Below are 72089 nucleotides of genomic sequence, written 5' to 3' on the forward strand. Positions count from 1 at the left end.
TAGGTATTACTGTCAGCTTTACAGGTCAGAAAAAAAAAAAAGGAATAACTGAACTTAAAAGACATTCAAAAGGGTAAAGCCAGACTGTATTCCAAACCACCCGAGGTAGCAGTACCCACTTCGTGGGCAGCCCTGGGGCGCTGTCTCCTAGACATTCCTCTGCTTGTCGCAGATGGGATGTGGTGACTGCTTTCCCATTAGGAAGATTCCTACTTATGTTTTCTTCCCGCTTCTACAAAGTTCCGTTTTAAAAATTGCCAGGCAGTACGCTGGAGCCTCTGAATCAGCAGTTGCACACTGAGCACAAGGTGGGCACAGATTCCGAAAAGCCCTAGATTTCTTGACCTCTACGGTGATTCTCCGCACGGACCCCAGTATCACCATTGTAGACAGACACTACCTCACCGTGTTCTCATGCTTCCCAGTGGAGAAGGGCTTAAAAACATGAAGGTAACCTTGAAACCACTGGTTTATTTAATTATTCCAGCATAACTTTTTTTGCACATTAGCTGCAGAAGATCAGAAATAAATACAGCTTAAGGTTTGAACCACGTCCTGCTGTACTTTTTCTCATAAGCCTGAAATAGAATTTTCTAACACCTTTTGTGGTTGGAAATACTGAATTTAAATAGGGCTGGAGATATAAACAGAAAGCAAGATGTGGATCGATGTGCCTATTTCAGTAAAAGGCAGCTACGTTGTTTCTGAAGTACAGATACCAGAATTGATAAAATGACAAGTAGAAAATACAGAAATCCAGAGATGTGCACTGTAGTGACAATGAGCCTTTAAATAACGTGATTCGGTACTAATAAAAGACCTGAAAAATGAACAACTTTATTTTGCTGAGGGTCTCTTCAGGTCACAGTTTTTTTAAGATTAATAATTTAAAAAGCCATTTCATTATTATTCGATACCAATGGTAATGACATGGGCAAGTATCCTTTGTCTTTAAAAAAATTTTTTTTATGTTTATTTACTTCAGAGAGAGAGAGAGAGAGAGAGAGAAAGAGAACAAGCGGGAGAGGCAGATAGACACAGACTCTGAAGCAGGCTCCAGGTTCTGAGCTGACAGCACAGAGACCGACACGGGGCTCAAACCCATGTACCGTGAGATCATGACGTGAACCAAAGTCAGACGCTCAACCGACTGAGCCACCCAGGCACGCCTCCTTTTTATTTTCTGAACAAAGGATAAAGCCGAGGAATCGGAAAGATGGAATGGTTGAGTCTGAGCTTATGGTCAAGGATTCATTATTTTTGGATTTGTGTATCTCAAACTCCAGCTACCTATGTAATGTCCTTCCCAAAGGCCCCACGTACCTCAGTATTACCCTAGAAGCTTCTGTCATACATCCAGTTTTGCCAACTTTTACAGGATGGTGCCTTTACTATCTGCATTCAGTGACACTTGGCGTAAACGTGGCTGGGTTAGGAAGCAAAAAGACACCAGCATTTGCTAATTTTGTCATATACATCTAAGAATTTATAGGAGATGCCTAAAATTAAACTCTTTAATTCCAGAGAAGATCTACTATGATCTACTTTTGTAAGGCAAACAAGTGAACATGATTACCCATTACTGGAAGAAATAACTCCGTAAATGAGAAAATCAAGTAGGTCATCATCTCACGAACACTTCATGGTTCGATGAGAAAACGAGACACAGCATATTAATGTGCCATCACAACAGTGGGGTCGAGTCCCCCAACACAATATACAAAGAAGTGGATTCTGCTGCACAGGTAGGACTCTGGCAATGGCTCAAGCACCTTACAGTCATTTGGATCCTGAGATATAAACCAAAACACATGACCTGAGTAAGCCTGTCATATGGCCCCAGTTAAAAACTTTTCAAAGAATTTATGGGGCTGAAAATGGTCATTTTATGTCTTTCTGACAGATCTGGAGGACATGTAGGTCAAAAAGTACTGCTGACTGTTTCTTCACTTGGCCGGTTTAGTCAATAGATCTACACGAAAGCCAACTACCGCCTCCACGAATCTGGCTTTTATCCGTTACAAAGCGGTACATCAAAGACTCTTTTCTGTGTGTCCGGGATTACTGAAGTCAGTTGTCACCCCAGTTGAGTGGATTAGCTGCCATGGTTGCCGTGCGCCGCAGCGAGACATGTCCCTGGAACTGCCACAATCGGCGGTGGTGCCCACGGCTCCAAAAGGGCGAGGCAGGGAGGGCACCAGCAACACCGCAAGGTTGGCAGGAGGAAAACAAGACAGTACTTTTTATAGCAGCATTATTTAATCGTGCACTGTTATTTTAAACAAATTGTGTTTGGCTTTAAAGAGCAGAGACGATGAAACAGGTTAAAGTCATAAATTATGGATAAGGGCTGTGGAAAAACAGGAAGACTTTATAAAAATTACGGGGGGAGAAATAATACAACTTAGCTAGAAAACAGTGCTATAAAAAGCTTTCTTTATAAAAAGCTTTTTTCTTTCTGGTAGCTTTAAAGCACGGATCACACCATTATTCCTCCAGGTCAGAGGTCAGCAGACAGAAATTTTCTATGGAACTATCAAACAAATAGTAAGTAATCTGGGCTTTGTGGGCCATCCGGTCTCTGTCACCACTACTCAATGCTGCTGTTGTACCTTGAAGATAAACACATGCAACATGTAAACCAATAAATACAGCTATATTCCAAGAAAACTTTATTATTATCATTAATTTAATGTTTACTTTTGAGAGCGAGAGAGCGAGAGAGAGTGTGTGAGCAGGGGAGGGGCGGAGAGACAGGGAGACAGAATCCGAAGCAGGCTCCAGGCTCTGAGCTGTCAGCGCAGAGCCTGACGCGGGGCTCGAACCCATGAACCGTGAGATCATGACCTGAGCCGAAGTCAGATGCTTAACCGACAGAGCCACCCAGGTGCCCCCCAATAAAACTTTATTTACTGGTTTTTACCAGTGGCAGGCTTGAACTCAAGCAAGGGATGTAGTTTACTAATCCCTCTTCTAGACTAGCACCGTCCAGCAGAAACATTACATTAGCCACCTGCGTAATTAAAATTCTTCTAGTAGCTACATTGGGAAAAAAGTGAATTTTAATAGCACATTTTATTTAACCTCAAATATCATTTCAACATGTAATTAATATAAAACTATTAATAAGATACTTCACTTTTTGTTCTAAGCCTTCAAAACGGTCGTGCATCGTATACTCACCGCATGCCAGTCGTATTTCAAGTGCTCACTGGAAACAGCGGCTAACCAACTGCAGCCGATGTTCTAGAAGTTCCATGATGGGATTTCTACAACTAACCTGGAGTTTAGTGACAAAGTGTTGGCATTTGGGTCTTAAAAGATAGGGGGTATAATTACATTGCCTCTAGGGAGACAGGACAGCGGATTATAGCTGTTGGGAAGAAACACTTGGCCTCTCGACTCTAAGCTGAGGTGGCCCAGGATAACCAGACCAATGACACAGTGAGACGATGTCAGCTTCACCTCTCAATGCTGCCAACAAAGCTAACTGGAGAACGTATCTGATGTAGACCACAAAACGATCAGGTGTGAACACACTATTGTCGTTTCAGGCCTTCCATAAAGAATGCTAACTGTCATGAATACAGCTAGTCTCCAGCACTGGCACTGTAGTAGAACTGAAAGCACAGAAAAATGCGATTCGGGAGAGAAAATGAAGAACCGAGTAGTAAGGGCAAAAAGCTTCAAAACCAGAGTGAATGTTTACAGTGATTAAAACAATCTAAGTACTTTTTCAGTCATCTCTGTGTAACAGAGCTGCATGCTAGCCAGAAATAGCTGAAGAAGTCACCCAAGGGTAATCAGAAGCCATAATCCTAAATTCAACCCTTGGGAGGCTCTTCAGTATTTAAACCCCACTTTCCAAGTGACCAAATCAACATTTCCAAGATAAAAATGATAAAAACCTTTGGTGATAAAACTTCAGAAGCGAGTGTTTTTAACAAAAAATTTATTACCAAAATACAATATTAAAGTCAATACATGACAAACTCCTGTAAAGCAAAATAAATTATTCTAACATTGTACAGTATTTCCAAAGGTAGTTAAAGAAGCACTATAGACCTTGCTTCACTGTTTGTTGAACAGATGAACTGTTCTACCATGAACACGATCCTAGAGTTTTAGGCTTTAAGGCATGCAGCTCGATGTGCAGGATAATTTTACAAAATGCAAATCATCCTATTTTAATAAGATACAGTGTCAGAATTAACTGTAGTCTTTACATGTCAGTGTTCCAGAAATTTTTAGACTTTGGCTATAGAAGCAATGCCATAGTGTTACACAATACTTATTTCTTAAAAAAATACATGTATTCATGTCCATGAATATCAAACTCAAATTTCTATTAAATATATTTTATAGAATATTACTTAGAGCACCTTGCTGTACAATAAAAAAAGATTAAATAAGTGTCTATGAAAACTAAAAATATAATAAGTCTCGATAGAGAAGCCTGCTTGTCTTTGTCAAGCCAAGTACATTGTGGGAAGATACAATGTAAACATGGGTGCCCACCATCTGCTTTGTGAGAAAAGACAGAGAAAATAATAATGAAGCCACCAACAGCTACCTCGAATAGGATGAGAGGATCTAGAACAAAAGCTTCTGCCAGCGTCGTTGCAACGCACTGGCTGCACACAGAACTAACGTCTAGGGATCCACTGGAATACAGGCCTGGGACTGTTAGAACGCTGGGGACACCAACCACATTCTGGACTAGTAGTGAGTGGGAGAAAATGTTGACCCTTGGAAAGTATTACTTGTGATGATCAGAACGCAACGCACCGTCTTCCGCCCTCCCCGCCTTTGCCTTATCCAGTTTCTTTTAAAAACTAGTTTTACTATCAAATCTTACAACTGTTAGGTGTTCAGAGTGGGAAACAAATACTATGATCTTTATATGGCAAAAGATCTAGTACCACTAGATAGTTATTCCTGTGAAGGGAGTCCCTGATGATTATTCTAATACCTATCTCTTTTACAATTAACATTGCATACTCAGCCTTCATTATTACTTTTAGAAACACTCAATTGTTCTTGGTGGAGACACTGTTAACTTCAAGCTCGCCACAAAATGGTCACAGGAAGGTACAGAACACCCATGGCATATGGTTCTTCCCAAAGCCCCACAGAAAGCTTTTGAGGGCATTTTAGGCCAGAGTCAGATGAACGTTGAAAGGTTTGGAACTTTTGGGTGAATTTTTTCCCACGAGCTAGGGAAATTTTAAATTCATGATTCCAAATGGAAAATTTAAGTAACAATCAACGGAAATGGGTTAGGGAACTGAAGGTTATTTAAAAACTCACTATGAATGCTTTTGGGATTTTTTTTTTTTTGGTCATTAGTATTTTCCAAATGATTACATGAAATTAAAACCAAGGAACCTTTATAAAACAAAATTCTGCTAATAAGGGTTAATTTTCAGAATGAGCGGTAAGAATGGAACCATTTATTTACTTAAACATGAAATGAAATAGAATTGTCTTTTAATTCTGAAAACAGGAGAAAATGAACATAAATCCACATGCAGTGAATTTGGGTAATATATATAATTGGTATATATAAATTCATTTTATGTTTTTAAAAACCACCTATCAGAAACGGATTAACTCTCATAAATAAAGCTACCTAAATCAAACAGCTGGCAATTACAACCGATTCTGTTTGTTTAAATATCATCATCAAAATAAGATGTAGAAAAAACTGAACAATGTTTCAAGATGGCCTGGCCCCACGTAATAGTTCCTGATGCTATCTTAAAAATATTAATTCATTCAGTCCACACCTGGACTTGGGGAAGGGAATTCTTTCCTAAAATGTGTCTACAGAGTAATCAATGTCTTCTAAACTTATCAGACTCACAGCCTCAGCTCTAGAACATGTTAGAGATCAAGTTCAGAAAGAGCACCATGAAGACAGTACACTGCTCGGTGCACCAGCCTTTGACTTGTACGCAGAATTCACTTCAACAAAACAACACAAAGATAAATGATCAGTACTACAGAAGCAAAACCAAAACCACCCCTGTTCTCTTCACTTTGAAATACATTATAATACAAAATGTGTAATTAATGAGAAGATTACATGTATTCGATGGCGAGTTTTAATGCAAAAGCACTTGTAGTTGGTTGTCCATATGTCCTATTGCACACTAACAAAACGGAACATCCTAGACAGGAGAAACCCTGTAGACTTGCGCCAAATCGCCTGTTATTAAAAGTTTTATAAACAACCTGAATGTTTACTATAGTTTAGCCACATTTGATTATACCTCTTATGCTAAGTATAACTAGATTAATAAACTCCAGGCAGTAAAATCTCAACAGCAGTACTCATTTTAAGGGGCCTCTGAATTTCACCTCTTGTCCCTCAAATGATTTTTATTTAAGAGTTCCAAAGATTTCCGAGGTCTGATGATCAAATGCCAATTTTCACACTTGGCTGCTTGAATAGACCTTTGAGATGAGACACTTGGTCTAGTTCAGAAGAGAGGGTCAGCCTGTGCAACTACGGAGAAAAGTGCGGTGTTCCGTCAAACCTGGAAAGGGCCTCTGGGAAGGGTGCTGTGCTAAATGAGTCCCCGTTTTCACACACCTTGCGATTTGGTTTGAGGCTGGTGGGAATTCACCTATTTTCTCCTTTGCCCACAAGACATTCACTGTAAATTTAAGACAACAATTTACTTCTTAAATGCCTATTTACAATCTAGATTTGGATTCAGAGGTCTCTTTCTGTTTTAGGGAGAAATAGATCCTAGATTGAGTATATGATTCATTCCTATCGATTTGGGAAAAGATTTGGGTAGATCATTTCACAGCCCTCTGGTGATCTTTTCCTTGTTGACTCTGCTGGTCACAGTGAAAAGCCCTCAGAGAGCTGCCTCCCGCCCCTCATGAGAGGCCCGGCCCTCCACAGCTGGCATGTCCGAGTTCACAACAGAGAACTAAGCTCTGCTTAAGATGTGACACCTTTGGAACAAGAAGTTTTAGAAGTTCCGGAAAAGCTGTTTCTTAACTCTTTTGTTTGCATTTCTACACTACATTACGCTTTGAATAATAAATACACCCACCACTAAGAAGAGGTGACAGGGCAAACACAGGGTTACATTTTTGCTTCCTCCTCAACCTACCTCCCCTCACTCACGATACTTGAACAGCATTCCCACTTACCCATTTGGAATTCTTTTTATTACACTGCAAATTTGATTCCAAAGTCATATCTGTCTTTTCTTCAAAACAAACAAACAAACAAACAAAAACCCCACACCAACTATTTCTTCTGTGTCTAGTAAGTTATTTGATAGCGCAAAGGTGAACCTGTGGTTTAAAGGGTTTCTCTTCTACCGTGTCCCTCTTCAAGGAGTTATTCAATCTAATTTGTGTTTAGAGTTGTGTTGTGGTCCTTACTTAGGATGATGTTTACGATCTCACCCTCATGCTCTTTCATATGATCCAAGAGATTTTCTTTGCTGGTAGATTCAAAACCGCAAATACAACAACAGAAGAGTAAAACACAATACTCCATGCCAGGAGGGGCCAAACTGGAGTTTTTTTCTAAACTGTATGAGGTATTACTCGTAGGGCTCAGTTTCTCGTTGTCGTTGGAACCTACAACTTCGCCGGGGGCCTGGGAAACCAGCTCTGAGGCTGACACCAAGTTTTCAGAACTTCCAGTGACAGGATCGGCTCGATCGGCTCTGTCCTCACTGCTGTTTAAGAGCATCTTTCCAGGGGATCTCCCCAGAACTCTTAAAAACAAAAACAGAACACACCACACCTTGAGTTGGTTATCACGTAAGCCTGGCAGATTCAACCCTCACTTTGGTTTACATACAGCAACAAGGAAAGGGACAGGATAAATACCTGCCACTCTGTGAAATGGCATCATTGATAGCCTTGTTTACTTGTTCGTAGTTGTAATTCTGGTCACTTGCATGCTTCCACATGTGAGACTTCAAAGAAGGAGGATGGCTGCACACGTACCCACACAGAGAACATCTGAAAGACACGAGTGAGTCAGAACCATCCCCAGCATCAGTTAAAGACAATTAAGGAATTCCTTCCCTGAAGCCTTATGAGACATGGTATTTCACTAAACCTAAGATGTTACTGATTGTAAGTGACATATTGATTTCAGAGGCTAACGTGTCCTAGAACAGATATCCTAGAATTGATAAAATTAGGGATTTTATATTGTAAAAAAATTATTAGAATCATGACAAACATCCTAGATTACTTTGGCTATTACAGTATTTGGAAAGATTTCTAATATACTAACATACAAAATCTTTGCTCTAAATTATTTAACCACACACAGAAAGAAAAATACACAAAATTGATACTCTCTATACCACTCTATTTCTCAAGAAAGCAAAAAGGAATTAGATAATTTTAACAAGAACTCTGCTTGTTTACAGATCCACACAAAATGGAAGTAGTAGTCCTGAAAAGCATCAACAATTTAAGTTTCATAAATAAAATGGATAATTAATCATCTTAAAAACGTTTTCTATTCAAAATAACATTTTGTTCGCACATAATTGGCTACACTTGGTAAAATCTGAACTGAATGAAACATTTAAAAACAAGTAAAAAAAGGAACGGACTCTCTTTTTGAATAGACTCTTCCAGAACGCTTGTAGGTTTATGCCCCCTTTCTCTCGCACCCAGTTCCCCATCTTAGTAACGTCTTGCATCAGTGTGGAGTATTTGATACAAATGGTGAACCAATATGGGAACATCATCCATCATTAACAAGTCTACAGTTTACACTAGGGTTCACTGTTTGTGTTACACGAAGGTTCTCTGTGTTCTGACAAGTGCATAATGTCACGTATCCACCATGATAAATCATGAAGAGTAATTTCTCTGCTTGAAATAGCCTCGGTGCTCTGCGTGTTCACCCCTCCCAATCCCTGAATCCCTGGCAACTACTGATTCTTTGCCTCTTCCAGAATGTCCCACAGATGGAATCATACAGTATGTAGTTTTTCTAGACCGGTTTCTCTCATTTAACCATACACATTTAAAGTTCCTCATCTCTTTTCATGGCCCAATAGCTCTTTTCTTATCGCCAAATAATACCCCACTGTCAAGATGTACCACAATTTTTTTTTTTTTTTTTTTTTTAAATTTTAACGTTTATTTATTTTTGAGACAGAGACAGACGGAGCATGAACAGGGGAGGGGCAGAGAGAGAGGGAGACACAGAATCTGAAACAGGCTCCAGGCTCTGAGCTGTCAGCACAGAGCCCGACGCGGGGCTCAAACTCACGGACCGTGAGATCATGACCTGAGCCGAAGTCGGATGCTTAACCGACCGAGCCACCCAGGCGCCCCAAGATGTACCACAATTTGTTTATCCATTCACCTACTGAAGGATATCTTGGCTGCTTCCCCATTTTGGCAATTACGAATAAAGTTGCTATAAATATATACATGCAGGTTTTTGTATGGATAGGAGTTTTCATCTTTTGGGTAAATACCTAGGAGCAGAACTGCTGAATTGTATGATAAAATTATATTTATCTTTTTGGACAACTGCAAATGTTTTTAAAGATTTTATTTTTAAGTAATCTCTACACCCAACTCGGGGCTTGAACTCACGACTCTGAGATCAAGAGTCTCAAGCTCTAATGAATGAGCAAGCCGGGTGCCCTGTAAATACCTAAGTAGAAGCCTAACAAATCAGGTAACTTACTTGAACCCTTCACAGTAAGAGACACGGTCACTGATAATGAAGCACAAAGAAAATAAAAAGCACAATAGGGAATAAATAAGACAACTAAATACGGCAAGGACTAAATTCTTCCTCTAACCCACCTTCCGCTTTACGGTGGGTTCAGCAGTGTTATCTTTTAATACAGGTCCTGAGACATCAGATCCAAGGCCAGGGAAGGGCCTTTTACCTCAGCAAACACCAAGCTACTTAAGGGCAATAAATGTGCATTTCTTAGAAGAATTTCCATAAACTCAAACATAAAGAAGATATACGATTTTCATTAATACGCAGGCAAATGCATCACACCCATAAGCCTGGAAGATGAGTAAGTCTGATCATGCCATTTCTGTACCGGTGTGAAGAAGGGGAAATGCACAGACGGCGTGCAGAGTACAAAGTCTGGAGAGCAACCTGGTAGCATCTGTTAAGGCTGAAGAGGCACACACCTGTGACCCTGGATCTAGGCGGCTATGTGTTCACAAGGACACATATGCAAGAAGCATCACTGTAGCCATGAACATTAAAAAAAAAAAAAAAAGACAAAAAAGGATGCAACTCACAACCACTGTTTTTCCACAGCACAGTGGACATAAAATGGTTTATTTTCATATAATGGAACATTATGCTGTGCTTAAAAGAACTGGATGTATACTTATTACCATGAATTGATGTCAATAATGGTCAGTGAGAAGAAAAAGTTAAAAAAAAGATTTCTTTGGTGTATCATTTAAATAAACTGTTAAAACATCAAACCAGTATATATTATTAATACATACATACATGTGTAAACACACACACACAATAAAGTTTTAAAAAATGGTAGTAAATGATATATATTAGCATCAGCACAACAAGAAGGAAGGGCAGAACAAGTTTTAGCTGTCCCTGTTTTATTTCTTCAAAATGTGGTAAAATGTTTGAAATGTTTTATTACTGGAAATATTTTTAAGACCGTTATCCCATTCTCTTCAAGACTTTGTAGCCTGGGGGCGCCTGGGTGGCGCAGTCGGTTGAGTGTCTGAATTCGGCTCAGGTCATGATATCGTGGTTTTTGAGTCCAAGCCCCGCGTCGGGCTCTGTGCTGACAGCTCAGAGCCTGGAGCCTGCTTCGGATTCTGTTGTCTCCCTCTCTCTCTCTCTGCCCCTCCCCCATTCGTGCACATACTCTCTCTCTCGCTCCCAGAAATAACAAATAAATAAACATGAAAAAATCATTAAAAAGAAAGACTTTATAGCTTGCATAATTTTATTACTGGCCACACACAGAAAACTAATTTTAATTCATTTTATTTTGCCCATTTATATCTATCTTTGGACCCATCCATCTCAATAAATCTGTTTCACTAACATCTAGAAAAGGGCCAGCAGTTGGTGATCACGCCCCCCTCCGTGCCATTCAGCTCAGTGTCCCTATGCGACTGCACTAGTTACACCATGCGATGAATGTGCTGAGTCCCTGGCTCAAGCGTTTCTGCACTGGTCCCTTGAAAGTAGAGACTGCCCTTTGGGGCGCCTGGGTGGCTCAGTCGGTTGAGTGTCTGACTTTGGCTCAGGTCACGATCTCGCGGTGAGTTCGAGCCCCATGTCGGGCTCTGTGCGGACAGCTCAGAGCCTGGAGCCTGCTTCAGATTCCATGTCTCCCTCTCTCTCTCTTGCCCCTCCCCCCGCTCATGCTCTGTCTCTCTCTGTCAAAAATAAATAAACGTTAAAAAAAATTTTTTTTTTTTTTTAAAGAAAGTAGAGACTGCCCTGCACCACAGTGGCCTGGCACTCAGGTCTACCCTGAGCAAGTAGGAGTGAACAGTCAAGGCCAACAGATGCCCATTCGTTCCTTCCCCCTCAGTACTTTCACCAAGTACAATGCCTTCACACATGTCAAACACCTACGTGGTAACTGATAATATGAACACCTTTATATTTATATTAAAGAAAGGAGAAATATAAACTCTTGACTCTTCAGATTACTTTGCATTCAGGATCTGCCCTGAAACCTCACTGGAAAATTCTGTACCCAGAATGAACCACACAATGCTGCACATCAAGCGTCCTCTGAATGGAAAGTCAGGCTTATGCAATGAGAATTTCATACTTCTGAGAAAAATGGGTCAAAACACAAATGTCAGAAATTGCAAATTTATCCCACGGAACATCTCCATTATTACTCAAAACTTTTCAAAGTAAGAATAAATTGTTCAATTAAATAATTATCTTTTTTTTTTTTAAAGCAAACTAACTTCAGAATAGCTTTAGCTTCATAAAAAAGTTGAGTTTCTCCTATTATTAAAATCTTTTATTGCTAAGGTATATCTATCATAAACAAGGAGCCAAAGTTGATACGTTATTATTAACTAAAGTCCATACTTTATTCAGGTTTCCTTAGTTTTGTCCTTCAATTCTAGTCATCACATATCCTTAGGATCTTCTAGACTTTAACGTTTCTCTGACTTTCTTTGTTTTTAATGACTTGACAGATTTGAAGAATACTGGCCAGGTATTTTGTAGAATGTCCCTCAATTTGGGTATGTCTGAGGTTTTTCTCATGTTTAGACTAGGGTAATGGGCTCCTGGGAGGAAGACCCCAGAGGTATAGTGCCACCCTCGAGCCTCGGCACAGAATACCGTCGCAACATGACTTAGCACTATTGATGCTGACTTTGAGATCGAGTTTCTCCACAGGAAAGTTACACTTTCTTATCCCCTCTTCCCATACTGTATATACTTTGGAAGAAAGTTACCACCTACCGACAGTAGAGTTATCTATATAAATCACTGGGAATTCTGCACAGGGATTTCCTCTATTCTCACCCATTTATTATTCAATCATTAATGTCAGTATGGACTCCTGGTTATGTATTTTGCACTTTCGGATATAATTTAATACTACATTATTTATCTTATTGCTGAGGTTACTGAGGGCTCCTCCAGGTCCCATGTCCTGCTGACATACTCCCATCTTTTGTTTGTCGAGCACTTTCCTTACTTTCTGGCACCGTAAGATGTTCCAGGTTCACTTATTTACCTAGAGATCAATCATTTCTCTAAGCCATTTCTCTTGTTACTTTTATTAGTATTAGAAACCAAGATTTAGGTGCTGAATGAATTGCTTTATTTCTATAAATAGTTTCCGGATTTCAAAAATTCACTGTAGGAAATTAGAAATCTACAAAGAAAACAAAAATCACCTATAACCTAACCACTAGATGTAACCAATATTATCATTTTGATGTTTATTTCCCAGTCTTTTTTTTTTAATGTTTATTTATTTTGAGAGAGAGGGAGAGCGAGAGAGGGAGAGAGAGAGGAAGGACACACACGTAGGGGAGGGGCAGAGAGAAAAGGGAGAGAATCCCAAGCAGGTTCCATGTTATCTACCAACATAGAGCCTGACACGGTTCTCGATCTCACGAACTAAGATCATGGCCTGAGCCGAAATCAGAAGTTGGACATTTAACTGACCGAGCCAACCAGGTGCCCCTTTCCCAGTCTTAAAATGCATATATTTATAAAACTGTGATCATGCAAGTTGACTGTTTTGTTAATATTCCCCGATGTAACTTAAATTTTCTATGATAAAATATTTTACAGCTGCCCACAATTCTATTCCTGGAAGCAATTGGTGACATTCAATCCACAATTCCCTATCATTTTATGCAAAAAAAATATAATTCTAAAAATGACAATCAGGAACTTCTGGTTTCCGGTTTAGTATATAAGACTGGAAATTGCCACTCAATCCTAACAAGTAAAATACTGAACACACTGAAAGGTCAACAACCCATCTTAGATCTGTAAGAAAACTGAGGTTACAGGACACACCCCTGCACCCCAAACTGGAAAGACCTTTTACTCCTAAAGGAAGTAGGGCCGGAACAGGGCGACCTGAACAGTAATTGATGATTTGCTGGCAGCTAAGTGTAGACAATTAGGGGAAGTAAACATGTGAAGGGAGGGGCACCTGGGTGCTGGCTCAGCTGGTTGAGCATCCAACTCTTGATTTTGGCTCAGGTCACGATCCCAGGATTGTGAGATCGAGCCCTGTGTTGGGCTCCACGCTGAGCATGGAACCTGCCTTAGAGTCTCATTCTCCCTCTCATTCTCTCTCTTTCTCCCTCCCTCTCCCTCCCCCTCTGCCACTCTCCCCTGCTCTAAATTAAAAAAATAAAAATAAAAAAAATGTGAAGGGATGCAATCATACAGGATCCTCCACACTTTTCTGAGTTTATCTCCTATAGTTCTACCAAATTCTTACTGAATGTTGGAGAAAAATCCAGGTAGAGGGATAAAACAACCACTTTGAAATATGCTACAGGATTCTGTCTTTAACAAGGTCTACCCCTAGGACAAACATTTAACCAGAGCCTAACCTGCTGGAGTTTATTGGAGCCTCACCGACCTGAAGAAAAGGAAATGCCCGATTCCAGCCCATTCCAGCTGTCTTGTCTCACCAAAGGGATGGGGGACTCAGTAGCACACGTAAAGTTCAGTCTAGAGGCACAGACTCACTAAAACGCTGAGACCTACTAATCACAGGACAGTAGACTATTTGCTCTCCCCTCACAGGTTACTCACTACTAAAGTGCTATTCACAGCAGTGCCTTTTACCTAATACATCATGCCTGGCTATCTAGAAAAAATTACAAGATACATTAAAAGGTAAAAACCAAACTTTAAAGAGAGACAGCAAGCATCAGAACAGACTCACATATGGTAGGATATTGGAATGATCAGATTGGTGATATAAAACAACTAAGATTAATATGCAAAGAGTGCTAATGAATAAAACACACAGTGTGCAATAACAGATGGGTAATGAAAACAGAGATAGAAAGTCTAACAAAGAACCAAAAAAAATGCGAGAGATAAAAAATATGTAACAGAAATGAAGAGTGCCTTTAATGGTCGAGTGCCTTTAATGGTCCTATTAGTAGACTGGACTTGACTGAAGAAAGAATTTCTGAGCTTGACGGTATCTCCATAGAAATCTCCAAAACTGGAAAGCAAACAGAAAAAAGACTGGAATACAAAATTTACAACCCAAAGGGGCATAACATATGTGTAACAGGAAGAAGAAAAGAGAAGGAACAGAAGAAATATTTGAAAGAACAATTACTGGAAATTTCCCCAAATTAATGTCAGATACCAAACTACAGGTCCTGTGAAGCCCAGAAAACACCAAGCAGAATAAATGGCAGAAAAACTACACCCAGACATATCATTTTTGAACTACAAAAAATAGAAGAAAAAGAAAAAAATCCTGAAAGAAGCCAGAGGGGGAAAATACTTTAGATAATGGAGCAGAGAGAAGAATTACAACTGACTTCTCAGAAACCAGGCAAGCAAGGAAGAGTAAAATATTTCAAGTATGAAGGGAAAAAAACAACCAACCTAGAATCTGCAGCCAGTAAAACTATTCTTCTAAAGTAAAGCAGAAATAAAGACTTTTTCAGACACACAAACAACCTGAAACAATTTATTGCCAGTAGAAATGTTAGAAGTACCTTAGAAAGAAAAATGATATAGGTCAGAAACCTGGATATACATAAAGAAAGAGCATCAGAGAAGGCATGAGAAGATTAAAAAAGAAAAACTTGCTTCTTATGCTTAACTGATCTAAGGAATACAAGTTTGTTTAAAATAACAGCAACAATGTATCTGATTACTGATTACGTATGCTCATGTATGTGTACACACACACACTTATGTTTAAATGAAATTAACGGCAGAAATGATACAAGGGATGGTAGAGAAAAATTAGGATTATTTTAATATAAGGTACTTGTACTACCCATGAAGCTGGTATAATGTTATTTGAATGTGGATCTGAACTAGTTGTAAATGTACATTCCAAACTCTAGGGAAACCACCAAGAAAAGAAATGTAACTGATCCGCTGAGAAAGGAAAAGAAAATGAAATCATATAACACGCTCAATTAAAACCACAAAAGGCAGAAAAAGAGCAGAAGAGAAAAACAGGAGCAAAGAATGAGGGAAAGAAATGGAAAATAGTATCAAATATGGTAGATACAAATTCAACTGTATCAATAATTCTGAATGTCAGTAGTCTTACAACGCCAATTAAAAGACAAGTTGAAGTGGATTAAAAACAAGAACTACATGCTATCTATAAGAAACTCATTTTAAATATAAATACACATAGAGATGAAAAGTAGATGGATGGAGATACATATACCACACTAATATTAATCAAAAGAAAGCAAGAGTAGCTATATTAATTTTAGACTAGGCAGACTTCAGAGTATGGAAAGTGATCAAGGAAAAAGAGGGCCATTACATAATGATAAATGGGTCAACTCTCCAAGACAGATGATACTTAACATGAATGTGTCAAACAACAAAGGATAAAACTATATGAGGCATAAATAAACTGACAGAACTGCAAGGAGAAACAGATGAATCCATTATTGTAGTTGGAGACTTAAACACCTCTCTATCATGAATAGATCCAGCAGACAAAACTGAACTCAAGACCACCATCAATTAGCTGGATATAACTGACAACTGTAGACTACTTCACCCAACAACAGAATACACATGGAATGTTCATGAAGAAATACCATATTTTGGGCTGTAACACAGCTGAACAAATTTAACAGAAGAAAAACCATGCTATGTCTGTTCTCAAATCACAATGGAATTAAGGTAGAACAACACAGATAATAGAAAATCTCAAAATACTTGGCGATTAAACAAATACTTACAAATAACACATGGGTCAAAGGAGAAATACGAAGAAAAATTTTACTGTATTTTGAACTAATGAAAAAACAACCCATCAAAATGTATGGAATGCAGCAAAAGCAGTACTTGAAGGGAAGTTTATAGAACTGAATGCATATATTAGAAAAGAAGGAATATCTAAAATCAGTCACTAAGTTTTCACCTTAGGAAAAAAACTAGGGGAAAAAGAGCATATTAAATCCAAATAAGTAGGAAAAAAAAGAAATAATAAAAAGAGCAGAAATCAATGAAACTGAAATCAGGAAGTCAAGAAATCAATTGAGAATATCAAGAAAACCAAAAGCTGATTCTTTGAAAAGATGGATGATATCAATAAGCCAGTAAGTAACTAGGCTACTTCACAAGGAAGAGAGGACACCACTACAGATCTCACAGACATTAGAAGGGTAATCAAGGAATAAGTGAACCGTGCTATGCCCATAAATTTGATAACCCAGGTAAAACAGACCAATTCCTTGAAAGACACAATCTGTTAAAACTCACACAAGAACAATCTGAAGAGGTTCTATATCTATTAAAAAATTAAATCAATAATTTGGAGCACCTGGCTGGCTCAGTTAGTAGAGCACATGACTCTTAATCTCAGGGTCATGAGTTCAAGCCCTGCACTGGGCATGGAGCCTACTTAAAAATAAATTAAAAAAAAAAAAAAAAAAAAAAAGAAATTAAATTAATAATTAATAATAACTCTTCCAAAACAGAAAGCACCATGTACAGATGGGATCACTGGTGAATTCTATCAAACATTTAGGAAGAAATTATACCAACTTTTTTTCTTTTAAAACAGGTTTTTATTATTTATTTATTTAAAAAAATTTTTTAACGTTTATTCATTTTTGAGAGACAGAGAGAGACAGAGCATGAGCACGGAAGGGGCAGAGAGAGGGAGACACAGAATCTGAAGCAGGCTTCAGGCTCCGAGCTGTCAGCACAGAGCCTGACGCGGGGCTTGAACTCACGAACTGTGAGATCATGACCGGAGCTGAAGTCGGATGCTCAACCAACTGAGCCACCCAGGCACCCCTAAAACAGGTTTTTAATGTTTATTTATTTTTGAGAAAGACAGCATGAGTGGGAGAAGGGCAGAGAGAGAGGGAGACACAGAATCCAAAGCAGGCTCCAGGCTCTGAGCTGTCAGCACAGAGCCCGACGCGAGGCTCAAACTCACGAATTGCGAGATGACTGAGCCGAAGTTGGATGCCCAACTGATGGAGTCACCCAGGCGCCCTGAAATTATACCAATTCTTTACAATTTCTTTCAGAAGATGGAAGCAGAGCAAATACTTCCTACCTCATTCTATGAGGTCGGCATTACTCTTAATACCCAAACCACACAAAGATATTATAAGAAAAAGCAAACAAAGCGATAGCCTGGTATCTCTCATGAACACAGATGCAACAATCCTCAACAAAGTATTAGCAAACTGAATTCAACAATGTGTAAAAAAAATATTCTAGACCACAACCAAGTGAGATTTATCCCAGCCATGCCAGCCTGATTCAGCATCTGAAAATCAATGTAATCTACCATATTAACAAGTAAAGAAAAATCTTATGATCGTATCAATAGATGCTGAAAAAGCATTTGACAAAATCCAATACTCATTCATGTTAAAAATTTTCAGCAAACTAGGAACTTCTTCAAATGAATAAAGAATATCCACAGTAAATATACAGCTAACATCATACTTGATGAGAAACTGGAAGCTTTCCTACTAAGTTTAGGAATAAGAGATGAATATCCCCTCTCACCACTCCTTTCCAACATTGTACTTGAAGTCCTAGCTAATGTAGTAAAAAAAAGAAATAAAAGATACACAGATTGGGAAAGAAAAAAACAAACTGTCTTGGCGGACGACATTATTGTCTATATAGAAAATCCAAAAGAACTGACAAAAAAACTCCTGGAACTAATGAACAATTAAAGCAAGATTGCAGGACACACAGTTAATATAAATAAAAGTCAATCACTTTTCCATATTCCTGAAATTAACAGATGGTATTTGAAATTAAAAACACAATCCCATTTACATTACCACTCTCCAAATATATAATACCTAATTTTAACAATATATATATAAAATCTGTATGAGAAAAACTACAAAACTGTGACAAAAGAAGTCAAAGAAGAACCAAATAAATGGAGATATTCTATATTAAGAAGACTCAATATTGTTAAGATGTCAGTTCTTTCTAACTTGATCTATATATTCAGTGTGATCCCATTAAAAATCCCAGCAAGTTATTTTGTTGTTTTTGCCTCTCAAGTTTATATGGATAGGCAAAAGATCTAGAATAGCCAATACAATACTGAAGGAGAAGAACAAAGCTGAAGAAGTGACAATACACAGCTATGGAATCAGTAAAAAGATGAGTGGTCACCGGGAGTCTGGATGTGTGTATGGGAGGGATGAACAGGTAGAGCACAGGGGATGTTGAGGGCTGTGAAACTACTCTGCATGATACCATATTACTACAATGGTGGATACATGCCATTATAAATTTGTCCAAACCCACAGAATGTACAGTACCCAGGGTGAACCCTCATGTAAACTATGGACTTTGGGTGATAATGATTCGTCAGTGCAGGTTCATCAACTGTAATGAGTATGCCACTCTGGTGGAGAATGCTGATAACGGAAGAGGCCATAAGTGAGTGGGGTAGGGAGTATATGGGAAGTCTTTGTACTTCTGCCCAACACTGCAGTGAACCCAAACTGCTCTAAAAAAATAAAGACTATTAAAAGTTGACAGTCATCTTATATAATAAGAATTTTAGGCACTTAAAGCTTTTGATACAAAAAAGTCATTGAGAATACTGCCCATAAGCTCTAATGTTTGCAACGGTATATGTTCATTCTTTTGGAAGACACTTAGAGTAGAAATTAGGAAAAGAAACAAGTTATGAACGTTTTCAAAGGACTATCAGTGGAATATTTAAAGTGAATAGAAAATAGCCAGTTTCTCTGTATTCAAATTAGCTGTATCTTCCAGTTCCAGGGAGTTTAAAAGAAAAAAAGTCGTTCTAAGTCTTTTTATGAAGTTAGAATTACACTGATACTGAAACTTGGCAAAGGCAACAGAAAAAAGAAAACTAAACACCAAATCTCAGTTACGGATATCAATGTAGATTATCCTGAATAAAATGCTGGCAAAGAGATTCCCAAGTATATTAAAGAATAATATACCATGACGAAAGGAGGCTTATTCTAGGAATACAGAGAATTCAGTGTTAGGAAATTTATCATGATGATTCACCATTTGAAAGGATCAGAGAAGTCATATTTTCACTGTTATTGCTGAAACTTAATCTAAAATTCAATATCCATTTAAACAAAACTTTTTACTATGGCAATCTTTTTTTTTTTTTTTTTTTTTTTTAAGAGAGAGAGTGTGCATGTGCAGAAGTTGGGGAGGGGCAGGGAGAAAGAGAGACATAATCCAAAGCAGTCTCCGTGCCATCAGCACAGAGCCTGACCCGGGGCTTGAATTCACAAATTGTGAGATCATGACCTGAGCTAAGATCAAGAGTTGGATGCTTAAACGACTGAGCACCCGGGCACCCCTACTATGGAAATCTTTAAACAAAGACCAAAGTAGGAAATTATAATGAAATTCCATCACCCAGCTTCAATTATGACTGACACTTTACCAGTCTTGTTTCACGTAACCCCCACTTAAAATTTCCCTAATTTCTGCAGGAATGTTTTGTTCAAATGAGGATCAAAACAAGATCTATATATTGCATTTGGTTGGTATATATCTTAAGTCTCTTAATCTGTAACAGTTCTTTCTTTCCCAATCCGCTTCATGTGTTTATGTACTAAAGAAACCAGGTCATCTGCCTTGTAGAATTTTTCATATCATGTGCTGCACTGATTACTTTCTGATGTTACAGTATATGTTCCTGTATCTTTCACATTTCTTATAATCTGACAGTGAGACCTAGAAAAGGCTTTCTCAACCTCAGCACTCCTGACATTTTGGGCTAGATAATTCTTCATTGTGGGAGCTGTTCTGGGCACTGTAGGATGTTTATCTGCATCACTAGCCTCTACCCACTAAGTCTTTTTTTTTTTTTTTTTTTAATTTTTTTTTTAACGTTTATTTTTGAGACAGAGAGAGACACAGCATGAACGGGGGAGGGTCAGAGAAAGGGAGACACAGAATCCAAAACAGGCTCCAGGCTCTGAGCTGTCAGCACAGAGCCCGACGCGGGGCTCGAACTCACGGACTGCGAGATCACGACGTGAGCCGAAGTCGGACGCCCAACTGACTGAGCCACCCGGGCGCCCCTACCCACTAAGTCTTAGTAGCACCTCCTCTCCCCCTTGTGACAACCAATAATGTCTCTAGACACCGTGAGATGTCCTTTGTGGGGGGATGAGGGAGAAAAGCCTTCTCCCTGGTTAAGAACTACTGACATAAAGGTTTCATTAGATTCAGGATCAAATTTTTTTCCCCACTTTTTCTTTTTTGCAAATATACTTCCTAGGGACAGCTGTGTATTCCCTACCACCATATTTTAGGAGGCACTTACATCAGGCTGACAATACCTATACCCGATATACATTCTTAATAAAATTTCTCCACAGAATAGGGTAGGTGAATAATTCTTCATGAAAAAACATATCTATCTTAACCCCAAAACTAGTCTAAAGCTTTATGAGAAAACATTAGAAGCATATCCATTCAGCCCAAGAACAAAATAAGGATTTTCACTATCCCCACTATTATTTAGTATGCGGCAGAAACACTAGCCAGTACAGTTAGGTAAGAGACAGAAATAAGAGTTGTAAATATCATATAGGAAAGGTTGAGAAAATTATTTGCAGATAATATAATTATATATCTATACAAACACCAATTAAAAACTGTTAAAAGTAATAAGAAGTTCAGTAAGAGAAAAAAAAAGAAATTCAGTAAGGGCATAAAGTGAACGTTCTGTATAGATCAACAGCTTTCCTATATAAAAACAATATTGAATTGAAAACTAGGAAAAGAAGGAAAAGACCCATGTTATAGCAGCAACAGAAAAAATGAAATACATAAGCATATGCCTCACAACCAGTGTGTGTGTGTGTGGGGTGAGCAGGCAGTCCTTGCTTTGTATGGTTCTGCCATGCACGGATCCTGGTTACTATGGTTTAGTTAAATGTCACCACTCCCCCCTAACAACTGTTCAAATTTCAGTTATCAAAAAATATTAACTGTGTAATTGTAGAGTACAGACTTCACTGGTAGCTTTTGAGTCCACTAGGCAAAGACATGCTTCGGGATCAGTGACCAATCATGTCATTTCTTTCATTCAGTCAGTAATTGGTCACTCACAGACAGCAAAGCATTAAGTTGTGGTGCCTCCTAATCTCCCACTGATAAAATGTCCCGTGTGCCTTTTTACAAAAATGTAGTCTCCAAAAGAAGGAATTGGCCAACAAAATGGAAATACAGGAGAAACCTGTAACCCTGTAAGTGAAATCAGGCTCAAATGTAAATGCATTTATAGAACAAATAGCGGACCACAGGAATGTTGACACGGCCACCACTGAAGAAACTCTGGATATGCAGCCAGAGGATCTACATGAAGGTGAACTTGATGACATGCATGAAGAAAGTGGGTTCCTGGAAGAAGTTATTCCTGTGAAAAATATCAGTACAGAAACTCTCTGTAATCAAACTGAATTGAAAGAGCAAAGGATAAAATGGTGAAAGCTGATCCATACCCAGAAAGGAGTATGACAAATGGTCAAGGCACCGAAAACATGCTCACCTATAATACTGTAAGGAGAAGCGAGCACTGAGCAGACTATTCTGGGTAAGTTTCCCACAAAAGAAATAAAACACTTTAATTCTTAATGTTTTTAAGCATTAAGTTACAGTGTGCTATATATCTTATAGTATTTTTCATTTCCCTATACATTTATAACAGTAAGAGAGTTTTTAAATGCTTTAAGAAAAAAAATTAAGGATCACAGAATAACTGTGATTGACTACCTGTGTACTTCTATATACACAAATGTGTGCGTGGATTTACACACATACGAAACAGGAAATGTACACAATATACAGGGACAAAACTTAAATGCTACTGAGGAACACAAGAGATGATTTGAACAAATGAATAAAGTCCATACCTTGTTTGTAGAAAGTTGTGAATTCTTTCTAAATTAATCTAGAAGCTTAACACGATCCCAACACAAATAAGAGAATTATTATTACTTTTAAAGTTTATTTGAGAGTGTGCATGTGTAAGTGAGAGAGGGGTAGAGAGAAATGGGGGGGGGGGGGAGAGAAAGAGAGAGACAGAGAGAAAGACAGAGGGAGAGGGAGAGGGAGAGAGAATCCCAAGCAGGCTCCACACGGTCAGGGCAGAGCCTGATGTAGGGCTTCATCTCACAAACTGTGAGATCACGAGCTGAGCTGAAATTAAGAGTCAGACACTTAACCGACTGAGCCACCCACGTGCCCCAAGAGAATTATTTTTAGAGGAAACTAGATAAGCTGATTCTGAAGTTCATATGTGTTACCCAATTAAAACAACAAATAAAAAAATGAAGTACCTACAAAATCCACACACTTAACTTCATTTCCTTACTATCACTTCTCTCATAGAATGTGGTTTAATTTGTACATTCAATTGAAAAAATGTTTGTGTGTGTGTGTATGAAACTCATCATATAAAAGGAGAATAAGGTGTATACATGGAATTAAAAAAATAATGTATACATCATACTTGCTTGAGAACGTTCCCTCTATCTTAAGAGCTCTTTGTGTGTTCCTCCAAGATCTCATCTACCTCCCCAAAAGAAGTCTCATGTTTCCGAATTTTGTAGTGTATTCCTAAATAATTGTTTATCTGCATGATTTGGGGCATATAAATAGAATCATACTTTATGTATTCTTGTGTGACTTACTGTACCTTAGTTCAGTGTTTCTGAGATTCATCCATGCTGACAGGTACAGCTCAATTACCTCACAGAGTACCTGATTTATTGTTACCTGTAAAGTTTCTTGATTTCCCTGCTAGATGAGCTATACATTTAAACACTGACCCAGCATGTTAGTTAACTTCACTGGGAGACTTGTTCAGGCTATCTAGTTCGCTGTGCTGTCTGAAATGGGGGCCCCCTGCTTAAAGATGTTTAAACTGCTACGCCAATTTCTGTCTTACTCAACTGGTGAGCAAATGCTGTTTTTATTTTAAAATTTTTCCTGATTATATAAACTATATATATATATATATATATATATACTTTTAATTTTATTTTATTTTAAAGAAAAAGAGAGCATGAGCAGAGGAGGGGGAGAGAGAATTTCAAGCAGGCCCCATGCTTAGTGCAGAACCCAACACAGGGCTCGATCCCACGACTCTGGGATCATGACCTAAGCTGAAATCAAGAGTTGGATGCTCAACTGACTGAGCCACCTAGGTGCCCCTATAATCTTTATTTCTCTCTTTTTTAAAATGTTTGTTTACTTTGAGAGAGAGAAAAGGAGGGAAGGAATGAGTGGGGGAGGGGCAGAGAGAAAGGGAGAGAAAGAGAATCCCAAGCAAGCTCCAGGCTGGGCATGGAGCCCAATTTGGGGTTCAGTCTCAAAAACCATGAGATCATGACCTGAGCCGAGATCAAGGGTTGGACGCTTAACCGACTGAACCACCCAAGCACCCCTATAATAACCTATATTCCTTATACAAAGATGGAATTTACAGGTAAGTACAAATACAAATTCCAAAAAATTATCTAGAAAATTCCCACTGTTTTTAATGTACGTATGTAGATCTGAAGCAAAAGTGGAATCTTATTAAAGATTTTTCATCGTATTTTTGACAGTGCTCTGTAAGTATTTTCTCAAGTTAAAAGTTATGTATTTTCAATGGGGCATGATGTTCCATCCTATGCAAGTATCATAAGTTAATCACTGTACTATTATTATTAAGAGTTAGAATATTCAAAAATAAAGTAGAACGTTTTTGTATCTTTTTAACATTTTAAACAATCTACATGCATCACTGATTATTCTGTAGGATACAGTCTATTTTCCTCCACCAGAATCTTTTAAGAGAGAAGAAAAAATAAACACTCACAGTTAAGACATAGAATATAACCAATACATCTTTGAAACTCCCTGTGTGCCTCTCGATTGCCTCTTCTTCCTTTCCCAGAGGTAAGAACATTCCTGAACTGTGGGATACAGCTATTTTTAAGGCTTTTGAACTGTCATCATTTACTACTCGAGGTAGAAATGAGGAATGATAAAGTACATTTAAATTAATAATGTATATTTATGTAAGCAGTAAATCACATATTCCAGAAGTAAATGCTAAAATTATTTTTAGAATAGTTTACAGAGTTGGACAAGGCCACTTTGAAGAGTTTGAGAATAGCTAAAATTTACACTGAAATATTATTCACTATCAGAAATGCTCTTTCCTTTTTTTTTTTTTTTAATGTTTATTTATTTTGGGGAGACAGAGAGAGAGCGTGAGCAGAGTTGGGGCAGACAGAGAGGGAGACACAGATTTCAAAGCAGGCTCCAGGCTCCAAGCTGTCAGCGCAGAGCCTGACACAGGGCTCGAACTCACAAGCCAAGAGATCATGACCCGAGCTGAAGTCGGAGCTTAACCAACTGAGCCACTCAGGTGCCCCAGAAATGCTCTTTCCTAATAGAGTGATCTAGAAGCTCACCTAGAGTCTATCACTTTCATTAGTTCTCCTATGCAAACAACACACACAGATGAAGCCTTTTTGCTTTCCTGCTCTATCTAGCCTTTTAAAATTGCTCTCTCCCATCCTATTGGACAAGAACTTACTTCTATAAATTCTGCTGACTTGGTTACTCAATATCTTTTAATATGAAGAACTCCTTAAAATCTTTCCTGACAAAGGAAGATAAAGAAAGCAAGAGCAGTATATGGAACAACTGAGCCCTAATTCTAGGAGCATCAAACTTAGCTTGGTAGAAAGGTTATTCTGAAGAGACACTTGCAATGCAAATTATTCATTAAAAGATCTAAGTGTGAAGAGTGTGGAAAAAAATTGACAAGATTAAGCACTTATTAAAATGATTTTCAACTGAGGACAAGAGATACTATAAAAGAACCTCAACTTCAGAGTTATGTAAAGGCGGCTTATATGTATTTCTACTTCCTTTTTACCTAAATAAAAAAAATAAAGCTGCCAGTTATTTTATCATCAAAAAAAAAAAAAAATGGGTTTATTGCAATCTGGGACAAGAAGTTTGGGAAAACCACTGGCAAGAGTTCCAAACAAAGATAGGAATGTTCTTTTACACAGGAAAGCAGGAGGTTAGGAGGGCTGTTATAAACAGTCTCTGACTGGCTGAGCTGTTGGAGGCCTGTAAGCCTTTCTTTCTCCTGCAAGTATCCACCTGCAAGGTCCTCCTCTTCCTGCTGGGGTGTGCAACTGACAACGAGTGGCAGGGCAGGAGAGCTCCCCTTGCTGAACCTCCAACTGCATTCTAATGAGGATTCCCTTTATTAATCTTCATAGCGTATATGCCATGAGTCAGAAAATGAACAGGTAACACCGACCTGACCAAAATACATGTAATGTAGTACCTAGAAAAAGCATAAAAAATGTTTTGAAACAGAGGATTATGTCTAACAGATCATTTCTAACCATGTTACCAGCAGACCGTCAACATCCCTATTTCCAAATACCCTGCACAGTGGGCAAAAAAAAGATAATAAAAACCCAAAAGCAAACAAAAACAAACCCTAGTGACATAAGAATAACAGCAGCACATTTACAGGACATCACCTGTCACAATTTTGTTTTGTTTTTCATTTTCTGAGAGAGAGAGAGAGAGAGAGAGAGAGAGAGAGGACGAGCACGCAAGCAGGGAAGGGGCAGAGAGAGAGAGGGAGACACAGAATCTGAAGCAGGCTCCAGGCTCTGAGCCGTCAGCATAGAGCCTGATGCGGGGCTTGAACCCATGAACTGTGAGATCATGACCTGAGCTGAAGTCAGACACCCCACGACTGAGCCACCCAGGCGCCCCTGTTTTGCTTTTTTAATGGAACTGCCCCATCTGGCATCTTCCCATGACAATCCCATTTGGTACTTCAATTATTCAAATCTGTCAAGGCAAAGTATACGTGACGTGAGGAAACACATGAGCATCCTAACAGACCAAGTGCTGGTTTCCTGGTGTAATCTCTACAGAAGGTTGGACGGAAGCTTTGGAATGCCAGAATGAACACTGCCTCTGTCAACCAATAAAGTCCTATCCATATCTGTATGAAAAATGAGATTTCTTCCCAATGCAAGAAAACTATTTTGGCAACCAAAAGAAAGCCGATGGAGAAACCTGTGATATTATGATTTCTAACAAGAAATATATATTTGGTTTTTGCCCCCATTCCTGGCACTAAACTCCAAAATCCCTTGGAATTTCCGTACGTGAGGAGAGCAAACAATGTGTTTTTGTCATGTTAATGAGGTGACCTTTCGAACCCCTCTGGGTAACCTAAGGATGGGGGCTGGTTGCTAGAGGAACCAATCACAGGATCAGAGGGTTGGAACTTTCTGTCTCACCCTCTAGGGGAGGTGAGGGGCTGGAGATGTAATTAATCACGGCTACATAATGAAGCCTCCATAAAAACCCAAAGGATGTTCAGAGAGCTTCTGGGTTGGTGACCAGGTGAAGGTGCTGAGAGGGTGGTGACCCAGAGAGGGCATGGACGTTCTGCTCCTCCAGGGCCTTGCCCTTTGAACCTCTCATCGGGCTGCTCATCCGTATCCTTTACAACATCCTTCATGACAAACGGGTAAATATTAGTACACTGGTTTCCTGAGTTTTGTGAGCTGGTCTAGCAAACCTCTGCTTTAGGTCAGTTGGTTAGGAGCACAGGTGACAACCTAGAAGTGGGGGCAGTCTTGTGGAACTGAGCCCTTAACCAGTGGGATCCAATGCTATCTCCTGGTAGTGTTAGAATAGGATTAAATTTGCAGGACCCCCAGTTGGTGTCTGCTGATGACTGAGTCAACTGCTTGATGGTGGAGAAAAAACATCAGAAAACCCAGTGCTTCTCAAACAAAGAAACAAACAAACCAACAAACAACAAGAAAACCCAATGCTTTTCTTGGCTAAAAAAAACCCGTAAGACTGAATTTTTCTATAGGCTTTCTCCTACTGCTCATGGGTCAGTTACTTTATAGTCCCAGAACCCCAGAAAAATAGGAATGTGGCTCAAACACCCTACTCCCCTGACCTGGGACCTTACTTGGACCTTACTCCAGGTCTCTTCAACTGGGAATGACTGCCTTGGGGGATGAGGTAAAAGAAAGCAGAACCTGGATGTTCTGTAAGATCTGAAGTGACCTGAGAAGGATTTGAACGTGCATAAAAAGCTTTCAATAAAAATTCTGCAGTAGGGTTTGTCTTACCACATTTCATTTGTTTTCTGTGCTTTCAAAGGAGTAAATAACTAAGGTCCAGAGAAATGGCCACTTCAGATTTTGTGAAGAACCCAAGAAATCTTTGTGCCACTGTGAAAAACAAACTCCTTTGGTTCATCCCTTAGAAACAACACATATTGTTTTCCTCCAAATTAAACTATCTGCTAAACTGTTTCCTTAAAATAAATTCAAGTTTTTCAAAGACTTGAGTTTTCCCCCAAGCCAAGAAAAATAACTGAAATTCAACATGCCTCCAGATTGAGAGAGACTTAAGAAATCTATAACTATGGTGGAAGTGATGGTATGTGGCTTCCCAGAACAGGTCATAAGAGGTGATACAGTGCTTGCCTACTTAATTTTTTTTTTTTTTTTTAACATTCTTGACTACTTTTTTTTTTTTTTTTAATTTTTTAATGTTTATTTATTTTTCTGAGACAGTGAGTGCACACACACGCCCGCTCGGGGGAGGGGCAGAAAGAGAGGGAGACAGAAGATCCAAGCAAGCTCTACACTGTCAGCACAGAGCCCGCTGTGGGGCTTGAACTCACGAACCATGAGATCATGACCTGAGACAAAGTTGTACGCCTAACCGACTGAGCCACCCAGGCACCCCAGTGCTTGCCTACTTCTAATCCAAACATTCACTTTGGGGCACGAGCGCAGCTGGAAGGACCTCGTGGAGAAATGGTGTATGTGCTCCAGCTGAGATCCCCAGCTGAGGGTCCGGCCAACAGCCAGCATCAACCACCAGTTAGGCTGGTGAGGGAGCCTTCAGCCTTCAAGTCTTCCCTGCAAAGGCCCAGACCTTATGGAATAGAGACAAGCCATCCCTACAGTAGCCTTCCTCAATTCCCCATCCACAGAAACCCTGAGCTTAATAAAACTTCTGTTGCATTATAATATACCACTAAATTGGGGATAGTATGGCATGCAGTGGCAGTAGGCCTCACAAAGAGTTCTTTCTGGCATAACAGAGACACACAGCCGGTAGAAGCAAAGGTTCAAACCCTGGCTCTGCCATTTGGGAGACCTGGGGAAAGTAGTTTCATCTACCCAGTCTCTCTTTCCACATCTATGAAATTGGGATAGCAACATTCCTAAGTAACGGTTAAGTAAGCTGATACAAATCAAGTGCTTAGCACACTGTCTGGTCCATGCAGAATGTCTAAAAAATGTTAACGGTTATTATTACTCGTAATATTTTTTATATCAAAGACTAGACTTTATTTAATGACTGACCACACTGAGTGGCAACCCCTGTCATTCCAAAATGTGATTCGCGCTGCTTAAAACTTTTCTGGATTTTTAAAATTTTTCTTAGTTTTTGTGCTATGTTAGAACAAAATATAGGCTCATTAACATATAAGCACACAATATTTTTGACCCAGCTGATGTACATCCCTAAAATCAGAGTCCTTACTTTATAAGCACACATTTTTACTTCGAATCATGTATCTTACAAGGGTATTTCAAAGACATCAACATCAGTTTCAGAGTATAAAGACACAAAAGCTGTAATCACAAGAAAAAGATTCATAAATCTGACTACATTAAATATTAGAATTTCTATTTGTCAGAAACATAACTGAGAGAGTAGAAAGACAAACCATAGTTTAGCAGATACGTGCAATATACATAATAGACAAGGAACTTGTATTCAGAACAGACTGTTGCAAATCAGTAAGAAAAAGGCAGACAACCAATAAGGGAATGGGCAATAGTACACAAACAGGCAAAAAAGATACTCAACCTCATAAATCATCAGGAAAATGCAAATCAGAACCACAACAACATACCTCTACACACCTACCAGAACGATCAAAATTAAAGACTGACAATATGAAGTGTTGGTCAGACTATGAGCTGGTATAGTCACTGTAAACTGGTATAACCATTTTGGATAATTGTTGAGATCTACCAAAGCTGAATATATACGCGGGCCCTATTACCCAGATATTTCACTCCTAGGTATAAACCCAATGAAAATGGACTCAATTTCATATACGCACCAAAAACACGTAAAAGAATGTTCAAAAGGCATTATTCACAATAGCGGGAAGATCGGGCAGTAACCCCAATACCTATCACTAGTAGAGTGAATGAATAAATTGCCAGTCTCACAATGGAATACTATATGGCAATGAAAAGGACGGTGTTAGTTCTACATTACATTACACACAATGATGATGAGCCTGATATAAAAGAATATGCACCGGGGCGCCAGGCTGGCTCAGTTGGAAGAACATGTGAACATGTGACTCAGTCTCAGGGTTGTGAGTTCCAGCCCTGTGCTGGGTATACAGCTTACTTAAATGAATAAACTTTAAAAAAAAAAAAAAAAAAAAAAAGACTATGTACTGCATGATATCATTTCTGTTAAGTCAAAAAAAAGGCAAAATCATGATGTTAGAAGTCAAGATGGTTGGAGGGGCAGAGGAGAAAGGGAGCTGGTGCCTGGGGGCCCCGAGAAGAGTGCTGCAGAGGGGCTGGCAATGGCTTATTTCATGGTCTGAGTAGTTAAGAGGAGGAGTGAATGTGACTCATTGGCCAAGCTGCACACTTACAATTTATGCAATTTTCAGGACATATACCACCTTAAATTATAAAGTATTAAAAATTTTAAAGAGAGAGAAAGGCTTAAGAGAGTTTTCAATCAAATGCAACATTTGGACCTTGTTTAGCTTCTGATATGAACAAACTAACTCTAAAAGTATATTAAAAATGTTTTTTAGGGGCGCCTGGGTGGCTCAGTCGGTTAAGCGGCCGACTTCGGCTCAGGTCATGATCCTGCGGTCCGTGAGTTCGAGCCCCGCGTCGTGCTCTGTGCTGACGGCTCAGAGCCTGGAGCCTGTTTCGGATTCTGTGTCTCCCTCTCTCTGACCCTCCCCCGTTCATGCTCTCTCTCTCTCTCTGTCTCAAAAATTAAAAAAAAAAAAAAAAACAAACGTTAAAAAAAAATTAAAAAAAAATGTTTTTTAATGTTTTTATTTATTTTTGAAAGAGAAAGAGAGACAGAGCACGAGCAAGGGAGGGGCAGAAAGAGGGAGACACAGAATCCAAAGCAGGCTCCAGGCTCTGAGCTGTCAGTGCAGAGCCCAATGTGGGGCTTGAAACCATGAACACGAGACATGATCTGAAGCAAAGTTGGACACCTAACGCACTGAGCCACCCAGGTGCCCCTAAAAGTACATTTTTGAAACATTTAGGGAAACACTGGGTATTTCTGGCCTAGGTATTAAAACAGGACTCTTAAAAAATTCAACATACTTATGTGGGTAGCTTTTCTACTTAAAGAAGAAAAAGTATAGTAACACCATTATACATTTTTTTTTTCAAAGTACAAAAAACTTAGAGAACCAGAGCTATTTCCTAGATAAGGCAAACTGAGGTATACAGATAACTATCAGTGACCATTTCCTGAGCACCTAATACATGCCAGGTCATATACCAAGTGCTTTATGCCAAAGCCCACTTCCTTCTTTGTCGTGTTGCGGCACCTACCCCTCACTGTGCCATGGTGGAGTTTCAGAACAGAAGTACCAACACAACTGTGTTTCTAAGGGAAAATGGTTCAATGTCATATAGTTAGAAGGAAACTCGGTAACTTGAGGAAAATATTTTGTCATCCCATCTTCCATCTCCAGCCAGTCACAAAAGTGATACCGGGGGATGTAAACCAGGGGGAATTCTAGAACTGCAATATTAACACTAAACTGAGGATGATCTAATGTTTGAAAATCCTGAAAGGAACCTTCTAGTAACTGTGGGGCCAATGTCCTAAACATCAGGTATAACTATAATGGGTATGTGCTTTAGAACGTTCCTTACTAAAGCACTGAAAAACAAAGTTTGCTGATTTGGTAAGACTGAGGCGGGATGATGCCTTTTTCATCTTTCCCTGTCCTCACACAAGAACGGAAAATAGCTCTCCTTCTGTAATGAGGACAGAGTTTCTGAGATGCCTGTACACCTGCATGAGCAGCAGGGGAAAACCAGCCCCTTTGATGCACCAGGAAATATGCTGGGTGCTTAATACACATAACCTCATCCAATCCTCACAGAGCTTCATGAGCTAGGCAGTACTCTCCCGTTTTGTATGGGAAAGGAGGCTTAGCTTGGAATAACCTCCACAAGGTCACCCAGTTGGGCAAAGGAGGTCCGTGGCCCAGGCCTGAGACTATAAAGCAGAAGTGCTACACAGGACACTAGGTTGCCTTCAAGGCAGGCAACACGGCACGGGGACCTCAGCTGTGACAATACTTCTACCTGGGGATAGCATCCCTTTTGTAAAATAAATAAGCTATGTCTGTCTGTCCAGGAACAGGATTATGCTTTGTTTTCCAAAATGAGAGGTAAACAGCATTTTTAGGGGGTTGGTGGGGGGTGGTGTCAGACAATGAATCAGTGGGAGGGGACGAGGACAGAAGCCAGGCCAATGAGTATTAGATGGCCACCACTTACTGGGTGCTTAGTTTGTGCCAGTACATCACGTATGCTGTTTAGTTTAGTCCTCACATCTACCCTGTAAAGCAGGTGTCTTAATTATCCTCATTTTAGAAAAGACAAGACCAAGCATAGCAGGGTGAAATTGTTTGCTCAAGGTAACAAATGCCATAAGTCAGAGAGCTCAGATTCAATCCCGAGACTATCTGTCCCCAGAACCAGGGTTCTTACACATGAAAATGTACTGCCCAGATCACACAATATGTTCCGTGAAGGATCGGAATGGCAACATAAAAAGTAAAGGCATGAGCAAAGAACAGTTATAAATATTGCAGAAAATCTATTACAAAGCAGGCACATTCAAACACACACCACACCTGTTCTGCCTTTGCGCAAAGACTGCAAGTTGTGCAAGAAGGCACTCTAACTCTGAGGAGTTCACCATTGCTCCCGGTGAGTATGTTCCTTAACAAAAAGTAGGTAATCAGAAATGTGTAGGGTATGGATTCTGAGAAAATAAGCCCAAACTCTGACCAGTAAGTGTACCAGGCAGCAAAACTGAATGAAGCCTACGTGCAATAAGCCAGAAAAACTACTGTGATAACTTAGATCAAATTAGATCTCAAGAAGGCTATGCTTACTAGCTTAGCTTAAAACGAAGTTTATGACCAGGAACAGAAAATCCTAGAAGCATACTGGAATACAGTGTGTTAATTCACAGTGCTCTGTAGACTGCAAATCCTATGTGGATTTAAAGTATTTAAAAAAGGAGTCACAAGATTTGACAGTTGGAAAATAAGACTTATGAGAAAAAGCTGGTTGTATTTACAGGGAAGGGGGATGTATGACATTTCTTCTGAGACATAAACACTCAGCCAAACCCAGTGACAAAGTGTAGTGTGTATAAACTTGGAAAATAACACGCTGAGACTTCTCTGCTTTAAGAGGAAAAGGGTTCTCAGAGTGCACTGCCCACTGGCAGGAAGACTTTAGGACAATTACAACCAATCCTAGGAGTCTGTGAATACTTTAAGAACGTAAGAAAACACAAACCCCAGGACACCAAAAACCGTCAAGATAAATCTTTAAGCTATAAGACTAACCTAACTCAAGTAGATGTGAGACTTTCCTCTACAGACTTGGAATCAATCATTAACCTCTTTTATCCTAATTGTATTCTTGAGAGGTTACTTGTTTATTGTTTGTCTACAGGGTTCATGATAGAGGGACGATATCCCTTTTATCATGACTACAGTCTAAGAGCCTAGCACAGCTCCTGGAACACAATTATCTGCTCAATAAATTTTTCTCAATGAATTTGAATGAAGAGTCTATATCTAATTTTATTCTTGCCTGGATCACATGAATTGGCATGGTATGTCATTGAATTTAAAAATAAAGATACCCAAAATATAAAGGCAAAGCTTTCTCCTATCAGATGAACTAGCATCCCCTGTTTTCATAATGTTCTCCTAAATACTTTCTAGTGCAAATCATAAATGATACATGCAAATACCACCTATCACTCTCATATGTATTTTCTGGCACTGAGTTACTGTTAATAATGGTTAATGGCCTTCATTGTACTCTGGGAAAACTAGGGATCCTAGTTTTAAAAGTGTTTGAAATAAACACAGACACACTGAGGCAAGGCCAAACACCTTCCACAGAATTACGAGTCTTTGCAAATGGACATACTGTCTGAAGAAGAGTGATTATAAACAAGTCTGCTGCTTAGGAAATTAAGCACATGCTATATTATTAAAAGCCATATATATATAGAGAGATACACACTTAGAGCGTCAAACAATGGCATTTTCAGGCATAGTCCGTCAAGTCTTCATTTAGCTACTAATACTGTGACCCCCCCACACCTACTTGTGTCATACTCATACCATGGCTGGGGACACAAGTTAAAATGTGAAGCAGATTTTGATAAGCAGTTGAAACAGCTCATGCCCGTGGCCTAGCACGGTTAGTCATGGTGACTATGTCAGTTTTGAGTAGGAACCTGACATTCCATCATGGCTGCAAGCGCAACAGATTGCTCTGTGGCAGCTGGACACGCTTCCACAGAAACGTTTGTACCTTTACCGTACATAAACAACACGCAGTGCATTCTCAAGAGGCAAAGTTTACTTAAGAAATGATTTCTACTTTTCTATTCGATCACCTGACAAGGCCTGTATTTCCTGAAAATATGTGTTAGAATTGGCTTTTGTGAAAAATCACGTAACAAAATTCTATTAAATGACAGCTTAATTTTCAAACACAGAGTTGTTCATAGGGAATTTTAGTTTTAAGCATCTTTTCTGAAATATTGACTGCTTAACCCACCAAATTACTGAACTGAAGTCTAAGCACTGAAAGTCTGCTATGATAATTTATACCCAACTGAAACTGAAAACATATCTGACAGAAGTAGACATTTTCTTCCATTTTAACTAGACAAAATGCCTATTGTCCTAAGACCCAAGCTTAAAGTTCATGTTCCTTAACAAACACTCATGAAACCAGTAGTGAGTTTCTTTGCACACAATCTGTGTTCAAATAAGTGTTATGAATCTTTAACTATTTCTACTTGTTTCCTTTACTATAAGATATTCTAACACAAGCATTAAAGCTCTATGACCGTCACACTCACCTGTATGGCTTGTCAGAGTTATGGATTCGCCGGTGGTTTCTGACACCAACGTAGGTTGTACTTGTATAATCGCACACGTCACATCGATACTGTTTCTGTACTGAAGACTTACTCCCTAGATAAGGGATTGGAGAGCTTTAGTGACATACTTTGATTAGATAGAAATGACATCATCTCCACTGTAAATGAATATTTACAGCACATTGTACCAACATTTCCAACAAGGCCTTCTCTTTTAATAAAGTTAACAAGTTTGAACATGGTTTTCCAGTTTCTCCTGCAACTGGACTATCAGCAGATACAAAGCGAACGTCATCTCACCTGTAAATATAGATACATTGGCTTGGTTTCTGCATGACCTTGTACAAAATGCTACAATAAAATAAGCTGATGCCAGCTGCCCTGCTGACTGCAGCAGCTGAATTAACCAGAGATATACTGTTAATTTGAAAAGTGTTAGTCTAATTGATATTGGATAAACTGTCTTTTTTTCAACGTTTTTTTTTTTTTTTTTTTTTTTTTTTATTTTTGGGACAGAGAGAGACAGAGCACGAACGGGGGAGGGGCGGAGAGAGAGGGAGACACAGAATCGGAAACAGGCTCCAGGCTCCGAGCCATCAGCCCAGAGCCCGACACGGGGCTCGAACTCACGGACCGCGAGATCGTGACCTGGCTGAAGTCGGACGCTTAACCGACTGCGCCACCCAGGCGCCCCTGGATAAACTGTCTTAAGGAAACACTGATTTGCCAACAAGCTGTGATCTAACACTATAATACAATATTACACAGTATGGCTACATAGCATATATAACAAACTCAATATAAAAAGCCTAAAGCTTGGGGCACCTGGGTAGCTCAATTGGTTAAGCCACCAACTCTTGATTTCAGCTCAGGTCATGATCTCATGGTTTGTGGGATCGAGAACGGTGTTGGGCTCAGCATGGAGTTTGGAGCCTGCTTGGGATTCTCTCTCTCTCTCTCTCTCTCTCTCTCTCTGCCCCTGCCCTGCTTACACTCTCTCTCTCAAAATAAATAAATAAAAGCCTAAAGCTTTTTCACCCTATGGGTTTCCTTTGTTTATAAAAATGTCAGGTACCAGTGCAACAATGGAAGGAAAAACAACTGCAAATTATTAAGTGCTATATAATGTAGCATATGTCTAGCAAACTGACACATTACAAGGACAAATGTTATCACTAACATGAATGTGCAGCCCTCTGAAATTCAGAATATATGGATCCGATTGGAAATAGGCCATGTCACCACACTTACTCTGCACCAACAAGGCTGGGTAATTTAAATCAGGGTAAGCCTGAGACAACACAAGCTGAATGATTTATTTGATCATGTAAAACTGTTCCTGAAGATATTCAACACCTTCTTTACTCTTCTGTAAGCACAAAGTCTGTGGGCCATTCACAGGCCGATGGCTTTACATTCAGAAACAAAGCAAGCATGGAAACCTAAAGAATAAGGCAGAGCAGCAAGGAAGCTTAGGTAGAATATTAGTGCACAGTGCATAAACGTAAAATTGGTGGCAGAAGAGAATCCCACGCTGAAATTTTAACAAAGAAAATTCTTAAGTTAAATTTAAGCTTTCTAAAATTGAAATTCTCTTTCGCCTGTAACTACTTTTGTCAGGCAGAACAAAATGTCCTAATTTCCTGGTATACGTCTACAACATTAATATACACTCTAATCATAATTATAATGTAAGTATCGCTCTTAATTGCTAGGTTAAAAACTTGGACTTGATTATAAGTGGCATTGTTCCAAATACAGTTTTTTTTTTAAACCCTGAAAAAAATGAGGTGTGAAATATTGGATAATGGTTTTGTGTGAGAAATATTACAGATCAATGACAACTAATAAAAATGACAGATGGAAAAACTTAATATAGCACAGAACGAGAGCCTGTGCTACTTCCAGCAACTGTTTCCAATGGAAAGAATACACGATTGAAAGTTCAACGATTTGGGCTTCGTCCTTGCTCTTCTACCTAGTACCAGGATGATCGTGGGCAAAGCATTTCACCTCCTGAAGACTCGGTTTTCTCATCTACAGGATGGAAATTCTAGAATCTCCCAGCATGGTTTATTGAGTAAGCTTTAGGAGGACTCTATTCTTCCTTCACTGCAGTCTGTACGTCACATGCAGGTCTGTGTCAGGCCTCTGACCTGTCCCTTGCTGTAGACTCCCTGAAGACAGGGATCTGTGCGTTTTGTTTACATTGCATCCCCCGGGGTTCATGAATCGTATGTTTGCAATAAGGAATGATTTCATTAATGATGTTTGCGACGGAACATCATATGAGAATGCTTTGCCCGTGGCTCTAACACAGCACGTGTGCTCTCCACGGACACAGCCGTCATACGGTTCTGTCTTCCTCCAGGGCTGGGTTTCTTACAGGCAGTGAGGCCTTCACCGTACTCCCTGCACCTAGCTTGGTATCCAGCTCGGAATGGGTGCACCATGCCTTCTGGCAGAACAATGTCTGAAGTATGTTACACTGGGTCTCTGAGTCAAAAACTGTCCCAAGTTATCTGTGCCATCATAATGGGCAGTGGCTGGGGACCACTGAGGCACACTTCCCCCAACTTGTCCAGCAAGTTTACTACAAGGCTAAAAAATCTAGAGTAAAACACGAATTATTCTGACCTTCTTTGTGAGCTAAACACTTGTTTTTTGGCTCAACAACCAGATTTCAAAAGTGCTAATACGGAATTCATCAAGTATCGGTGTAAGTGTGCAGGCGGTTATCAGTCACCTGAATTGTTGGACCACTAGGACAGAGAAAAGCAAATGGAGTGAAGTGAGAGAAAAACAGACATGGCAGCAATTTAAAATCCATACATTCAACCACGAGAAACAGCAGGACGCACCAAGAAAAGATGCCGTAAAATGGAATATGGTGGACAGGTGCTGTCGCGGTAAAGCTCAAACTGGTTACTTTACTTTTGAGCTGACATTTTAATCTTTTTTATTAAAGTTGTGAGTTCTAATTTGTTAACCCATTTGGACAGTTTTATAAATTACTGCTTTTGAAGACGGTGCCAGAAAAGACATATTCCGCCGCTACTGTTAACCGCACGCAGGTGGTGCCACTGAGTAGTATTTACTTTATTCCTTCATTAGGGATTTATGGTCCAATGACATCAAATGTTTTAATGTCTCCTTTAAGGGGATATGGAAACATAATGAATTAAAATAAAAGGAGGCATTTAGGGCTGTTTTGTAAAAAGGAAACAAAACGGTTTTAGCTCAGCCATCTCTTACAGAAACAGATGCTATGTCATAAACTCCTTTTGTTTTGGATAGTTTTACAGGGATGACATCTGTCTGACAAGGGAATTTTGGTGCTACAGTGGTGTCAAAATCAGTTCTTTCAGAAACATTCTTGAATCAGTTATGCTTTCTGGGGTATAATTTAATGAACCATTATGGTAAAACATTTTACTCTGCAGTCGTTTCTAACTTTAATTCTTAGGAAATCTAAAAAGGAAAGTCACCCCAATATGTTTTATTTCCCATAAACACTATGTACCGCACTTGAGACATTTAAAGTATATCAATTTGAGAGAGCTGATGCAAGGAAGCACAGCTTATTACACTTTATCCCTCATTTTCCGGATGTGGCATCCGCTTTTTCATGGAACTCTAATTAAATCTTTTGATTCTAATATTCCTATTAGCAGAAACTCAGCCGACTGGTACCTAACTAGTACACAAAAAGATCTTCTGTTTTTTTGGCTTTTTTTTTTTTTCTTAAATAATGCAGATGAAATCTGGCAGTCATACTTGGATAAGAATAAGATCACAGCAGGAAGCCTCACTTACAGTTTGAGGTGGGGGCCCTGCCATCTGCAAAAGCTGCTATATTCTCAGTGGGTCAACGGTGCTGAGAGAGGGGAGGGCTTGCTTTCCACACTGCAGCTTCCCTGGCTTGCTGGGGTGTCACCCAAGGGTTTGTGATGTACTTGGCTCTTACAGGGCAGCATAAATTTCAACGTGTTATCGACCTACACAGTCGACTACTTACTAATATAGCATTTCATTTAGTGCTCAGAATTACCTCAGGAACACAGGTAAGATTCATTCACATCCACAGTATGAAAATAGAGAACATATGCGGCTTTAGTCCTGAAAATAACCCACGTGACAACTAAGGGCTTTTTAAAAAACCTAATACGCTAGTCAAAAAAATGCAGATACCTTCTTGAACACCTTTTCCATCAGCTGTATCACTGGAAATTCTTGACTCATTAGAAGCTGCTACTGACAAGGTATCTGGAAGGCTGTGTTGCTCTCTCTCATGGTTCCTCAGTTGACTCTAAAAAATTGAGAAATAGTCCCACGTAACTTTCAATAAATATACTTGCACTGTTACTAAGAGACTGCTGAAGCAGTTAATTGCTTTCATGGCCTGGTACCTAGAACACATTACCAATATTTTAAAACCAAATGTGCTAAAAGATTATCTGATTTATTTGACAGTTTACGGAAAGAAATACACTGGAGAAATCACAATCTCATCAAAAAGGCAGTTCTTTTTGCATTCTCCAAAAGCAAGCCCCCGCTATCTTCAGAGGGGTTTCTGCACGGCACGTGCGTGCTTACGGAACCACTGGCAGGCCCGGAGGAGGGAAGAGCAGAGTGTTTGGAATAACCCGATGCTTTCACAAAAATAAATCCAACCAGTAACTGCTGGACTCCTGCTAATTCTTGCCTTTCAACACCAGCTAACGTGTTGATGAATATCTTCTTCCTTCACCACCACCCCCACAAATCAAGAGTGCAGGAACAAAAGAAACTTCTGGAACTTGCTTTTACAGCCCATTTGGATGTGCTGCTTGTCTAGCAGCCTGAGGCCACTTCAGAACACTATGAGGGCAATCCAAGGAGGCAGTATATCTCAGACTCAAAGTCTGAGAGAAGTCTACATCCCAGTTAGCCTTTTAGGATACTTTTTTTTTTTTTTTTTGCCCTCCAGACAGTCAACTGGCAACATTGGAGAAGAAAAGTTCTAAACTAATGATTAAATGAATCCTGTTTCCTTTAGGAAGACAGCCATTTCATGCTGGTTGTTGGTTTTAAGGTAGTACATAGGATGAAAATCACGGTCAAAATCCTTACAGTCCCTTAAACTGCCCATTAAACACACGTGGCTCTATTTCCACTTTACTGTCTGTCATGAAGTCCAACATAGTCTACTTTCCCTCTTGCGAGGACACAGATTACTGTTGGCTGGTTGTGTGGCTGAAGCGAGCAACCTGCATTTTGGGGACATGGAAGATGGAGTTTGTTTGCATCGATGTAGGATTACATCTGGGTAAATCAACTGTTAAGTCCTTCCCCTGTACATTCTCTTGAAATTACCCTGCAATTTAAAATCAACACGTTTAAAAAAAGATATACACGCTAAAACACTAAAAGCAATAAACACAGACACTGTTAAGGAGGAAGCAGACAGGAAAACAATCCTACACCAATCCTGATGACCTAGATCTCAGTCCCAATTTTAATACTAACTAGTTGGGATCCCCTGGGCAAATTGCCAAACTTTCCTAGGCCTCACCTCAGATTCCTTATCTATAAAATGAGACGGCTGGACTCTCTGCCAAGTTCCCTCCTTGCTCTAAAAAGCCTAAGGTTCTCCGAATGATTTCATGAACCGATGCTTACCTTATAATGAAACGATTCTTCACACTGCTTGCACTGGTATATTCTTGTTTTGCAGTGGTTGATCATGTGGTTCTCCAAATCTTTGCTGTCGCCAGCTATGTGCTCACAGATAGGACACTGATAGGGCTGTCTCTGTCGATGGACCCTCAAGTGCTGCTTGATGTAGCCCTTGTTACCACTTGCGTAGTGACACAGGCGGCAGCGGTAGGGTCGATCGGCATTAGGGATGTATTCCACCACGTTGCTTCCCGATAGACCTGCGTCACTGTTGGGTTGGCACTGGGCGTTGTCCTGCAGCTCCTTCAAAATGTCATCGTCGGAAGCATTTTGGTCTGTCCTTTCCCTCAACTTTTCGATTACAGTCAGTAAGGACATGCTGATACCCGTCTTCACTTGCCCATCTGACAACTCCTGCCTACCCTCTGGGAGTGCTACCAACGTAGAGTTGCTTTGGTCAAAACCAGTTAATCCATCTGAAGAGTTTTTAAGTGGTGACATCATTTTAGAATAAGCCGCCAACGTACTGTCCACTTGCCTTTGTCCGGTATCTGGATCTAGAAGGTTTATATTCCCGTAGTGCCCAAGGTTGGCCCTTGTCAGTTCTGCAGCTCTTATGGGCATTGTGACGAGGGCTTCTGCAGCTAACGAGTGTAGTCGGAGAGACTCAGAATTTGTCCTTCTTCGGCCTGGTGGGGCATTCTCATCAGTAGCCAGTCCTTTGGCTATTAACTCACTGTCTTTCTTCTCTGGATTGCTCCAGCCTATGATCAGCCCCCCAATATCAACAGTACATTTATCAGCATGATAAACTTCATCTCTTCCTTCACCCCCAATGTGGGATTCTGTCGGGCTCAGGTTTTTTCCCTCTTCGATTTCAGCATTCATGAGGAAATGTTTCTGTGAAAGAGTTTCTTCAGCACTCGGCAAACGTTCTACTATCACGTTAACGTGACCTTTTTTATTTGGACTACTACTAATGATTTTCTGTGCGGATGAAAGCAGACTATCAGCGATCAGGTTCTCCTCCACATCGGATATCACCTCTAGCATCTCTTCCTCACTGGGGTCAAGGGTAACTGACTGAGTCAGATGAACTCCACCTTCTGCACTCTGTCCTAAAGGAGACGAAGAGGATAACGGTTCTGAGCTGCAAATCTGTACTTGTACTGAAGGCCCATTGTGGATACTCAGTTCGTTGTCTCCAATAGCAATGACGACTGCATCCACCCCACCGGGTTCAGCAGCCACTGAAGAATCCAGCAGGCCTAGGGGCTCATTTTCATTTTCAAAGATCGGATAGGAGCAGTCAACCTCCCCAGCATGTTTCCAAGCATGTGTTTTCAACATTCTCTGCTGGCCACAGGTGTAACTACAAAACAAGCATCGGTACATGCCATATTGTTCATACGCATACCATTTCCTCTTACCCATTTCTGCCGTGGGTGCGTTTTGGGCAGCGTGCGTTTGCGCACTGTCCACACTCACTTGGACATCAGAAATGCTTTCACTGTTTCTTTCTGTGGGCCTCTGACACAAAGAGTTGGAGGGGCTTACACACTGCTGGGCTTTGGATTGAGTGTGACTGTTGGCATCATTTTCGTGGTCATTTACCACGTGAGCTTCAAGTTCCTCTTGGCTTTTAGATGTAATGTGGCACTCTGAGCACATTAATATCACTTCATTTTGTTGACCATGCTGCTTGATATGATCTTTTAACACAGAAAACGATGATGACAGAAACTTGCAAAGGCTACACTGGTAAGACATAGTCTTCCCATCGTTCTGGGCAAGAGAGCCAGGGGTAAAATGTATCTGAGACATCTCTGCCCTTCTGATCCCAGCAGGGGACTGGGTTACTTTAGCTGGAATCTCACAAAGTTCTTGGGTTTCAAGAGAGTGCGTTGCAGCACTTGAACGTGAGCGTTTTTTCCCGATCAAAAGACATTTTTGTGACTTTTCATGTTCTACTATCTTGCTTAACTTCTGGATAACATGGATCAATGGATCTGTTTTAACTTTTCTTTGTTCATCAATTTCCAGTGATGAACTGATGACAGTTTCAGCAGTCAATATAGCTTCCTGTTCCCCAATATCTGGCACCAACATGGCAACACTGCTGCTTTCTTCCATATCTAGAAAGGATAATATACAACAGAAAGAAATATTGGGTTAGAGGTATTATAAGAATGCAATTATAGAAAACCTGAGCTACTCTTAGAGTTTAAGCTAATCTCAGTTATTTTCTAACCTGGGAGCTCCATTATCAGCATACCCGTATCCCCAGCAGAGACTTAAACTGCTTGGAACTTCTCTAGAGAATGTCATCCCCTATCAAGACTGAGGATGATCTTTCCATCTATTTCTTTCTTTGGAAATGACTTTAACGATATGCATATCCTTTTTTCTTCACTTTCTTTCCCCCAGACATCTAGCTGGACCCAATTAGCATGCCCTCTCTTTTGCGCAATGCCAAAAAAACACAAAAAACAAAAAAACAGGACTGCTGTTCCTTGATTGAAGGGACACAAGCATTCCCAGGGTATGTGGAACCACCTCAAGTTACCACAAAACCAACAAACAAAACTAACGCATGACTGACACAATTCTTGGGAGACAACTACTTATATCAAAAATAATTATAGTCTTATTATTAAAATCATAAATTTGTTTTTTTCACTCCATATCTTTGGAGTTATGAAAAGATAGTCTGGTAACCTCTTGTAAATGGCAGAGTGAATTTTGAGAAGTATGATGCAAACGAAACTACATAAAAGCAATGATCCAGTTCCTTCTTTTACTTCCTTCGATTGATTTCCCTGAAGATAAACCACAAACAACGCTGTGGTTTTTTCCTAGAGGTCATATTAGTGGTCAACTATTACTCATGCACGAATATATGTAATTTCATTTTCCTGAAAGGGAAAGGGGCATCAGAGAAGGAAAAAGACCTGACATTCTAGTTGTGTTTCAGGTCTAAATATTCAGAGTCCTTAAAAGGGGTTCTCTGTAAGTTCCAGCAATGCATTACAGCCAAGGAAGTCACAAAACAAAAAATACTCACAATATCTTTCTCCCTAAATCTTGAATCCTCTATTTCCTGGCAGTACTTTCATTTCAAACATTTCCTTTGGCTCAAAGTGAGATTAATTTGTTGACTTGGATCACATTTTTCAGTTTAGGCTTTTTTCCAGCAACAAGTTTTGTTTTTCCACATTTTAGGTGCATTCTGGAGTCTTACTCACAACATTCAATAAATGCCAGCAAAATTTTTAGTGGCACCAGCTATAGACCAAAGACCATACTATTCTTAAACCTCAATCACAGGCTCTGAATTCTTATTTTAGGAGGTGAATCATGGCTTCCCTCCCCCCAGGTGGCTGAATCAACATGGAAGGGCCCTTGAGCCCCTGCCAAGATCACACCGAACTCCTGCTGGACCTACCAGCACTCTGACCAGCTGCAGTGCCAGCCCTCCCGCATCTACTCTTGGCAGCAGTTAGAGCTTTTCCTCTTATTTTCTGCTCTTTCTGGCACACAAACTTTCTATATCTAGGGCCACATCAGGCAAAAATGCAAACATTTTACTCTCGGCTTTAGTACTGCTTCTTCCCTCCTTCTTGATACTCTGTCCAATGGGATCAGCTTTCGTTTCTTTTCCATGTCCAACTGCGCTCGTGGCAGGGAATGCACCCAACAGCCATTACAACGATGACCACTACCCCAGCTCCCACAGACCTAGAAATCTGGGTGACTGCGGCCCTTTAGCCACTCTCTTCTCTAAACAACCTGAGGTCATTACCTCTCAAAAGACTATGTAGTTCCTCTCCATCTTTCTCAAGCAGAAAAAACAGTATTTTTAAATCTCTACACTCAATCTTAAATCACTAAAGAGGGACCAGTGTGGGAACAACTTGTTTCTTTAGGAAAATCCTTTGTGACGTCTTAAGTCACCTTATTGCCTGAGAATTCCACAATTTTTCGGCCAAGGGGAGCTGTGGCTGTTTCTGTGACTAATGATTTCACTTTAGGACCATTCACTTAAGGCTTTATTTCTTTCAGTTCAATTGTTAAATGGGAATTAGTTAAATCATTGTTAATAACAGAAATCCTTGAACATTCAATTTCTTGCCCAAGATTTGGTGGTCTACTGTAGATCTAAGGTCTCCTCCTCCATGAAATATGACATCCATATAGGCTGATTGACAGTCCGCAGGTTAATGAGTGAATATTTGCTCAACAGACTTTGTGTACCCACAGGGTTACAAAGGTGACTCACGTGGTCCCTCTTTTACCTAATGACAGAATAGGAAAGAGAGCAGTGCAACTGCTCCCTGTGGATATTTCAGTGCGCACCTTAAAAAGAGTGTGGAATGAAGAGGAGGAGGAGTTCAAGTTATCTCAAGAAAAAAAACTAATACAAAAGAAACTGACAAAACATTCAGATTTGAAAAGCTGTGTCTGCTCAGGCATTAAGAGCTAATGGAAATTTGCAGCAGATGCTCCAATTTTCCCTGAACATTTATGTAAGTATCTCATTTTAGAGGCTGCATACATTTGGGGATAAGTACAGAAATGGCAGCTATAAAACAGATATGACAACATAAAATACATCAAGAAACACCTGAAAAACCAGTTTGGGTCCACATGGCAGAATCGATATATGAGTTAAATCTCATTAAAACAAAAGTCTCTCTTAGAAAGGGTTAGATGAACAGTTCATAATAAAGTATACACAGGGAGGAAGGCCTGTGACCTTAAGGCCAACTCTTTAAATTTTCACAAAAATTTCTCTTAGGCCACCAATGTGCATATATATGGGATCCTATGTCAAGTGAAGTAAAATTTATTTGGAAAAAAAAAAAGACAGAGAGATGAAAATAAGGGTACAAACACAATCCCAGTGGCTCAATAATGACAACACAGATTATGATCATTGGCATACTATCGAGGGCCTTCACGTGATCAATACAAGTACATGGTCAGGGTGGGTGGAGAGGGTAGGAATAAAGCAAGAATAGCAAATTTTGTAATTAAAGTTTAGTAATAAGTATCTAGGAGTTCCTTACACTATTCTTTCTACTTGTGTAAATATTTACAACTTTTCATACTAAAAAGTTACAGAAAAAATGGTTATGTGTCAGGGTGCCTGGGCGGCTCAGCCGGTTAACTGTCTGACTTTGGTTCAGGATGTGATCTCACAGCTCATGAGTTCAAGTCCTGAGTCGGGCTCTGTGCTGACAGCTCAGAGCCTGGAGTCTGCTTCGGATTCTGTGTCTCGCTCTCTCTCTGCCCTTCCCCTGCTTGTGCTCTGTCTCTCTCTCAAAAATAGATAAACATTTTTTAAAAAAAACAGTATGGAAAAAAATTTAAAATCACAGTACTAATGGTTTAAAACAGAGTTGAATGGATAGGACAAACATGTTTAGAAGTTAAAAAGAAGTAACAGCTTTTATATACTGTAACAACAGTACACAAAGTAAAACAGTCAGAAGGCAACAGTCAATGACCAAATCCTAACAAACCGAAAAGCTAGTTTTGGTCTAGGAAAGTAAGCAAAAGGTTTTTGAAGAGGTAAGACGTATACTGTATTCTAAAAGACGGCCGCGCCAGATGTCAACCATTTGTCCCTCTGGGCTCACTGCCTACTTTCCTCCACTCTGCTCTCTGCCCCAGGAGGTATATTACATTAGTAGGCTCCTATGCCCTCTGGTTTCTGATTGCGTTATGCCAATGGGGAGCCATGAGAGGAGATCAGAAGGAGGCAGCATAGTGAAATCAGGATATTCATTCCCCTAATTCCCTCCCTCTAGGTCAGCTTGGACTGGCCATGTTTCTCAATGGAAGACCATTCTCTTCAGGCAGGGGGCTCTACAAAACTCTCCTGGTTCTGATACCTCTCTTCCTTCTGATGCTGCTACCTCCAGATAACTGCATTATCCTTGTGATGTGTCTATACAAGTCCAACGCCTTTATTACGAGTATTTTTGTAAATACGTCCTCCTTGAATTATCTTAATTAGAATGCATCGTTTTCTCTTTTGGAATTCTGTCAACACAAGGGTAAGACTGACAAGGAAAAGAGCCACAACATTATCACGTTTCCAAAAGTGAGAATAAACCTTCCATCTAGCAGTTAGTGAAAAGATCAACATGGCTGAACAAGAAGGTTTACAGAAAGAGTAAAGCCTAGAGGCATTACCAAAGTAGGAAGCTTCTTATTTGGAATCTTTAGACATAACCACATTACACAAAATATATCAAACTATTACAAATAAATAAATATAAGTTGTATCCCAAACCAGAAAAGTTCTAGCATCTTTCCCACTGAGTCTTAAATCTTTCCTAGACAACAGGACAGGTTTCTCTGGCCACCTGAAAGTAGATCCTTCCTATGGAATCTTTCAGAAGCTGAAATGATGTAAAGTGAAAAAGCAATTACCATTTATATAAAAAAAAAACCCCAAAATGACCTCTCTTAGGCTTTTCTGATATTTTAGAACACATCTTGCTAATGAGCGCACACGATAAAATGAGATAAAGCACAGATGCTCACAGACACAGTTCAAAGCTCTGGCGCCTTGGTGCAGAGATTCCGAGTACAGTTCCTGGGCAGGAAAGGAGCTTGGTGGGGCCACGCTTGCTGCTTGGGTTACGTGCTGCCTCTATTAATGGCTCGCTGCAAAACAAACATTGGAAACTATTTTTGCCTTTGGTGTAAGACTGAAATCTTTAGATTTCTTTCAGTTAGAGAAATCAGGTTCTAATGTATGTCTTTCATAAAAGCAAAGTGGCAGGGGCTACCTGGGTGGCTCAGTTGGTTGAGCGTCTGACTCTTGATTTTGGTTCAGGTCATGATCCCAGGGTTGTGAGATTGGGTCCTGTGTCAGGCTCCATGTTCAGCATGGATTCTCTCTCTCTTCCCCACTTCCCCTCTCGTGCTCTCTCTCCCCCACCGCCCCAAAAAAGCACAAAGTGGCAGAAGGCAAACTGTAAAAAGTGGGGGAGACCTGTATTCCAAAGGCAAAAGCTTATAATTAATGTCTTTCCCAAGAAAAGAACCAAATTATTTCAGTTGTCTTTATTTCCTGATAATTACTACTAGGTTTCTTTGTATATCTAATTAGTTCCTTTCAGTTATAGAGTATGGTTATCATAAGTAAAATCAAGTTGAACAATTCATGTGAGCCTGAGTAGGGCTGGAGAAAGGCTGTAATTTTCTGTGCATGTGCAAAGGCAGTTCAGTGTTATAAAAAACCTTTTCTTTCAGACTAAAAATTTGTTCTTTCCCAACTAGGCAAAGATATGAACTGTTATGTCCCTGAACTGTAAACTGCCTACAAAAAATCACCTTGAGATTGCTTACACATTATTTATAGATTTATCTTATTAATGTCAGCTATGATTCATTTGAATTAAAATCTCCTTAGCTTAATGTGATTAACTGCCACTAAGAAAAATATAGTGTAAATATCGCAAGAACATGAATTTTATAATCTAAAATTTCTTAGCTGGCATCTAGCCTGGGAGAATATTCTAATTTGGCAGCTAATTTGGCAGACCACGAAGACATAAGGTCTAACTAACATTAACCAATATTAAGATTTAACATTTATTGAGCACCTATAATGTGCCAAGCACAGTGCTGGAGACTACACAAGTAAGTAAGAAGGAATCCTTGTCCTTGGAGTGCTCACCATCCAGAGGGCAGTGCCTATGTAGACTTTGTGTATTATTCATGAATTTCTGGTAATACTAGCCTCTTTTTTGCAGGTAAGGAACCTGAGGATCACAGATGTAAAGCAATAACTGGTTTAAGAACTGGAATCCAGGACTATCTGATTCTAAATCCCCTTTCTTAATACACCAATTTCTTTCTTATATCTCAATGAGGACAAATACATAAAATCAATACTGAAAAGAATTGGCCCCTTACAGCCCGGCTATATCGAACGTATTAGCCTGTTTGATCTTCATAACTCTGGAACAGGCCAGGTGGGTGTTACACAATTTTACAAATAAGGAAACACTCAGTGTGGTTTCAGTGACTTACCCAAGGTTACATGGCTGTTAAGAGGCAGAGCCAATGTCTTTCAAATCAATTCCTGAAATTAACACAGTCCCTTGGACCAATCTTCAGAATTCAGCTGTGGCCAAGAATGAAAGTACATAGTATCAAACATTTCTCTTTCTTGGTGAAACAAAGTAATGATTTCTTTTGGCAGTGAAAAATTCCCCAATATTCTATGTCAAAAAGACATTCAGAGGAATGTTCATGCAACCCAATCATGTGTTGCAATTTTACATAATTTATCTAGCAAGCAGACGTTACCACTTTGTACAAGTTAGAAAAAAAAAAATTGCTCTGGAAACTTCTCTCAATAATTGTGTTTTGTTTTAGCTCAGAATTTAATTGACTAAAAATATTACTGTTTACTGATAACACTTTCTAATGAATAAGGAACAATAAATTGCATATCGCCATTTTAATCTTAACCCAAAATGCCATCTAAAGGATGATTTTGCAAGCACAGTGGGCATGAAAAGATAGGACACAGTAGCTTGACCTATATATCTTCCAACGCAGTTTCCTGCTCTGGTCTTACATTTCTTTGCAGTTTCCTATACTAGCTAGGATGAATCTAAAAGATCAAATAAAGCCTATTCCTTTCACCTAGAACGCAGCTATCTTATCGATTACGGTTAAGTAAACAGTTCGTTGCCAGGGCAGAAAGCACGTCTTCGGTCCTCCCTTCGAGTTAATTTCAAACGAGTTGGTAAGGTAAAGGAATGAAGGGCCAGGCTCTCTCTCTTTTAATCAATAACGCAATCCAAACACTGAGTCAAAGCGGAGTACTGAAGAAAGTACAAGCTCAAGCAGGTGATAAATCCAGTAATTGCCTGATAAAAGAGATGCAGACTGATAGTAAATTACAGCCCACCACAGTAACTAAAAAGATCGCCTACGGGTTGGGATGACGGCCTCCGCCTAATTAATCATCCAAGCCTTCCACACAAACCATTCCCTCCGGATGCCCGTAGGTCTGAAGAGTGGGAGATTTTCCCACTGATCTCAGTGATCGAGAGACCAGTTCATCGAAAAGGTTCGTAATAGGGTCAGAAGGCTAGGATTTTCTGTACTAGCTTTTCCTACATCAAGAATTGGTTAAAGGGCTGGGGCGATCGGGGGTTGAGAAAAGTAACCAACAGATGCGGTGAGGACACCGTCGTGAGCTTCACCGCGGCTGGCCTAAGCGGTTTCACAACCGCAGAGGAGAAGGAAGCAACGCCTCGGCAGGCCCGCTTGCAGACCAGGCTGGTGACAGTATGCGGAGAGCGGCAGGTTCCCCCCACCCCCCGCGGCAGGGCAAGCCAGGGGTCTCCGCAGGCCTCGCCGTGGGCTGCGTGGGCTGCGCAGAGCACTGGAAAGGGACGCGGAACTTGGGGCAAGTGGCGAGCCCCGGGCGGTGTCGGCCCGCTGAAGAGGAAGCAGGCGCCGGTAGAGGCCTGAGGGGAGGACGCACATGGCCGGCGGCGGCGCTACCTGCGGGCGGAGGGGCGGCCCCGGGGCGCTGTACCTGCGGTCGGGCGGCGGCTGCTGCTTCCGCGAGCCTCCTTTGGCCGGCTAGGAGCCCGGCCGTGCCCTCGCCCTCGTCCTCTCCCACCTCTCTCCCGGCTCTTTTCCCTCTTTTCCCCCGCTTTTCCCCTCCTCATCCGGAGCTCCAAAATGGCGGCGCTGGGAACGGATCACGTGAGCCGCGGGCAGGTCAGGTGACCCGAGTGGCGGGCGGCGGGGCGGGGCGATGCTCAGGCCCCGCCCATGGGCATCCCGGGGCTCTCGGGCTGGGCGGGCGCGAAGGTACCCCAGCGGCCCGGGCTATCCCAGTCTTGGGCGGGTACGGGTCTGGGTAGACGACCTCCCAAGGCCTCTGCGTTGCCCTCTCAATGGTCACCTGGGCCTAGAAGTCAGTGTCTCTCCCCACGTCGCCCAAATCTTCTGTGGGCTAGCTTCTTCACCCCATCCCCTCCCTAACTGGCTTTTCACCTAGACCACTGGCATTCTTTCAGCCTTATGCTCAGGAATATGTTACTGTGCTTGTTGGGCATGTTTTTTGTGGTGTTCTTGGCTAAAATGTAGAGGTCCCAGCTAGGTTTGTGACTGGACTTCAGGTGTGACTGGTGAGGGGCAGGGCTAGCCTTGGGTCATCTGTTTACTTGAAAGCGAGAAGATTTTCAGGGAAAGAACGCATCCTAGGGGTTGTGGCCTGACACAAGCTCAGTCTTTCTGAGGGCACATCGTGTTGGTCATTTGGCTCTTGTGTTTATGGGTGGCATACACACCAGGGTTATAAGCAGCCTTGTTTGAGTTCCACTGTGAACAGAGTAAAATACAAAGGGAGGGAAGCATTTCGTCCAGCTTCACAGAGAACACTGGACTGTTTGGAACATTAAGAACTACACAGCAGGGAGTTTGGGTCTGGACTCACTAGGTGGGCCAGGAGCAGTAGGAAGGGAGCAAGCCCAATGGAGATAGCCCTTCATTGTTCATTGATATAGCCCTTGGGGACTTCCAGGTACATTTAGAGGCTTTTGCAGCAGGCTGGGCTTTCACTTATCAAGTGGGAGAAATATCTAGCAAAACTTAGTCACTGTTGAGACAGGTCAGTAATTCTCCTTACTGTGTCTCAGGATTCAAATTCACCTGAATTGGGGGGTTGGGAAACCAGCAAAGTTAGCATTCTGCTATTCTACAGACTCCTTTGCTGATTGGGCCAAAGAGCTAAGGAGAAGAAAAAATAAAGTGTTGAGCAATTTTTGTTTTCAATAAAAGAGATTGAATAGGAGACTACCATGGAAGGGTGAAAGGAAAAAAAAAAAAAACAAGGAAAACCAGAACTACATGAAAAGGGGAAAGCAAGAACAAGCAATTAATGTGCAAATTTCTTTCCTTTCCTTGAGCTATACATATAATCTTAGTTTATAACCATCTGAAGAAGACGTTTTCTTCAGCAATAACTGTAATGTCCATGAATCTGAAAGTGGACACAAGTCAGGGAATTATTTGATCGGGGAAGAGTTTAAACACAAAGCAGAGGAATTGTAATCTAGGGAAAATAAGGAACTTCTAAAGAAGGGGAAGAAGATAAATTGGTTTGTCTGAAGTTTCTGTGGTATTTTTTTCCAGTATACACCAGCTGTTTCCCGATGTCCCTCGTGCAGGGCAAGGTTCAATAGAACTTCCTGGCTCAGAGGTGTGGCCAGTGACTGGTGCCGTCTAATGAATTGTGTGTGTGGATGTGTCACCCCCATCCTGGAGCATTTAGTTGCCAGTGCACTCGCATCCAGGGCACCATTTTCCTGCTGCCTTGATGACTGGCAATGTTCACAATGGTGGCCACCCTATCAGCGTACATTCTAGAGTAGCGATGACAAGCTGAGCCCCCAGCCGCCCCGCAATGGATATGTAGGGTGAGGAGGTCACTGAGGTTTGGAGCTGTTTGTTACCGCAGCATAATGTAGCCACATTGCTGACTGGCATTCTTCCTCCCTACACCGAAGTAGCAGGAAGAGGCAGAACCGATAGAAAGACACCATTACAGTCAGACGGCGATGCTGATGAAAGAATTAGAACCTTCATTCCTGAAGACAGAGAAGGTATGGGACGCAGAATCCAATAGGCAAACGTGGGCAACTTCAAAAAGCCAGTGGAGCAAAACCTCAGTAGTTTTCTTTCCTGTACGAGAGCTCTCCAGAAAATTACAGGGGACGTTTTTAAGTCAGAGGACTGCAAAGACATTCAGAGGTGGTTCCATTGAACTTGTGGTCATCCCACCCAACTCTTTGGAGCACCTTCCACTTGCCACGGAATGTTATTTATCATGATTTAATTAACCAGTCCTAGTAAGATTTGGTGTTGCAGATAGGAAATTTGCTCACTCAGTTCTCCAGCGCCTACTCACTGGAATCGGATTCTGTCTCCAGATGAGAGATGACCCGGATAACTGGGTCTTATCTCTACATATCTCATTATTTGCGATTGTTAATTAATGGATGAGGTTAAAGGTTTTGCTTCTAACAAGTAGCCTTGGGAAGTGACCAGGGAGTCTGCTTGACAACTTACACTGGAGCACCATTTAAACTTTGGGAGAGCTAAGGGCAGCGCAGTAGTGAGTTGCCGAGGTGATGACTGGTTGTAAACTGAATGAGACACGGAACCCGTTGAAACTTGAGGAGACAGGGGCATCTGGGTGGCTCAGTCGGTTAAGCATCTGACTCTTGGTTTCAGCTCAGGTCAGGATCTCACGGTTTTGTGAGTTTGAGCCCCGCGTTGGGCTCTGTGCTGACAGTGCGGAGCCTGCTTGGGATTCTCTCTCTCCCCTTCTCTTTCCGTTCCTCCCCTGCTCGCATTGTCTCTGTCTCTGTCAACAATAAACAAATAAACTTAAAAAAAAAAAAAGAATCTTGAGAAGACCAACTTGTTCCCAAGCCAGGATACTTACAAAGGACACCTTGTCTTTGGTGTAATAAGATTAGATTAGATTCCTTTTGACAGGATTAATCATGTAAGTCTTTGGCACAGCATAGAAAATTGGAGGAGACGTGTTAGCCTGTATTTCTTCTAGTTGTAATTTTTATCATGACCTTAAAAAAAATTCTTGGAATATACTGCCTCAAAAAAGGAAAGATTGTGGGGTGGGGGGGCGCTGAGAGGAGGAAAAATCAGAGTGGTGGCGTGAACTGAGATAAACACAAACATTTCCCCTGACTTTCTGTTTAGCTCCACTGGGACCGTGGGCAGGTGGGCTCCATGTTTCTGATGTGTTCATCCTGCCCGTAAAACAAGTTCAATTTATCTTTTTTTTTTTTTTTTTTTTTTTGAGCTTCAGATGTCTGGTATATGGAAGTATGGAGTTTAATTATAGGAGTCCTCTGGATTCAAAATGGGACTTCATCATTAAGAATAATGGCAAGGCTTGATTTTATTAATGAATGAAAGGATTGCTTGATGTAAGTCAGAAGGAATGTAAGATTAAAAGACATGATAGATTATTATATATACAGCTGTCAGTAATAAATTAACATTAGCTCTAGGTTCCTTACACTTTGCATCCCGAATATACACCTAGAAATACTTCATAATTATAGTTCAGATCTCAAGAATCATCATAAATTATCTATCTGTCATTCATTCTCTGCTAAAAGCCAACAGACCTCCATTATTTCCGCAGCACATTGACATCTAAAATCTCTGGTGCTACGAGGCACACATATTAATTTATTTCTTCCTGAGGACCTGAATAAGCCAGATGGGTACCCAGTGACCGATGGTGGCTAGGAAGGATTGGAGGTAGAGCGGGGGGGCATCTGTCATGAGAGTGAGGAGTGGCTCTGGCTAACGTTGTCCACACCTCGCTTTCGGCTCGGCTGTTTGGGGTCTGAGCCGCAAACTGGTTTCGGAGAGGCCCGCTGAAGGAGCTTCAGACTGCCCCGGCATCTAAGGCAGCCCTGAGGTCCCAGTGGTGGTGGTGGAATTCTGTATAGACTTCCCTTAGCCCCTGGGACTGCCTTATATGCAGGACCTGGGAAGAAGGACAAGAATCAACGGTGGTGACATCTAGCGGCTCACCTGGGATGTGCAGTCAAGCCACAGAGCACTCCAGTGGGAATGTCGAGCTAGCCCAGGTCCCACCTCCAGGCCCCTGAATCGGTCTGTGAGTTTGGTTTCTGGCAGAGGTTGCCTGAATTCGTGTTGATTTATGGTTGGGATCCAGGAAAGGCCCCAGCCGGCTGGGAGCGGAGGTGGAGATGGGCTGCGTTTGAGGACTTCGGGAGGCTCCTTCCAGTCTGGTCCGCATATGCACAGGCTGGTGAGGCGGCCCGGCGGGGCTCCATGGAGCTCGCCTCCGCCACACTGTCTCTTCTGCCTCAGCGCAGACTGGGTATTGGAACGCTCAAGCAATTTTCAGTCGTCTTTGTCAATAAAGTCAGTCTCTTTTCCACAAGGGGAATGAAAATGAGATTTTGAGGCCTCCAGAGGGCTGTCTCCTTCGGTCACTTTGTCTGCCCGGGAGCCTCAGCTGAGGTGGGTGGCAGTTATTTGCTAAGTCCAAAACCCTGTTGACAGGTAATACCACCTGCTTCGGAACAAGACGATGTGATTATAATGGGATACTGTTAAATTCTTCCCAGAGAAGCGGTTTCCTTGACGCGGTGACCTTTATTGATGAGAGGGGCAGAGGAAGAAAATGAAAAGAAGGGGAAGAAGATGAAGAAAGACACTAAGAGGAAAAGCAACTGCTAATCAAACCGAGAGGGCCTGGCTAAGGGGTAATCCTGTGACCTAAAAATGTGTCGTTTGTTACTTTGACAGCTCCTCTTGAGGTGATAGACTGGGGGAGGCCACTGGCATCATCATTAGCTGGCTGGGAGCTCCGCGTCTTGCTTCCTTAAGTCATCGGTACATGGACGCCCATAGATAGCGAGTAGTCTACCTTCTAGGCCCTTCCAGCTCTGAGCTCCTCGCGTGCTGGGGAAAACCAAGCATAAAAAACATTGTTTAGTTTTTGATCTCCTGGGATGTTTCTTTCATCGATGAAGCAACATGAGCGGGAAACCGAAGATGCACGTGGCACCCGGGGATGGTCTACGCTGCAGTTCTCGTGCCCTTTCTGGCCACGACCCTCCAGCAAGTCATAAGGTTGGGAGGGCCCGGTGGAAATCTGTTGTGAGTTCGAAGCGACACATCCAGAATCAGGCACGAGTGGGGCTTCAGTGCACGTGCCAGCTCCATCCCTCTCTCACAGGCACCTCTCCCTCAGCTCACAGGTCTGGGCCACACAAGGAAGGAGATCCCAACGACTGCCTGAATGGGGTGGGGGGGGGGGGTTGTGGAAGCTTGAGCTAAGTCTATGAATGGATCAGCTTGGTATGTGGAAGGAGATGGACCGACATGGATGGACGTGTGGAGTGAGAGTGGGCACTAGGCATCTGTCTGGGTCATGGAGACAACCCTGCCTGGCATGGAGGCCTGGCCATTGAGGGGCAGGGAGAGCTTTGGCCAGAAAGGCAGGCTGGGGCCAGGGCTGGGGCTGGGGCTGGGGCTGGGGTGGGACTGGGCTGGGGCTGGGGTGGGGGTGGGGCTAGGGTGGGACTGGGGTGGGGGTGGGGCTGGGACTGGGGCTGGAGTAGGGGTGGGACTGGGCTGGGGCTGGGGTGGGGGTGGGGCTAGGGAGGGACTGGAGTGGGGGTGGGACTGGGACTGGGGCTGGAGTAGGGGTGGGGCTGGGGCTAGGGTGGAGGTGGGGCTGGGGTAGGGGTGAGGGTGGGGCTGGGGTGGGGTGGGGGTGGGACTGGGGGTGGGGCTGGGACTGGGACTGTGGTGGGGGTGGGACTGGGACTGTGGTGTGAGCGGGACTAGGGCTTGCCCAGGCAGAGACAGGCATCAGGCATCTATGGAGGGCCCTCCTGGTGCAGGGCCCTGTGTTATGGGCTCTGCTTGTCTTATTTCGCACATCTTTGTGGACTTAGCTCTCTGGTCATTAATTACATATGTAATCCCTGCCTTACCATCTGTCTAGGTTGGTGGAGAATGAGTTCCAAGAGCCCAGGGATCTTGTTAGTCTTGTTCACTGATATTCCCCCCGGCCTAGAATAGGGCTGGGAATATAGGTACACTGAATAAGTATTCATTGATGGGATGAAAAACCGATTTCACTCAGCAGACACACTTCTAGGCGTGGACTTTATTTAAGGAGCTTGAAAGCAGTCTTTTGGGAAGATGCAACATCAGATTGAGAACTGAAGGCTAGGAGATAGAAGAAAGATGGCATCCAGTTAAGGACCTGAGAGCTGGCCTCAGAGAAGCCCTAGGAATCCAGGCTGTAGCCTGGGTTTCACCCCAAGCTTCAAAACCCGTTAGTGTTCACTAGCTGTGTGTGTTAAGGCAAGTTACTTAGCCTCTCTGTGCCTCTGTGACTTCATCTGTAAAATGGGGGTAAAGACACCGATCTCCTAGGGCTGTTGAAAAGTTTAAGGCGCATGATGTATATGAAGCACTGATACACTTGACCCATAGTAAATGATTAACAGACGATACATATTGTTTATTTATTTGCTTATTTATTATTTTTTAAGTTTATTTTTATTTATTTATGTTTATTTACTTTTGAGACACACACACACATACACACACAATCAGAACACACACAGAATCTGAAGCAGGCTGCAGGCTCTGAGCTGTCAGCACAGAGCCTGATGTGGGGCTCGAACTCATGAACTGTGAGATCATCACCTGAGCCGACGTTGGATGCTCAACCGACTGAGCCATCCACGCGCCCAGCGAGAAATATTATTATCGCAAAGGTTCAGATTGGAATGGTACAAAATGGAAGGGAGAGAGGGGGACAGGGACACTGAGCTAAGAACATGTAGCTTGTGAGGCTAATTGGAAACAGGGTGCGAAGGGGAGGGCCCGCGAGCATCTCTGTTCATTCAGTGTGCCCTCGATGGGAGGCACAGACAGCTCTTGGCTCCAATACCAATGACAGAGGCAAGCACAGAAGTCAGGGGACACACGGAAAAGATGAGGCCAGAATCATCCAGCTACTCTAAAATCAGCTCATCAGTTGTGGAAGTTGATGTGAGCCCAGTTAGTCATGTCACATATGACTACGTGGGTTTTAAGCCTATTTTTCCTAAACGCGGATTTTCTTGGCAACTGAATGCGTGCTAACACCCTAAGTTTTAGTTACATTTTGGTTAAGAAGTCCAGAAGACTTTGGACTTGGCTTTGAAAAATTGAAAGTGAATTGAATTTGCATTATTTAAATGGCTTATTCAGATTAACACTGCTATCTCTTCAGATTTAAAATTTCAAAGACTCAAAGATTTGATATTTTAGCAGCAACAATGACATCTAGGGGTTGGTTTCTACAGGTTTAATCTTAGATATCTATCCTCTGCATTTTGAAAAAATAAGGGTGCTAACATGTTGATTCAATCCAAAATGTCTGGACTGTGTGAACTTGGTTGAGGGCTAGGGCAACATTGATGGATCAGAGAAAAGAAAAATCTGGAAGTGGTTTCTGCTGTCATCTAAGAAAGCTACTTTCCTTCTAAAATTGCAAAACCTCTCATTTTGCTTAATATACTCATCTATATATTCATTTCCCTCCCCGCCCCCCCCCCCCGACCTTTTCACCAGAAATATGCCATATTCCACTCTTTCTGTGGATGACAGAATTGCCTTCCTTGCATGGAGAGGGGCTGGGGTCTCAGGTTCTAGCTCCTTCCAGTTTTTTCCATTTCCTTTCGTTGATGAGCCAGTGGAAGGAATTTTTGACAGTTCACCTCATCTCTACCTTATGTTTTTACCAGATTCTTTTAAATGAGGGCTACATCATTCTCTTGACTATGGCTTTGACTGTCAGATTCAGAGGCAGCCTTTTGTCTGTTGTCAGCCAGTCAGTCAGTCAGTCAGTAAACTAATGCTGTTGATTGAGCACCTTCTGGGTACGGTCTTTGTGTGTGTGTGTGTGTGTGTGTGTGTGTGTGTGTGTGCACCCCACTGGGGTTCAGGTGGGAATGAGAGGGAAATGTAAGGCAATATACATAGGTTTAAGCCCATGAAAAGCAATTTATTTAGAGGACACCAAACATACATGTTAATAGGAGATAAATTATACATGAAAACATCTATGAACATACTGGAAAAATTCACAAATATTCAGATGATATTTAAAGTTCCTTTCAGCATGAAATTTCTGTGATTTTTGTGCAGATCAAAATTAGTACCCTGTTATACTGATGCATAATAATGTTGGTGTCAGCACAAGAATTATAGTTTTTTTTTTCTTTTTTTTATGTTCGACTGAAAGTAATGCAAATAGAACCTATTCCTTGCATGGGTACCAGTTGACCCTCAATGTTACCAAGCTGTAAGGGTCATTTCTGGTTTGCAGGATTGTACAGAGTGGCCTGAGGGTAGTGAGACCTAACGGTACCCCTCTGGGGACAAACGCCCCACCATTTAACTTTCTGATCATCTTAAGATGAGCCAGGAAATCCTTTTAGTTTCCACCCCTGCTGTTGTCCTTTCCTTTTCTCTCCTTAGCATGTCTGCCCAGTTTCCTGCCTTAGCCAGCAGACTGAACAGAAGTAATGCGTCGCCAGGCTGTCAGTGTCACCTTCTGAACAGTTCTTGGATCTTTCCCTTTCTGGTGGTGTCCAAAGTCTTCTAGCAAAGACCACCAGCCTCTGTGGTCCAGCCTGACATTCCTGCATTCCTGGTCGCAGCCCCAGCCTCAGCCCCTCCCCCCCCCCCCCATTCCTGGGGGTGCTTTTCGGTTTCCCAGTTGCACCAAGCCTGGTGTCCTCCTCCCTCTTCCCAGGCCTCTCTTGGTCTCCGCAGAGAGCCATTTTCTCAGGCAAGCCTTCCCTGACCTCCGTGACCAAGTGAAATGCCTTTGCCCTCCCTTTGCTGACTTGTGCCCTCTGGCTACAGCTCCTACCATGGCTACAGGGTATCTGCGTGGTCATTGCATCAACGCCAACCCCCTTCCATGAATGGCACATTCTGTGAGGTCAGCTGATGCGTGGGGTCAGCGAGGTGCCTGGTGCTGGTAGATGCCGATGAGGAAACAGACAGTGGATGGATGAATGAGTGAGTGAGTGAGTGATGAATATAGTGGGGTTTGTCTTAGGTGACTGAGATCAAATCACTCTGTGACTTAGCGGTTCAGGCTGCTGTAACAGAAACCATAGACTAGGAGGCTTATAAGCATCAGACGTTTATTTCTCACGTGTCTGGAGTCTGGGACGTTCCAGATAAGGCGCTGGCGGGTTCAGTGTCTGGTGAGGGCCTGCTTCCTGGTTCATAGACAGTTGTCTTCTTGCTGTGTCTTCGCATGGTAGAAGGGGCGAGGGAGCTCCCTGGCGTCTCTTCTGTAAGGGCACTAATCTCGTTCACGAGGGCTCCACCCTGATGACCTCATGACCTCCCCCAAATCCTACCTCTTAATACCATCATCTCGAGGCTAAGTGTCAGCATATGAATTTGGGGGGTAACATGACGTTCGGTTTGTAGCATTGTGTCTGATTGTGTCATCTGTGTAGATGACAGACAACATGGGTTACATTTCTGTGGGTTCTAGGACCTACTGAGGAGATTTTGATTTAGACGAATACTTCCAGTTACATTACTGGGCCCTAGTGTTGAGTATAGAAAGTTCCAGTTCTTTGAGTAGTCTCATTAGTCAAAGGTCCTCCTGCACATTAACACTGAAATGATGTAGAATGAAAGGGCCCCTGGTGTGGCCCATTTTGCACTGATGGAGGAGTTCGTCTGTGTTAGCTGTAGGCTCTTATAATCCAAACCCAGGCAGAGCCCCAGAATGGGGTTGCCCTTCTCAGCTCTAGGCAGGAACTGTATTCCACTCTCCCACAGAAGGAATTTTCTGAATCATTTGCCTCACTATCCTCAGGTAAAGTATAGTCTTGATGTTTCATCTATAAGGGAAAGATTATCAAGTGACATCTTGATTTGGAGCAGAGGTTTGTAATTTGTAATCTAGTTTGAATGAAAAATAGGAATCAACTCAAGGAGACCTAGTGTTAGTGCCCAGAGACCTCTCTCGAGGTATTTTTCTAATTATTTTTTGTACTTATCCTAGATTCCAAAGTCAAGAGAAATAGCAGAACATGGAGCACAGATTCTGGGCTGGACTCTGTGTCTCTTTCCTGGCTCCCTCACTTACTTAGCTGTGTGACCTTGGGCTTATCACTTTACCTCTCTGTGTCCTAATTCTTGGTCGCTAACAGGAAAAGAATAACGTTCCAGACCCACAGGCCTATCGTGTGGGTTTTATGGATGAATACCCTGGAGGGTCGTTTGAATAGTGCCCCTGCAGAAAGCACTATTTCAATGCTAGCTATGATTATTCCTTGAAAAGTGGTAGGAGATGTGCTTTTGCCTTTTCCAAGGCAGGGATTGGATTTGTGGCTTGCAACCTCTCTCATCCACTTGTGCAAGTTCTAAAGCACCTAAGGTGTACTCAGTGCTGAATAAGATGCCATGGGAAGCATCCCTGCATTTGGGGATGTTATGATCTAGTTGAGGAGAAGAGGGCCCTCTAACCACAACTGCAGAATGTACCGACTTGATTCATTCATTCAGCGAATACTTCTTGGACACCTACTCTGCTAGGCACCAGGAATATGGCGGTGGGAAGGGTAGACCAGGTCTCTGGCCCTGTGGACCTTAGAACTGAGTGAGGGAGACGGAAGCAGACAGGTAATCAGGCAGACCGGTAGGTAGCATGGCTGTGCTAGGAAGGAACCAGAGCGGTGAGGGGGGGCGGTGGGCAGAAGGTATGGAGGGTGGGAGTCAGTCACTGCTTTAGAGAAATGGGGTATTTAGGAGAGGCTGCCTGGCGGAAGGCGAGAAGGATAAAATCCAGGAATTGGGGGACCACAAGGTGAAAGAGCCCAGGCCGAGCTACATCCAGCTCAGGAAGGCCGAGAGGCAACCCAGAGAGTCTGGAAGAAAATGAAGGGCATGGATTGGCAGAGCGAAGGAGGAAGGCGTTCACCCCCCTCTGGGTGGGACCCAGAGGAGGGGCCTTCAGGTGGAGCAGGTCTGCTTATTGAGTGCACCCTCCCTTTCGTGAAGGGCGTGGTGGGGACCGCATAAGGTGTCTACTGCTCATGCCCTGGCACTTGCCATTTTCTGCAGCCAGTGCCATGTCAAGCTAAACCCCTGCTCTTCTCCCTCTCAGTAGCGGGAGGCTGAAGCAGGTGCGGTGACGCCAGCCGAGAGCCCAGGAGCAAATGGGATTTTAAAGTTGTTAGGGGGTTTTGGCATCCAGTTCCCCGAGATGAACAAAGTGTCTTGTCTGGTAATTGCAATTAATGGTTCTGCTATTCAAGCATATCCGTCAATAAATCTTCTCTAATAACCGATTGGGCACAGTCGTTGCCATAGTTATGTCTCTAAATTGAGCCCAGGGTAGTTGGCCACGACACTGACCTTACTGGGGTCAGGCCTGCTTCCTGACTGTATGACTCCATATCCCAGGAATTAAAGTTACCCTCCAAATGATTGGCTTTGAGCCAGCTGAAAGACAAGCTCAGCCCCTCGCCTTAACTGCCTGGAGATTTCCTGTAAATCTCTTAAATGCTGAATAAAAGTCTTCGAAGCCCCATACCGTCAACAGTTGTAGTAATTAATCCTGTCCAATCCACTTTTGTACAATGACGGGATGTAGTCAGCAGGGGGACCACACGTCAGATCTGTGATCACTAGTGTTATTTGTGGCAGGCCTCACCTCAGATTCCCTGGCTGACGAGGTCAGTGCTTCACCATGGAGTCCTTGACTTCACTTCTTCCCTTCTAGAGAATTCCTTCCCCCAACCCCAAGTTCTGTCTTCAGGAGCCTTTGACTTCTCCCATGGGCCGTTATTCTGCAGCCACCAGGCTGGCTCATTGGTTAAGGGCTCGGATTCCTGAGACTCCAGCTGTTACTTCAGAAACCAGATCTGCTCCTTTTCCTCCTCAACTCATGACACACCTCATGTCCTCAGGAGATCTTGGCTTTCTAGAATGCCATCTCGAAACCAAGTTGGGAGCACCTGATGCGGTGGGGGTATTTTTAAATGTGCCTATTTATATATCTGAGTTGATTGCAGGTAATTACATAGAAGATGCAAGAAGGGATCTGGAAACAGAAACACTCCGTAAAAGGGTCTCGCTTCATTTATATCTGTGTAAAATCCCTGGGGGAAGGGGGGAGAAAACAATGGAACCTTCTTTCCTGACTCTGGCTGGGCCCAAGGCTTGACTTAAGCTTTCCAAACTCTTGTTTCCATTTCTTTCCACGTTTGCTTCCTCCCCTGACTTCACTATTTATCTCAGAGTGAATGCTAGAGACTTTTAGAGCTGAAGGGCCTCAGAGACCTGAAGGGCAGGGAGGTGGGGCCACCGTGGGGGCTCACAGAGCAGATGTGAGGCTCTGCACAGGTCCTGCCCCGCCTTCCTTCCTGGGGGACTCCCTCTCACACGGCAGGCTCAGCGTGTTCACCCTCTCTCCGTGTGTCTCTGTGAGGACAAGGGAGAGGGATTTCCATATGGCATCCCTTTTTATATACCCCCTGCTTATCATTTGGCCTATAGCTTTTCCATAACCTCCGAATATAATAAAAATGATGGTGTCTTTTAAAAATGGGTGATGTTTGCAAGACTTGCTGCGTTCGTGCAGGAACACCCCTAATCTCCTGAACATTTCGAATTATTACCAAAAGAAAGCTAACCCGCCCACAAGTGGCTCTGGATGGGAAATGTGCATGCTTTTAAAATGCTGCCACTCCGTGGCTTAGTGTTTTGATGGATGTTTGATGAAATTTGAGTGATTAAACAATGTCAAATAGAATTCTGGCTTCCCTGTTAATGATGTGTCATTGAAAGGAGTTGTAAAAATAGCAAGAGGTTTGTTTTCATAAAAGAAGGAAAAGGGAAGGCAAATTAAATCCAATAAACCCATGAAGCTCAACGTTGGAGGCACCCACTTCCTTTCTTTGCCTCTCTTTTCTCTAAGCTGAGGGCTCCACACTCAATCAACCGAGGTATCGACACGGCCAGCCAGTTAGCACAGGGCAACCCCAGTCCGTATCCGCGAGATAGCAGGTGGACGCCCCACCCCATTGCCTTCTCCCAAGCTGTGAAATAGCTCCAGGTTTCCAGACTCTGTCCCAAATGTGCTTCCTCTGCATCCTGGCCAGGGCTGTTTAATGGGCTGATAGAGTGTTCATTGTTGCGGTACCTGGGCGTAGGGAAGGAGCTAAATGCCCACAATTCTCTGCCGAACTTTGAGTTCCAGTAGAGGGCAGATGGCCTCTGGGGCCATTCACCGCAATGCTGCTTCTTCACCCTGTGTACCTTGAGTGCACACAGCGTGGACCTGGCAAGCCCAGTCATGTACTGGCACCGGGAAGGAGAGGGCTGGCTCTCATCCTCCTCATGTCGGGGACCATGGGGGACTAAGGGGGGGAGAGGATCCCTAGAAAGAGACAGGAATCACAGAGCAATTGAAATGAGAATTGTCTAGAAGAGTCAGAGGAGAATGAAAGGAATGAGGAGACCAGGGAAGATGGCAGGTTTGGGCTGGATCAGAGCAGGGATCAATAAGGGGGAAGCAGTGCCTCCAGCAAGCCCCTGGCCCCAGTACACCTTCCCTTAACCACCCTTTCCTTCTGGTTCCCTTTCTCCCTCTCTCCTCACCCTGGGGGCCTCCTTTGTCTTTTCCTCCTAGTTTTGGCTTTCCTTTTGAAGTGCAGTCTAAAGCAGTTTTTAAAACATTTTATTTCTATTTACACATTTCAAGTAGTTAATACATAGATACAGTATAAAATTCAAGACAAAAATGGGTACAAAGTGAGAATTGTCTCCCCTGCTCCTGTTATTAGCCCCCCCCCCCCAAATTCTCCCACGAGGGAGCCATTGTTAATGGTTTATTGTATTTTTTTACAAAGAGATTCTAGGCAAATACACACACACACACAAAGCATACGGTACATACAATTTTGCACATGGTTTTTTTCCCCTACTCAACCATATGATGTTGGAAATCATGCCATATTGGTATGTATAGAGCGCCTTGTTGATCTCAAAGACTGCACAGCATTCTATTTTATGGATTTACTATAATTTACTTTACAAGTCTTCTGTTGATGGACATTTAGTTTGTTTCCAATCTTCTGCTGTAATAAATTCCCTCGTACAGACATCTTTGTGTCCGTGTATGTATATATACGAAAAATAAATTTGTAGAAAGGGGATTGCTGGTCAGAGGGTATATGCATTTTAAAATTTGGGAAATGTCACCACATTTCCCTCTCTTCTAATTTACATACCACCTTGCCAAACCAGTGTGATCAAAAGTTGATCTTTGACAATCTGTTAGGCAAAACATGTATCTCTCTGAGTGAGTCGGCTCATTGGCATTTCCTTCTCTGTAAACTGTTTGTTCATGTTAAGGGTAGTTTTGATAAATCCACTTGGAAGAGACTCAGGTTCACAGAGGTCACCAACTGGGAAAGATTTAAGAAGGAGCGGAAAAGAGCCACGTGAGCTTTTGGAAGAGAAATAAACTCAAGGACTGTTTCTTTTTTCTAAAGAAACCACTGTGTCTAGATTATGCCCTGTCAATATGCCAGTTATGCACAGATGGCTCTTCAGTTTGATGAATTGACATTTCTTCCCCTGGACTGTGATAGAAGAGCCTTCCCTCTCGCAGACCTGATACTCACAATGCCATCCTCCCATGGCTGGAGGATGTTTCCGTTGCAAATTGCATATAAAACCCATTGTTTCATTGCAAATAAAAGTTTAGATTTACTGTGACGTGACCACAATGTGATATTTTCCTCCATAAAGCCCTCAGTTACTTACTTGCATTAGTGCATTAGACGAAGTGAGCCACCTCGTTTTCAGTGAGTGACCTTGAGGTGGCAGCAACATTCCATTCCATTCTGTGATGCACCAAGTCCATTACAAAGTGAAAGTAAAAATGGCAATAAATCAGAATAATACTGATTGTTATAATTTTATTATCGGAGCATTAAGTCAATAAAACTTATCTGAAATGTCATTTGCATTGTATACAATTTTTACTAGTCATCCAGTATGTCTTAAAAGCATGTTTAAAACAACAAAATGAAGAAATCGGTGATAAATTCTGCAAAAGCTGGAATTTGTCTCCTGTTCTGGTAAAACTAAATTCTCTCTTGATTCCTTGAATTGTAAAATATTCTTTTTCAGGCTTTTACTATACCGTGATGCCTTATGTCTGCCCAGCTGTATTTAGTGCCCTATTGTCTGATTACTTATTTTCCTGCAGGTTGTCTGGCCCTTTTTCATTTATGATTTTATATAGGAAGGTCATCTAATATATGGTATCCTTTCAGGAGAGGAGAATGTGGTTGTTTTTTTAAATAATGAGGAATAATGAAACTTATTTATGAAGGAAGTCAGAAAAATTTATTGAAGAATCACTATAAGAGAAACATGCAAATTAAAAAAAGCTGCTTAATAGCATATTCATTACCAGGGAGCTTCCCAGTAATGAAATAGTTGTGTAAAAGGCAGGATATTAGGTGATGTACTATTGCTTATATCAGGTACAATACATGATTGCTATGCATTTTTGTCTTGTCAATTGCTATTAGATTATCATAGTATTACGGTGTAATTACTGAAGATGCAAGGCACTAAGAATGTTTAGGCCTATGTTTTTGCAACTTCTTCTTTTTCTTTCTTTCTTTCTTTCTCTCTCCCCCCCCCTTTTGTTTTGCATTTTATGCCATGGGTTACTGACATATAAGTTATAGGAAGTTGGAAACATCTGAATGTGTTCCTAGTTGATAACATTAATGATGCTGGTCTTGGTCTTTGATTAAACCTTTTTTAAGCAAAGGCAAAGTTGAGGTCCTCTGCTGCAGTGGGCAGACCCTGGGCTGGAAGTCCAGAGGCTTGGATTCCCCCTTCCAGCTCTGCACCATCCTGTTTCATAGCCTTAGTTAGTAGCTTGGCCTCTCTGAACTTCAGTTACTTCGTTTGTATCGTGAGCAGGCATTGGAATAAGTGCGTATATGCAACTATTCATTCGCTCAACAGACATTCATGAGTGCCAGTGGTGGGTTGGGAATTGTTGGGGGATGTGGATCGTGAGATGAATGAGACACAACCCAGGCTGTGACGGTAGAGGAGCAAAGTGTATAAACAAAGCCTCATAGCAGGTGTCATGCAGGGTGTGGTGATGGGTGTCTCAGTGGGTGATCATGGCTCATATAACAGAACTGAGCACGTACTCTATATCAGGTGCTTGGTGAGTGCTATACATGTGTTATTTCTTAGAACTCCCTCCCTTACCCGTGTTGCAGAGGAATTATGACCATCCTCATATTACAGGTGAAAAAACCTGAGGTACAGAGGATTCAACCTTATCTGTACCTGAGGTACAGAGGATTCAACCTTATCAGGGACACAAAGTGCATAAATGATGAGCTGGGGGTTATACACAGGCACTCCTCATCCACGTGCCATACACATGCGCATGTTCCTTCCCTTATATTCTCGCTCAGAAAATGCCCTTTGTCTAAAGAATATGATGGACGGCTGCCTCATGTATTATACAGCACTCCTAGAGAAGGGGCAAACATCCTAGACAGAGGGAAACTGAAGCACTGAGAACAGTAAACAGGAGTCACTTTGGCCTTATCTGGGGACTGGGTCATCTGTTAGGTCCATTCTAGCATGACCTCTGTTTATTGGCTAACTCAGAGCGGAATGGAAGCTTAGAGACCTCTCTTCTCGGAATTACTCGTGTCGCTTACAAGTGGAGCCAAGTAGTGGTTAGAAACAGGGCTCGCAAGTCAGACTGGCTGGGTCAGATCCTGGGGATAAGTCACTTAATGTCTCGGACCCAGTTCATCATCCCTACAATGGGGATACCAATCAGGGCTTCCTTGTAGACTTGTCTGAAAATTAAAGTGGACAATCCTAGCGATGGCTCAAGCCCAGAGTCTGGCATGTTAGAAGTGCTCAATAAGTGTTTTCCATAACTATTGTTATTACGATGGTCTTTTCCTCTTGGGCAGTTGGCATAAATAGATATGTCAGAGGAAATCCAAACCAAAATTAAATTAGAAGCTCAAATTTTATCCAAATGCAGCTGAGACAAAGATCAAAGTAATGTATAGTTAATGTAAATAATTGAGAAATGCCTTTTGGTAATGGCAACCAGCATCGTGAATCTCAAATAAGTTGATTATTAGATAAGATACTTATTCATCTTTCACAAGAAGTATTGATTTGATTTTGGTGACAGCATCAATTTGAGGGGGCTGATTGAAGATGTTGGAAAATATTTGTGTGAAATGGTCTAACAAGACAAGTTCTTTGAATTGCAGTGACAATGGTATGTATTTATAAATTTCAGGATTGACCTGCCCCCGGATGCTCTGGGAGCTGGGAGTCTGGCCATAACCCAGTCCTATTTGTATTGGACTCCAGGGCAGCCCTTGTCTGTCAATTTTCACAAAGCCACATATTGACCTGATAAAGTTTATTTTATATGTTATGGAACCATCTCACAAACACATCACCAAACAAAAGATAAGTCCCAAATGGCTTGCTAATACTGGGTTCTTTGAGAGGGGAAAAAGGGAAATATCGTCTTTTGGAAAGTGACTTTGTTTGCCTGAAATATTAGACCACAGATATTAGATCACAAAACACGTAAAAAGAATTCACGGCTCTCCAGGGCACAACTTTTCCATATGCACATGTTGGTGTAAAACCAATGAGCTCTGCAACTTCTGGGCTCGGCCTAAGGGGCCACAGTGATTGGGAGGATTGTCTTGCTGTCCCAGGATCAGAAATTTCACTGTGATCAATTGCCAATGTGAGTTTAATCAGGCACTTGGGGAGGCCCGGTGTGCACTTCCTGAGCTTCCTGCCAACATCTTCTAGCTCGTGGTCATCTTTCTGGTTTTGGTAGTTGAAAGGGACCATGCATCTTGTCAGAAAGTCAACGGATGGTTTGACCTCTGATACTTTGCGGGTCACACACACACACACACACACACACACACACACACACACCCATGTACACTTACGCATATAACCCTCTCAAACACATGTGTGTATGGGTGCACACACGTTTTTCCTGTCTTCTCCAAGCTAAGAAGGCCTTTAGTTTGCATCATAAGCCAGAAACACTTGTTATTGCCACCCAAACCTTTTATTATGGGCACTGAATTTCACCCATGGATGGAGTGTTGCTTTTATCATCTTCTCTGAGCAGTCCAGTGGTTCTGATTAGCTCTATGCAGTTCTCACTGAAGTAGCATTGCGGCTGACACTCAGAACACCAAGATTCATCTTTCAGAGAGACTGTGATCACCCGTTTCCTTGCCCTGACCTTGTGGCGAGGAGGTTCGAAGGTGAGCTATTTTATGCAGTAAGTTTCCCATTGCAAAAGGAGCGGGGACGCCCATTACTGAGCGCTTGTTGATATCAAAGCTAATGTGCGCTTTTCCCTTTTTTGGAAAGGGGTGGGAGGAATGTGGGGAGGAAAACCACAGACCTTTTAAGGTAAGTGGCATGCTCTGACGGAGCTTCAGGGAGCACGCTCAGGCTCACTCTTGGCTTGGTTTTAAGTTCGTTCGGACCAACATGAGAGAGTCTGTGAGCAGACTACTGCTGGGGATGGCGCTTTCTCTGTCTCCTACACAAGAAAATTCCTACTTTCCTAGTGCTTTCACTAGTCACAGGATGACTTTTCTTCTATAATCAGGATTAATGCAGTCTGATGTCTTTGTTCCTGAATTTTTACTCGTTACTCTCTACGCCACCGTCTCTGGCTCAGTGTGCCCCAAGCCAGGCTCCCACATGTCCTCCTCACTCTCGGGCTCTAAATGATCTTGAGCCCGAAAAGAAAGAAATGAAGAGGTCTACTTCTCCCAACAAGAACAGAGAGCAGAGAAAGGTTGAAAAATAGATTGAGCTCTTGCCTGGAATGATCCAGAAAAGATTAAAAAAAGGCCTATTATCTGGGTCATTTTAGTTCGATGAGTTCAAGATTTCAAGACGGTAACCTGATCAAACTCACTTTCTTTATCATCTTCGCTACCATCATCATCACCATCACCATCACCTTCACCTTCTTTTAATTTTAGGCAAAAAGTGTTTGAAGTGCTGTAAGGGATTCTGGCTGTCCACCCAGAACCATAACTCACCAGGTTAACAGGCTGCAGTGCTTAATGCAAAACAAATCGCCATGCTGGCACTGAGCAATGTGAAATCCAACTAGCTAGAAACTGTGTCTCATTAGAGGCCATCCACGCAGCAAGCAAATGCACTTGGAAATAGTCATGTGATTCTGTCACAGGAACCACAGAAGTGATATTTGCTGCTGGGCAGCCAATCGATCCTCTTGAATCTGTTTGCAGTTTCTCTTCTTTGATATTCTGCCTCTTCTAAAATCTCATCCCTCCCCTGCATCCTCAGTTTGATTTTGCCCACTTACCTCCCCCGAACACACTAAAATCCTCCATTAAGTTGGCTTCCAGACCCACTAGGATAAGGGTAAAGTCTGAATTCTCCCCTCCCCCAAAGACTTGACTTGAGGCCTCTCCTGCACTTTACAGATTAGAAACAAACACTTTTCTGGCAGAGAAAGGACCTGCCTTTGGTGGAGTCTTCACAGAGTGGATGTTTACATTTATGCCAAGATTTGTTCCTAACCTCTGCTCAGCATTTGTTTTTCTGAAGAAGTAGGGGAAAAATCATCATATGCAAACAAAAGCTAAAACATTTCTCATGTTGCAGAGTTGAATGTAACCACACTTATATTTCTTATGAGTTAGTGCCTAACTTCCTAAAACAACAAAAACAAACAAACTAACAAACCCCCAGTCTCCCTCCCAAGGATATGGGAAAGGGTTTATCATTAGTCCTGACATACTAATAACTCAAATTCCATCAAAGAATTGGTCAAGCAAAAAAACTCCAGGAGTCACCCTGAGTTTCTTTCTTGACATCCCACTTCACCCATTAACAGGACATGTTGGCTCCCATCTAAAAAAACAAAACAAAACAAAACAAAAAACAAAAACAAAAAGCAAACAAACCCAAGTCCAGTTACTTCTTTCCACCTTCACTGCCATCATCCCAGGCCAGCATCATCAGTTACCTAGCACCCATGAGAACCTCCTCCCTGGTGTCTCTGCTGCCACACCTGCCCCCTGCAAACACTCTTCAGACAGAACCATCTTTAAAAAGCATAAAGTCAGATCATGTCACTGTTGTGCTTGAAACACCTCAGGGCTTCCTGATGCCCTTAGAATAAAATCCAATCTTTTTGCCAAGTCTCCTACCTCTTACTAATCTCATCTGGTATCCTTCTCCCCTGTGCTTTATCCACACGGACATTTTTTCTGCACTTGAAGTCACCGATGGGCCTTTGCACGAGCTGTGATGGATACTTGGAATGCTCTTTCCTTGATCTTTGCATGGCTTGCTTTGTCTAAGCCTGCACATCTCCATTTATAAGTCTCCTGAGGCCTTCTCTGACCACCCAGACTATTCTAGAGGCCTCTCCAACCCTACTGATGTCTCTCAATCCTGTTTTATTTTCTTCATAGTATTTACAGTTTTCTGAGTCGTCATGTCTGTGATATGTTGACACCTTAATTGTTGGTCTCCCCTTACCACAGAGTGCCAGAGGACCAGGGACCTTGTTGGTCTTTCTCCGTTATGTGGGGATTCAGCACCTAGGACAGCTCCCAGTCCTTTGTGCCACCAATGAATGAGTCATCCCAAACCACTATGCCAATATATCAAGCTGTTGAATCTTCTTTGTGTCCCCCCCCACAAGGAACCCCCACTATGGTTCCTGGACTTATTTCTTGCTCTCTTGAAAGTTTTTAGATGAGCCTGTCCTTCCAGTTTTACTTTTCATTCCTATAAAAAAATAGCCTTGGAGTTGTATACCTGTTTGCTCTGTCATGGAAGTCATTCCATGCAAAGCCACAGCAACAGTTCCCCAATGTCAGAGTCAGAGTGGTGTCCAATGTTAATTTCCTAGTGTTTGTATTTCGAGCTAATGTGCCCAGGGATGATAATGAATCAGAAGCAAAATGCTGAAAAGGGATCTCGGTCACCTGGACAGCCCTGGCAAAGTCAAGAGAAGCCTCCTTTGTTGGAAAACCACCTTGTCTGCCCTTCTGGAGAACTGGTACCACCTAGAAACTGCACATCCCAGTTACTGCAAAGAAACATGGTCAAAAGGGCAAAATTGGTGAGATAGTGGGTACTGGAAGAGTCTCCATGGAGAAGGGCTGCTCAGCACTCCCCAGTGGGCAGCCATGGTAGAGGCAAAAAGCATTCGTGCTTTAGCAAGATAATTTTTCATAAAGAAGTTACTTTCCTTAGTATGTAAGAGCAGTGAGTATTCATGCATGATTGGTTCTTTACATTGCCATTGGACACCTAATGCTCTAGCTGGAGAAATTTCTGTTGGCTCCTGGAGGTCAGAAACCATCATCTCTCTGGAAGGAAAAAAAAATTCTATCCAAACCAGTCTACTTCTGACTCCAAAGTTCTGAGATTTTATGAACTGAGTGCTAGGAAGAAGAGGCACATTGTTCTGCTGGGTAAAATCAAGTTGGGGGATGGTTGCAAGGAACTCAGGGATGGAGAAAACGAAAATAATGAAAATCAATAGTGCGTCTGCAGTGATCTTACAGTTCAATCTAAGCAGTTCTTTGCACATGTAATTTGTGAGAAAATTCATTATCCTGTTCTGGCAGCAAACACATTCCATATGAATGCACAAATGCTCTGCTAATAACCACCACTATCC

The 72089-nt window shown here is 41.7% G+C and overlaps 1 protein-coding gene across 4 annotated transcripts; it reads right to left on the reverse strand.

Annotated features, from left to right (window-relative positions):
* Positions 1-3174: 3174 nt before the first annotated feature.
* ZNF507 (zinc finger protein 507) lies at positions 3175-50398 on the reverse strand. 4 transcript variants are annotated; one of them, XM_042918258.1, is made up of 8 exons: positions 50250-50335; positions 48725-48818; positions 47228-47350; positions 40676-42807; positions 39206-39323; positions 34994-35108; positions 7867-8001; positions 3175-7751 (listed from the first exon to the last, which is right to left on the reverse strand). In XM_042918258.1, exons 4-8 carry the CDS (start codon positions 42803-42805, stop codon positions 7376-7378), a joined length of 2874 nt encoding a protein of 957 aa, XP_042774192.1. In that variant the 5' UTR covers positions 42806-42807; positions 47228-47350; positions 48725-48818; positions 50250-50335; the 3' UTR covers positions 3175-7375. The 4 variants fall into 4 exon arrangements, with proteins under 4 accessions (XP_042774192.1, XP_042774193.1, XP_042774194.1 ...); XM_042918259.1 differs by lacking the exon at positions 48725-48818 and having other exon boundaries at positions 50250-50313; XM_042918260.1 differs by lacking the exons at positions 48725-48818; positions 50250-50335 and adding an exon at positions 47476-47493.
* Between the last annotated feature and the right edge of the window lie 21691 nt (positions 50399-72089).

Source organism: Panthera leo, chromosome E2 (assembly GCF_018350215.1).
Source record: "Panthera leo isolate Ple1 chromosome E2, P.leo_Ple1_pat1.1, whole genome shotgun sequence".
In the NCBI taxonomy this organism is placed as follows: Eukaryota; Metazoa; Chordata; class Mammalia; order Carnivora; family Felidae; genus Panthera; species Panthera leo.

Bases quoted from the DNA above. Each gene is read 5' to 3' on its own strand.
- ZNF507 (XM_042918256.1), bottom strand. From the start codon at position 50,385: ATGAGGAGGGGAAAAGCGGGGGAAAAGAGGGAAAAGAGCCGGGAGAGA. The intron at 42,808-50,249 runs GTACAGCGCCCC...TATCCTTTCTAG, and splicing joins CAGCCGCCGCCCGACCGCAG to ATATGGAAGAAAGCAGCAGT. The intron at 35,109-39,205 runs GTATCTGCATTT...TCCCTTATCTAG, and splicing joins TGGAAAAGGTGTTCAAGAAG to GGAGTAAGTCTTCAGTACAG.